We start from the raw sequence: 71879 nt of genomic DNA, 5'->3' as shown, positions 1-71879 counted from the left end.
ACATGGAAATGACATCTGCTCTGAGGTCACTTTCACAGAGAACACCTTCTTGTGACCACCCTTACCTTAAATTTGGGCTTGTCTACACACAGAGTTATTCCTGATTAATTCTTCGTCTTGATTAATGTCATGTGTGATCACTGCATCCACATGCAGCACTGCTCAGAAATATCTCTAAGTGTCAACAAGCCCTTATTCACAGCAGGAGCATTAACAAGATCAGGAGGAATGGCCCATGCCCAACACCTCTTGGGACAGACACTTCTTAAGCAACAGTGTGAGACATTCCTCAGTCAACGGCTCCAGCCACACCCTCAGAATATCCACCTAGCAGGATGTAAAGCACAGTCCCAGGTACTTTTTTAAAAGCCAGTGGTGTAGGTGGGTGCTCTCAATTAAATAATCACTGTTCTGACTGACATCCCTGCCTTCAAAGAACCAGTGGATCCATAGGAGTTAGTCCCAAACTTGTTCAAGCCTTGCTGATTTTGGCCAAGCAACAAAGAAAGGGGCTTCAGCAGACTGCCTGAAGCAGATGAGGCTGCACTTCCCTCAATACCAGCCCCCAAACTTCTTTATTCCTTGGTAGCCACTGAATCTTGCAGACTCCTTCCTTCTTTGCTGTGGTTTTAAGCTCTCATTCTTGCTTGAATTATTTTCTATCCACATATTTCTGATGCATGGAGACATCTTTCTTTCTCAGCAAGTTTTGGGTTGGTTTGGTTTCCCCTCCGAGTTGGTTCAATTACATATTATTATAGAGAGCCAAACCGTTATTACTCCGAGTGCCAAAATTCAAAAGTACTTTCTTGAACAATTATTTACTGGTTTTGTTTCTGCTGAGCACCTACACTCTGTTCTGTAAGTGAATAGAATTTAAAGAATAATTCCCAGTAGAAGTTATTAAACCAATGTCAGCTCAGCACTTCAGTCTTTTATTTATACATACAAAACTAAAGAAGTACTTATATTTTCTAACCAAGATAAAACATATTTTGATAGAGATCATATCTGCTGAATCTTTATTTTCCAGGTTTTATCTTAAAATATTTCTATTTTTATAATGATTCAAAACATGAACATTTAGTTTTACAGCCATTAATAATCATAATAAAAAACTTGTAAATATAAACCAGTATGATATTACCTACATTTTCTTTATTTTTCAAAGTCTTATTTGCTAAGTTTTGAGTGTTTTGCTTTTCTGGTTTCTAGGGAGGGGTGAGTGCAGATGGGGGTTTAACTGCCTGTTTATTTCATCTGGAAAATGATATGTCTGTTGTTAGATGTGGCTTTGGAATTCTCTTTTAACAGTATATCACTTGTTTTAGACCAGGTGTTGACTGGTCAAATTACAGGAACATGAAGTATAATTTGTACTTGTCACACAGGCAGCCTTTTCTTAAAGGCATTAAGTACTATCTTTTTCACCTGATTCAGTGAAAAGATATCTAAATGTGTGGTGGGCAGTTACACCCTCTCAATGTGCCTCCACCCACATCACCCCGCGGATGGTGCTTTGTTATCTCAGCACTGGAATCATGCTGGACCCAGCTGGAAAAGAGGCAAAGAAAGTGATGTGGGAGGGGCACAGCTCTTAGAAACCATTCCTGGTTTTGTAAATAGGAAAAAGCAATTTTAATTCAAGATGATGTCGTTTCCAAGTGATTAAGCCAGAGAGAAAGCTGATTTTTTTTTTTTTTTTTCTTTTTATTTTTCCAGTGGAATTGGAAGAGGCAAGTAGGGAGTCACTAATGCACTCACGGGTCCAAACTGCAAGACAGAGGGGCCCAACATTATATTCCTAAACTCTCAGGCTAAGTTTATCGTTAGCCACTAATTTGACATTATTAGCACAGATAAGTCAATCGAAAGCATTGGTATTGAGGCCCCTTTAGTTCCAATTCAGACTAAGTTTAGTCCAGTCCCCTGAACTGAGCATGTGTTGCCCCAGGCATTTCCAAGTTGTTCAAGGGCTGCATTACAGGATTGGACTGTCACCAGCTGTCAGAGAGGTTTTGGTGTGCGAGCAGAGCGAAGCTTCTGGTTAAGTTTCTCTGAAAAGAAAGAAAATTTAGTTAAGCTCATACCAAAAACACTTTGCAAACTAAACCAGAGCTCTGTAACTGGAGAGAAGTGAGGAAATAACTTCAAAACTGCATTGCTGCTCCAACCTGGAATACCATGCACAGCCTCAGGCACCTGAAAAATAATCTTGATTTCCAAAGCAGCCAAGTGCCAAGAGTACCCACTTAACTGTTCACCTTACAAAACAAAAACATAACATTATGGTACATAACAATGGCCAAATAATTTTTTTTTAAGTCACATACAATAGAAATATTGAAGTCTCGTCTATTCTTTCGATTACCTCGTATGATAAATTACTGAATTAGAATTCCTAAACTGTGTTTAGAACGGGGAATGGGAAGCCAAATATTCAGGCCAAAAGCTACAAAGGTCTAAGGCACCAAGCAGCTGTGTAGATGGCCAGCTCACATGGAAATCACTCAAGCACAGTGAGGTGCCTAAATAACATTATGCCTCCTGTCTCCTTCTCCACCAAATAAACAAGGGCAAATAATCTTTAGATTTCTGGAGTTAGATTAATGGATCTTTGCTCTGACAGTTGTATAATAATTTTGCACTTCACTTCAAATGCAAAAACAACTGAGAGACTTTCAGACTGTAGATAAACTAATAATACACTGCACTTTTAGTTTGTTATTCAAGGGATGTTACACAAAGGGGGATTGACTTTGCAGCTATTGCACTTGAGCAGCTCCTATTTGGGGCAATGGGCGCTTGTGTGGGAAGAACTGCTGTGTAAGCAGTCCCCATAATGCACTTATTGACAAGATTAATCCTCAGTTTTCCTTCAAAGTGATTGCAAGCTGCATCACCATTCCAGTGGTCGTCGGTGATTTCTGTGTATTTTCCCATATGGTTTTAGCAAGAAGTTTTAAAAAGTTATACGGCAAGAGCTTGATTAAAAAAGAAAATAAAATCCCTAAATTGGGTCATATGTAGGACATTTCTCTTGGTAATCTCTCTGTATTATAGAACAGCCTCACAATTTAAATAGAAGTCAACCCAATTTACAAAATTGGATTGGACAAAACACTAGAGAACATGTTACAGTATAGGGAGTCATCATGCATACACAGTGCAGATGCACTGCTGAATGACCTAACTTGCCCATTTGCATCTCTAATTTCTATGATATAATCTCCATTCCACACTGCAATTATTGGAGAAAGAAATTAATTTCTTGGTTTCAAGGAAGTTGGTACAGGAATAGATGGATGAAGAGAGGAAATCGAATTTTGCAGAGCCATGGTTCCAAAAATAATTCAGAAAGGAAAAATCCTGTAAAAGAGGGTAGAAAGTTATGGAAGAGAATTGACATTCAGCATGCCGTTAAAATTCTGCATTGTTAGAATAGTGGCAATGAAGTCACTCCTTGTTTCTATTGCATTCCAACTGTTTTGTTCTCTTCCACTATTCTTTGCCATTTGTTTTTATATTTACTGTTCCATATACCAATTAAGAATTCTTAGCAGGTCTTCCAAGCAGTAGAAATTTAAATTAGATTACAAAAAGAACCTCAAAAGCAGAATGAGATTTTAAATGGATCATTGAAACTAACTGCAAAATTCTTTTATCAGAAGGGGGGAAGGTAATACTTTTTAAGAGTGCCTTAAAAATAATCCAAAATGAGTGTCACTTATTTTAATCGTGTCAGATTTGGAAGGTCTGTTCCGAGGTTAATGTGGAAGTGAGTGTAAAAATATTTTAAGCTTTTTATTTGCCAAACTAGAATGCCATGAAATGAAAACTTTAGGAAACCAAGGTGGTATCAACAGTACCAGCCATATAATATAGTCCCCTAAAGTGTATTCCATTGAGGGAACTGAATTGGGGCGCAAGTTGCTCAGGGTAAGAGTTGCTGCTTCTCCTTCTGCCACATGAAATAGGGAAAAAGGTATCCAGTTGCACATTTCTTGAAGGAATCTGCAGTTCTGCCATGCAGTTACTCTGTGTTGTATAAGCTGGTGTCTCAGTTTGAAAGACAGGTATCTGCTGGGGAGGGGCAGGGCCTCCCTAGGAATAGAGAATTCAAATCCCCTCCCTCCAGATTATTAAAATTTAGAAAATTAAGGGGGCTTTCAGGCAGAGGTATGGGGATAGGAATAACAGTTCTTTACTAGTACGTATAACAAGGCAAACAAACAACAACAGCTACAGCATTACTAATAAACAGAACCAGGAAGCCCGAGGGGTTTTGTTTCACCCAGCCCGGGGCAGTCTGATCTCTTGGGCCCCGAGAGCGCCCAGCGGGAGCGGAGGCAGCTCCCGGGCCGGGGGATGCGATGGAGCGGAGGCTCCGCGCCGGCGGCTGGAGCGGCGGCGGGGTCCCGGCAGGGCAGGGCCGGGCAGAGCGGGGCCACGGAGCGGCAAAAAGCCTCAAAGCGGTGCCGAGAAACGGCGGGACAGGGCTGGCCCAGCTCCAGCAGGGCAGGAGAAGGCGAGCTCAGAAGGCCTGGGCACACAGCAGATAGACGGTGGTAGATTTTTCTCGGGAGCGGACCCGGTGGTGACAGTGAACTCCTCCCGCAGCAAGCAGCAGCCTGGCCGCCCTCTCTCTGATGCCGAGAGCAAGAGAGAAGAAGCTGCCCCCGGTCCCGTCCTTTACGTGTCCCCAAAACTCGCAGGATCTTCCCCCTCCGAGGGAAATTCCCAGAGACCAAAAAAAGGTGTAGCCTGGTGCTATACTCCTTTTGGCCACTTCTTTGTTTTCCTCATATTCTTCTTTGGCCACTTCTTTGTTTTCCTCAAGTACCTATAAGTACTCAGTATTTAGTCTCCTAGCAACTTATGGGGGAAAATTCTATAAGTAAAAAAAACCAAAAAGAAACAAATCTAACCCTCAACAGCTGGCAAAATAGGTTGTCCAACCTTTCCCCCACACTATCAAACTCACATCTTTCCCTCCTGCCCCATGCTGGCATGAGGGGTCCTACGTTGACCGGAATCACTGCTCATCTTGTCACATTTAAACCTGTAATTTTTCACTAGCAAAAGCCAACAAGTAGTAAGCAAGGAAACCTTCAAAAATGTCAGTGTCTGTTGTTTGGGACACAGTGGCCTTCTCTGCACCGGTGGTTTTTTCTGGAGTCTCTAAGGACTGACAAGGCTGGTCTAACCCCATCGGTATCGGGGATGCTCAGTGCACAGCTGCCGGTGGAGCTCCCTAGACAGTGACTGTTTCAACTCCATCCACAGTGCCAAAGGTTAAACAGGAGCTGTGCCGCACCCATTACCAGTGCTTCACAGTCAGTGGGGAGGAAAAAAAAAAAAAAAAAATCGGCATCAAATCCTTATAAGGAAGAAAGTGTGTCCCTTCCTGTGAAAGGCCTCAATTTCAAAAAATCCCTGTGCCCGGGTGCTGCACCACTTCCCACACACTGTCACAAGTCTTTAGTACTTGGTGCCGTTATTTTCTGGCACCAGGTGATCTCGAATCCTTTCTTTTTTCTAAGTAATTTTCCATTCCTCACACCTATGGGGAAGAGTTTAATAAAGGTGATTCCCCTAAAGTTAGGTGATCTCTGAGCACAGTTTTGGCTCATTCCCTGGGCCCGGCCAAGGGACTCACCATGTAGGACCACAACTCTCCTCCAGGCTGACAGTTCCCAGCTCGTGGGGACACCAGGACCAGCCTGTTCCAAATCCCAAAGTGTGCAACAGCCGCCTCCCCAACAGGCACAGCAGCAAGGGGCACTCGGGTGGGTGCTGCTAGCCAAGGTGGTGGCCAGGGAGAGGAGGACATTCCACTTGAGGACTGTTTTGTGAGGCCTGAGAGGAGGCACCATGGATGAACAAGGCTGGCGCGAGGCAGCTGTGGGACGGCAGGCAGAAAGGAGCTCCGGAGGGGAAGGCTCGTGCCCCTGATAGACCTGATGTCTGAGAGAAGTTTCCTGAGGGGCAAGGTGGCAGCTGCGGATCAGTCGGTACCAAACCTAGTCACCCAAGCATGGGATCGTAGGGTTAAAAGCAAATCCTCAGCAAGCCCCAAACTGGGGTGTGGGTATGTGGATGCATCATTGCTGAGGAAACTTCATTTCTCTATCTTTTTTCTTCAGCTCCTGAGTGGCTGAGAGAACTGCCTCTGCAGAGATTGCTACTTGTACGAAACACAACAGCTTGATGAAATATATTTAGTTTATAAAGTAGCTCCCCATCCCAGCAGCACTGCAGTAGTACAGACCTGAAAGTCACCTGTACGGAACACAAAAAAAAACCAACACTCATAGCAACAAAATCTTCTGGGTCAACAAACAAAAGTTTGTGAGAAGAAAGAAAGCTTTGATGTCAGTTCTTTGGATTTTGAGCAATTTTGTGAAGTGGTAATGGGGAACCAGGGGATGTTACTTAAACAGTGCAAAGACTTTCAATAGTGTTCACAAAAGGCTACTAAGGAAAGCCAGTTGTCAAGAGGAGAAGAGTGGGTAACACCCTGCCAGTCATGGATGCAAATCCAGTTAGGGGGATAGCACACAGGGGCAGAGCAGGAATAATTGTTTGGTTCTCTTCACAGCATTTAAGTAGTGGGGTGCCTCTAGGATCAATACAAACAGTGGCATTGTTTAATGTACTTATTGAGGTCCTACTAGAAAAGCTGGATCTGTAAGAGCAGTGGGCAATACAAGGCTGGTGAGGCACCTTGGTAAGCCTTGACAACACTAAGTAACTGAGTAATGCATCAGCAAAGGGAATGAATGTTGTGTAGATGAATGCACCTTGGAAGGCATTATTTAAACTACTCATATACACAGATGGGTTCTGAATTAATTGTAACCTTTCAACAAAAAGATTGAGGCATCAGCATGGACAGTTTAATGAAGATGTCTGCTCAGTGTGCTGCAGTGGTCAAACCCAGAAAATAAGCTGTAATTTAAAAAAAAAAAAAAAAAAAAAAAAAAAAAAAAAAAAAAAAAAAGGAAGATAGAAGATAGAAGATATTGAGATATTGTAACATGATTACATAAAAAACATCCATAGAAAATTTCAGTTATCCAACCTCAGAGGGGTCCAGAAGAGAAACCTGCCTAGAGAATAAACCAAATGAACTTGTAGAGGTCAATCCTGCCAAGTGCTATTTATGTCCTGAGTTACTGACTGCAGTGCATCCTAGAATCTCAGCACCTCAACTGAGCAGATTGATGACTTTTAGAGAAAGAGTACATGAAAGTTTGTTCAATGAAGGAGAGAAAGGATGTGGCACATAGCATGCTTATGTACCTAGTTCATAATAAGGAAACATGTAAAAGGACATAGTCTCTCAATGCAGCCTGTAACCAATCTGTAGAAAACTGGTCATAAACTGTTACTGTGGTAAATAGCTTTGTTTACCACCAAAACTGAGGAGACTTAAACAGACATAAAAAAAGAAAGGAAACACAGCCTCTCTGCTCATGTAAACAGAGTCAGTCCATTAACTGCTGTAACCAGTCGAACTGATTATACAAGCCACAGAGGTAACATTTCATCAGTTGTACAGAAAATAAAAATGGCAAGAGCCTTCAATTTCCAGTGTTCAAGAGTCAGCAGGGCTATGATAGAAATCCCTCAGATTTATGTCTCCACCAGTGATGATACAGCTGGTGAGTGGATTTAATATAAAGTTTTGTCTTCTCAGTTGTAACAGTCATAAGGGTTCCTCAGGTATTCCTAAGTACCTCCCTCAGGTATTGTTGAATGCCAGATGCATCAGGAGTTCTCTAGAAGACATTAATGTTGACATTGCTAGTTAGGCAGATACTGAACTTAGTGTACCAGCAGCTTTTCCTGTGCTATGAATACCTGTCTTCAGGCAAAATGCATGTGACTGAATTTCAGATGTCCTTTTAGCTATTTGTTCTTTCTGAAAGCAAGTTTCTTTGTGCTGTGAAAAAAAAAAAATAATTTAAAAAAATGCAAAACTGAGTGAGATATTTCTAGCGATAATACATGAGAAGCAGTTTTAAATAGCATTAATCAGATTGACAGACTGAATTTAAGTCCGTATTCATCACAGAACATTTTGTTTTATTCTGCAATATAATATAATATTCAAGACCATATAATATTCAAGACCATAATAAATTAATAAATAAATATAACAACAATAACAATAATAATAATAATAATAATAATAATAATAAAGTATTAGTAATAATGATAATATTCTTGAGCAGTCAACTAGCCTGGAGAATTTATACATGAAAGACAATAAATGAAATGTTCAAAACATTGCAAACTGTCAGGAGTTTTATCCTTAAATATGAAGACATAGAAAATCTGTAAATGTACAGAGTGGTGGATATTTCTCAAACTCTTGGAGGAGTAAAAGCAGTATGTACAGGTGCATTAGCAGCAATAATCCTCTTCCTACCATGGAAATGGTGGGGGGGAGGGGGACAACCTCAATGAAGTACAAGTGTAGGTCAGCCTTCACCCTTGGAGGAAATATTTTTCTTAAGATCTGGAAGACAACGTCAGATGGATGCAAGAGCCTGAACACATATTCACGCTATCACTGACCACCTTCCATACCAGAGCAATTATAGGATGTTTGGTTTATTGTGTATGGGCATTATAGTGAGGGAAGTTGTTGGATATAACATTTTCTAAATGAATGAAAATTGGTTATTGGGATGTCAGGGTCTGGAGGGAAGAAAGAGGCAGTGGATGTGGTCATGCAAAGAAGTTTTCAAAGAAGGTAACTCACTGTGATTGATAGTATGTTGCTGGACCGCTGCCATTCACCCTGTGACAGATTTGGTGGGGGCGTCACACATAGCTGCAGGAAGTGGGCTATTTTGAAGGAAAATTGCAGTGTTCTTCCAGGACAAGAACTATGAGGATTGAAAGTTTGCAAGGATAATTCAACCTGGAGCAGAAAGGAAGCAAGAGCCTCCAAAGAGTCTTGCAGAGGTGACTGGTGAGAGGCACTGGGAGTGGAATATTTAGGACACAGGGAAGGCAGAGAAGAGAGGGGAGAATTTTGTCCTGTTGTTTGGGTGGGACTGAACACAAGGTTATTGGAAGGGTTAAGTTTTGGATAAGATTAAAAATGCCAGAGTGGATCCTGCCTACACTGAAGTCCGTGATGGTAATGACTATTTCTACTGACATTAAGGTGGCCAGAGCCCCACGAATGATCCGCAATAAATGCAGAAAACTAGAAGAGCTAGTAAAATGCTTTGATGTCAAATATCTGTGGACACAGTAGTGATTCTTAGGCATTAACCCAAAAAGATCTGTGCTAGGCATTTTCCAGGAGAAAGGTATCATTTTCTTCCACTTTGCAGAGAGACAAACGGAGTTCTATGTAGGACTTTCAGAAGGAGAAAGGAATTCGGGTGCTTAAGTCTGATTTTAATTACACTGCTGGAGCTGGGAGAGAGGAGAGAACAAATACCCTGGCTCCTGGCCTTTTGATGAGACCACTGCACAGCTATTAAAGGACTTGTTTTCCTTTCTGATTACATTTGACCATTTAAATCCATTTAAGCTTCTACTCTAAAAGGAAAAGAGTGCATGCTCAATTCTGGAGTAATTAGGTAATGTTGGTATTATGCTCTGAAGCTGTGAAGTGCTAATTTATGTAAAAGACGAGTAGTAGTATTATTAGTGCTTGAGTATGATATCATCAGGGTGACGAATAAGAACAGCAAAGTGTGAACAATTACATACATCTGCTGTGAAAAATTGCATGCATCTGCTGTGCCTTCGTAAAAACAACTGAAACCAAAAATAATCAATTGAAAAAAAAATTGATGGTGTAGTTTCCAACACTCATAAAGATATGTCTGATAAGAAAGCAGGGTGTGTATTTCCAAATAAGGTTCTACCAAACTTGAGTTTTGAGTAGTTTTCGGAAATATAAACTATTTTGAGTATTTACAGTTCTTTGTTTACATTTCATTATTTTTCAGGGGTTTGACTGACTTACTGTACATATTTCAGAGCAAAACTTAAAACGCACTGGAATCGAGTCTGTCATTTGCAAATCCTAGAGCCCACGAAACAGCTACTTACACAAATGGAAACAACCTTTGCTGGTGCCAACCAAAATGAAAGGCTGAGGGAAAGCAGGAAGTAATCCACATAGAAAGTGTGTAACTAATCTTGAGAGGGATAGCAGCAAGGCTCCTCTGCAGCAAGCATTCAGGAAGGGAGAAGCAGAGATAGGCATCTTCTACACTGAGAATGGCCTGTCTGAGCGAGATTAACCCTTGCCACAGAAAACAAAGATAACCTATCAGTGTTCCAGAGAACAGACAGTGTGAAGTGCTGGACTGAGATGAGACCAAATCTGAAATACAAAGCCTCAAAATACAGCTTTGCAGTAAAAAAGGTCCTCAACTAAAGAAAGGCAGTTAAAATCCACTATTATGACAGGCCAGACTGGAATGATTCCCAGATTCTTCATCCTTGTGAAAAATAAACCACTGGAGAAGGTGTATGCAGAGTAAGTTGCCTAAAATGACAAACAAGATGAGAAGGTTTATTGCTTACAAATTCTCCTGAACCCGCAGCATATTTCTAAAGGCCTGGAATGGATAGTGCTGCCATTACCACACAGTACACACATTATAATTATTTAATTTAGGAGAAGAACATAATCAAATCAAAGGAGAAAATGTAACTGAAACTGCAACTGTCTGCTGACAATGTACGATACGTGACACCAACACCACAGCTGCTTGTAACCCTTTATCATCAAGAGGAGGACTAAACTACTTCCCTATTTCTTTAAATAAGTCTTTAAAGTGGCAAATTTGCTGAAGAAGCCTTAATGACCACTGTGATTATATGGAACATCTACTTTCCTACATACTACAACACCATTTTTGCACACATTTGTTTGCTGTACGAGGAACTTTTTTAGTCCCATGAAAGTCAGTATTTCTCCTGTGATTTAGAGAGAATCTGCTGCATATGATACCGTTAGGTCCAATAAGCATATCCGAAGTACGTGCTTATCCACGTCTAAATTGGTGTTCAGCACTGCAACAGAACATTTCTCATATAATAACCATTATGTTAATGTTACTAACATTTTCTTCAAGTCAGAAATATTGAAATTGCAAAGACACAATCTGGACTTAATCCATGGAATAATATAATCATATTTTTAATTGGGTATTAATAAATTCCAGGCCAGACACTCACACAGATCAGTGTCTCAAGTGAACTGTTGTGTTATAAAGATGTGATCACCTGAAAACCCAGTCCCAAGTACAGACAGTTGCTGGTTCTAAGTTGTGTCAATTTTGAATGCTTGGTGGTCTGAGAAGTTAAGATTTTCTCAACCTTACTCATACTGAGAAGAATCTTACTTCCTGCATAGCCTCACCCACTTAAAATAGAATGTCTGTATGCAGATACAAGTAGGGTACTGTGTGAAGTGATCTGTCCAAAAAGCACAACTGTTGATCATGTGTATAAATGTATCTATCCTGAGCCCTATATTTGAAATCATAGACTTTGGGGGTTTCTTGGCATTCCGGTTCATTCTAATAATAAGTTTTAATTATTCAGTGGACTTCAAATAAATTACTTGTCAACTATCAGTTCAATTAATTACAGAATGTATGCAACGAACGTTTTAGGTGTACTCATCCAGGTCTAATACACTTAGAAGTATGTACACCGCTTTCTAATTTTTTTTTAAATTAAATAAAGCATCTTATTCAAAAAAAAAAAAAAAAAAAAAAAAAAAAAAAAAAAAAAAAAAAAAAAAAAAGTCTTTCTTGACCCAAATGAGTAGTTATTAGTTCATAGCTTGGTCTCCAAATGAAAAAAAACATTTGTTCATACAGCCCAGCCCTGGTGACCACTTTCCAACTCTGTGCTCTATAGAAGCTTGTGTTACTCAGTTTACTACAGAAGCTGCCACTGCTTTGTCAAAAGCACCTGAATGTTTCCTTTTGTTATTTCTGTTTCCCACTGATACCAAAACATAAAGAGTAGTGAAAAGATCTGTGTTGGGGTTCTTTGTGACCAAGTACAAATGGAATGATGCTTGATTCATTATTTGCTTATGTGTGTGTTTATTTTAGTATGTTTACAACCTCTTGTGCCTCTGCAGGAAATAATGTTCTTAATAAGTTTTCCCATTTTTGCAGAGTTACTTTTTCAAAAAAGATACCTTGCAGTGAAATTACACTTAAGGAATACTCTCAGTTGTGATCACACAAGTTTGAAAGACTGCACAAAGAGGGCATATAAGGGTAAAAAAATGGAGCTTGCCATACTTCTCAAGACATTCTCACATGAATAAGATCATGCAGATAAAGGGCACAAAGCCACATTTATTATTATCAAAATAAAATACACTGGCATATTACTATCTTGATCCATCTAACAAAACACCAAAAAATGTGTGGGAAAGAAAGTAGCACAATTTGCATAGTATGTGTTCCTTAACTTTGACCAGCAATTTTATGTGTACATCTTTGGTTCCTGGCATACCAACAAGAGATGCAAGTACATGAAACCTCCTAACATATCCCCTAATGCTTTAAGGAAGTGCCTGGCCCTGGGTAACTCCTTTCAGAATTATTTGCTGCTAATAAAGCACATCTGTAACCCCAATTCTCCACACAGTAACCACTTGCAACCAGCACAGAGATGGTTTATCTTGTGAAACCTGTCAAAGAAAAACACAATCCCATATAGGCTAATTGAGATAGCATATTCTATGTCTCTTTCTGCATTTCCACTCTTAGGAATACAATACAGATTTGCTTTGACATCACTCCAGCAACTCCTGGTAACACAGGCCACCACTGAAAGAAATCCCCAGTGGGTCATCGCATCCACACCTGGGCTGCCCACCTGTATGTCAGGTACAGTTCAACTCTGAACCGTGACCTTCCCTGGGATAGCAGATTGTTGACACCAGAGGCTAGATGCTTCAGCTCTGGGGAAAGCCTGGCTAGTGTCTGGACCAACAGAGGGGAGCTATGATGGATTGAGGAAGCTTGTGTCTGATACTGAATTAAGTAAAGAGAGTTAATCCTCTGTTTTCTGCCATAGTCCGGACTTCGGGGCTGTTCGGACAGCCAAACTTGCCCTGGTAATTCCTTCCCACCTGGATATACAGAGGATCTCATGACTAGACCCATGGTTAATCTTGCCTCCAATCTTTCCCCTCAGTCCCGTAAGAACAACAGGTCTCTCAGTAACGCAGAAACAGAGTTCCCTGTTAATCAAAACCCCAATAGCAAAAAAACCCTAACTGTTCTCACACAGGGAATTCTATGGGGTAATAAACAGGCATGTTGAGAGACCAAAACAGATTTCTCTGCTTCCTGGGTGCCCATCTGGAACAAACTTCTCATTTCTCCTCAGGTTGGGCAGTGAAACTAAGGACAGCCATCCAGCAAAGTGCTGGGGACCTCCTGCACCACAGTTCCCTCCTCCATCCCCACATCCAGGTGCCTCTGGGAAGGGTGGGATTGAAGGTAGCTTTGAAGAGGTCAGATGTGAGAGCAGCCAGAAAAGCCTGTCTTCTCAATAGCAGAGTGTCATTTCTACAGAGAGAGCATTTCTTCCAGGATATCATTATAATATAAAATTTCCTATCAGATAACCCTAGCAGCTGTCCTGACCTGGATTTTCCTGACTGCTTTGTGTCAGCGTGGGAGGGAACACACAGAAATTCAACTCCACAATCATCTGGGACAGACAAGTTACAGAGGGTTAGGGACTACATTTTCAAAAAAGGACTTGAAGATCCAAGTCCCCCTGAAATTCGGTGCCCTGGGTATCTTGCTCCAGGGACATACCTCCAGTATGCAGCAAGCTTAAACATTTCCAGTAAATATCTGAAAACACACCATCTGGGATTCTCCTTTGTGATTTTCCTTTCCTTCCTTTCACCACGCTCAGCAGACATTCCACTCTGGAAGGAGTGAACAGGGCTGCATCTGCAAGCCAGCCTTCCAATCCAAAATGTTAACGTTCAACTGAGGATCCATCTTTGTCTTTCTTTTCCATTGTTGTGTTTGATGTTTCTCAGTGATTTGTCCTAGATGGGCCCTTCTGTCACATTCTGCTTTCAACTCTACTCAGATTCTTCACTTGAGAAGCAACTCTGTGAATCCTGCTGCTTTCATTCCCAGCCCTGGCCGTCTCTGGCTTTCTCCTGATATGCAGTGCCCTGCTTTCTTGCTGTCTGACTGAAGAACCAACTCCTATGCAAAAGACTTTGAAGAATATGAGTGAAAAGATTTCTTTAAATAACCATGGCTTAGATCAGGAGCGGCAAACAAAAAAGATTTGGGGTTTCCTGAGAGCTCAGTGGTGATGGGCTCATGCTTTGCCTGCATTCCCTTAGCTGCCAATCACAAGTCTTCCAGCCATTTCCTGGAAAGCAACCAACTGACTGTGTTCCCACTTTGCTGTGGCCATAAACAATGAGAGACTTGCCTTGTCTGGCACCGCTCTGCTGAGCCTTATCTGGATCCCATTGCAGCCCCCGATGGAGAAAGCACTGTCCCACCTAATTCTTTGTACATGGACTGTAAATAGCTGAAGATATGTTTTGTATGAGTGAAGTGTCATGGAGGCTGTGACTTCCCTACTATTGCTTCTGGCAGTCTCACGCCAATTGCTCATAACTCACTTTGGCAAGCTGGCAGCTTCCAGCACCTGAAAGCTGAAAATAGGATAGGGCATTTGCAGGGTGGTGATACGATGTGTGCTTGGCTTTAAAAAGGATCACAAACTTAAAGCAGCAGAGAGCAAAAAGGCATACCAGTATCACCATGGATATGTGACATTAAACAAACCACTTGTCATGATGCACAGCTGACTACTTGCCACGTGGAACAGGATCTTCTTATTATTCATTGTTTAGTCCTGTTAAACCTGCACACCAACGTGAAGAAAAAGCTCCAGAAAGGAACTGTTACTTTTCTGACCATCCCTAGCTGTACTGGAGATCCTTGTTCAGTGGCAACTCTCACATCCATCTACTCACATGCATTTGAAAAAAGCGAAATCATGGTGGGCACCCTACTTTGCTGCAAGAAAGGGAGCTCCAAGGTAAGGTAACTTCCATGAAGTAACTCACACTTTTAAAGCTTCCTGTCCTCCCAACGCTTTTATTTCACCCCTTTTGTCCCTCACAGCTGGGACCTCAGCCAGGTATTTATTTTCCTGGCATCCCATGTGTGCCCAACCACTGCCACCTGCCCACGTGGCTTTGCCAAAGGATTGCACCAGGCACACAAAGACACTCATCCATCACACCTCAGTGCATCCAGGAGCCCAGCTCTGCCTCCATCTCAAGAAGAGACAAGGCAGAGCTAACCATCCTTTAGGCTTCATAAGCCACTGCAGACCTGGTGCAAGTAAGAACCTGGTGCACTGAAAAGGGGGCAAGACGCTGCCACATGGTGAGCCTCTTGAAGCATCCCATTTGTCTCACCTGTGCCTCCCCAGGGAGACCCTCCTGCACTGTGGTGCATCCTTGCAAAGCAGGTGGAGGAGCAGAAACCCCATCTCAGCCTACACGATGGCAGTCTTGACCTCATATTCACAATTCCTTGTGCCAAGGGGAGTGTCCTCCCTATCACCGTCCTCTCTGTGCCCGTAGACGGCTCCAAGAAGAAAAACAAACACGGAAGCAGAAAGCCCGGCAAAGGCACTGCGGAAAAGTGGGCCACCATCCAGCACTTCCCTGTGGCATGCCTCCCCCAGCCCCTCAGCTCTTCCCTGCCACTTCAGCATGGCTGCCCTTGAGAGAGGAGCTGGTGGATGTGGAGCAAAAGGCAGGAGCGCCGGCCTCGGGGGTGGGGGGGAGCCTTGGGTACGCGCGGCCCTTGCCAGGGCTGTGCAGAGAGGCAGGGCTCTGCCGGGCAGGGGGAGCGATAGGGGACGTGCCCGGCCAGGGCGATTGCCCGTGCAAAGCGTGTGCTCACCCGCAGCCCGCATGTTCTGCTTTTCTTAGCCATTGCAATGAAAACAATCGTAAAAAACTGTAATAAACCCCACCACACCGGCCAAGGGCAAGAGTGGGTGGGCGATCGCCCTGAGCAGCCCGGGTGGCAGTGGGAAAAAAAAGAGACGAAGGGACGCGGGGAGTGGGGACCGTGCCGGTATCCCCACATACACCTCCCACATACGGCGCCCGTGTTTGTGGAAAAAGGTGGATTTCGGATCTCGCCTCCGGGAGAGGGGCCGGCCCCAAGGACGCCCACGCGGGTTCTGGGGCCACACGCCGGCGGATCCGGGCACCTGCACCGCGGCGGCGCCGCAGGGACGGACCTCGCCCTGCCCGGGCAGCGCTGCCGGAGCGCTCAGCCCCCACGCGTGTCGGCGGCCGCCGCGCTGCAGCGACACGACCGGACGGGGCGCAAAGGGGCAGCGGCGATGCCCGGGCGCGGGGCCGGACGGGGCCGTGGGAGGCGGGAGCGGGGCCGCGGGGTGCGAGGGGTGCCGCTCCTGCCGCCCCGCCGCGGAGCCCCGCTTTGTTCCCGGGGGAGGCGCTGAGCGCGGGGTGCGCGGAGCCGCCTGTCCCCTTCCCGCGTGTCTCCGAACACGCGTGTGCCCCGCTGCCTGCGCGCGCTGGGCGCTGGGGGTTTGGGTGGGTTTTTTTTTTTTCCTTTTCTTCCCCCCCTTTTCCCTCCTCCCCCCCGCCCCGCTTGCTCCAGGTTTTACTTCTGGTTGCCTGTAAGGGTTTTGCTCCTCCCTTCTGAAATCCTATATTAGCCGCGGCCAAAGCCGTGTAAGGAACACAGCTCATTGTTGGCAAGTGCCGATGCGCCTCGCGGAGGGGCGAGAACCAGCTCCGGGGCTGCGGCAGCGATCGCGGCGCCGGTCACGTCAGCGCCGGGGAGAGGGAGCCGGAGAAGCCCTCTCTATGCTGGGTGACTCTCGCTGACTGATTCCACCGCCACCTTTTGAAGGAGGAGAAGAAAAAAGAAACCGGGAGGTGAGTGCGGCGGTTCTCGTGGCTGGTGCCGGGTGTCCCTTTTGTGTGCAACAGGAAAAACGTGACTGTATAAACACGCGAGGAAAGGTGTTTCTCAGCTGCCCGGCTTCGTGTCCTTATCTGTGCGTTACCGTATTTTCACCGAAATAATTGGGACTTAATTCCAAAAGTTGCTGACAGCGGCTAGGTAGGACTTGCCAATTCTTTGCTTGTTCCTCGCAAGTTAGCGAGAGTGCCGTGGGAATCCGCTGCCTTCGCGGGCGAAGCCGGGGGGCTTGGGCGGCTCCGAAGCGTGCGGGTAGGCGGCGGCGGTGGCCGAATGCGACGCTCCCCGCCGATAGGTATGCCGGACTGGGAAGTGGGAAGGCGTGCTGCCTTGCCGGATTAGCGGAGGGGACCGGGATTTTTGTTCCGCGGGCTCCCCTTTTATTTTTCCTTTTGTACTCCATGGTGGAGCCACTGTAGATTTTAGGAGATTTTTATTTCTTTATTTCTTTATTTATTTTTATTCCTTGCACCGGGAAGGAGAGAGGACTGCAGGACCAGCCAAGTAATTTCTGCCAGGGCCAGGCAGATGCAGCCGGTCCGGGAGAGGGCGGCTGGATGATCGAGGAGGGTGTATTTTCCTAATGTATTCACACGCTAACTTTCCAGGTGAGCCATGGCAGACCACATGATGGCCATGAACCACGGGCGATTCCCCGACGGATCCGGCGGGCTCCACCACCACCCTGCGCATCGGATGGGCATGGGGCAGTTTCCCACCCCCCATCACCACCACCAGCAGCAGCAGCCGCCGCAGCAGCACGCCTTCAGCGCCCTGATGGGCGATCATATACATTACGGAGCTGGGAGTATGAACGCGAGCAGCGGGGTGAGGCACGCCATGGGGCCGGGCAGCGTGAGCGGAGGGCACCCGGCCGGCAGCATGCCGCCCCCCGCCCGCTTCAGCGGCTCCCAGTTCATGGCCCCCCCCGTCGCCAGCCCGGGAGGGCAGCTGAGCGCCAGCATGCAGCTCCAGAAGCTGAACAACCAGTACTTCAGCCACCACCCCTACCCCCACAGCCACTACATGCCGGACTTGCACCCCGGTAGCCACCAGCTGAACGGCGGCAGCCAGCAGCATTTCAGGGACTGCAACCCCAAGCACGGCGGCGGCGGCAGCGGCTTGCCGCCCGCCGTCCCCCACGTCCCCGCGGCAATGCTGCCGCCCAATGTCATAGACACGGACTTCATCGACGAGGAGGTCCTCATGTCCTTAGTCATCGAAATGGGGCTGGATCGCATCAAGGAGCTTCCCGAGCTGTGGTTGGGACAGAACGAGTTTGACTTCATGACAGACTTCGTTTGCAAACAGCAGCCCAGCAGGGTGAGCTGCTGATTCATTTAAAACAAACAAAGGACTTTTATCGGTGCGAATGAAAACATTCCCCTAGACACGGTGTCTCACTTTTCAGGGCTTGAAAAGGTGAGAATCTGGAAAGCAGAGTCAACTATGCGCTTGTATAATTTTTTTTTTTTTTTAATCGCTGCCACTTTTTTTTTTTTTTTCCTTTTGTAGTTTTGTCACTCACCTCCCCTCCTGTAGTAATAATATCTAGAGAACTCTGCCTTTTTATGTTGGTTGCCCCCCTCCCGACCTCCTTCTCTTAATTTTCTCGCAGTAACGTGCCCATAATTCCCACAGTGCCGGACTGTTAGATATTAATCTTGGCAAATTGCTTAATCTTGTGGATTTTGTAAACTATGATTTCCAATGACTTGAACTGCATTCAAATTCTGAGTGAACAGGGAAAAAAATGCATTAGTTGGTTGCATGAACTTTGAAGGGCAGATACTACTGCACAAAAGCTGCCATCTTGCTTAATTTTTAACTATGCATTGCAGTGCAGACTAATTTTTTTTTTTTTTTTTTTTTTTTTCCTTCTGAATACGCTAAACTGGAAGCTTAACAGATATGGGCCAAACCTTTCCAGATCAGGAAAAGTAATACTGTTACTTAAAAAGTCTGCTACCCATTCCCCCTCCCCCATATGTACAGACAATAATATGGTGTGGATGGAATGTTGACTAGTGGCAAACATTTCACAGATTTTTTTTATTTTGTTTCTGTCTTCAGCGTTTTGACACTGTGCTAATATAGTTTATTCAGTACATGAAAAGATACTACTGTGTTGAAAGCTTTTCAGGAAATTTTGACAGTATTTTTGTACAAAACATTTTTTTGAGAAAATATTGTTAATTTATTCTATTTTAATTTGCCAATGTCAATAAAAAGTTAAGAAATGCTTTAGTTTTTCTAGAAGTCATTTACCAGTATTTTTCTTCAAAACCCTTCCCCACTGTCCCTGGTAAGTAGAACATAACATCTATCTGTACAACCGTGTTGGTGTGCAAAAGGACATTCCAAGATAGAAAGTACACTACACCTATATATATGTCATGGTGAACTCGGTAGGTGAGCGGGATTTGAACATACCTACAGCATAAAGCCTCATGCGTTACATTGTAATATGCCTGTCAGTGTGGTTTTCTGAAAAATAAAGTTGGGCCGAGGGCGCAACTTTTTTTTGTGACTTGCCAACATACTTGCTTTAAATGTAGTTGTCCAGAGTTATGATGCATAAAGTATTTATTATATTTATCTATTAAACTTGTAATTTTATAAATCTGCTTTCATTTATATAGTAGACTTTGTTCTTTGGTATATTCATTATCTCGCCTGGAAGAGCTGTGTAAAAAGTGTTTGGGGGAGGGAGGGTGCTGCGTGCCACCCTCTGCCTCTCTCTCACCTCACAGGGTAACACAGGAGGTTGCTGCATCAGTCCAGATCTGCATGACACTGGAACCAGTTTCATCACATTTCCAGTGGTTTAGGAGAAGGGGAATATACCACTGAAGTATTCCACAGTGGGACATCTTACCTCTCTCTCCCAGAAACTGCTGCCAACTGAAGCCGTTGATACAAATCCATAGAGGTCTACTTCAAATATTTTGGAGAAAAATGCCCATTATTTAAAAGCAGCTAACATTTAGTGCCAACTGTTGCTGCCTTCTGCCCTCACTTGGCCTTTGGCAAAGCTCCTGCACGAGTTACTGGTTTGGTGAGGGCTGTGGGATCAGGACCCTAATAATGCTTGTAATCCTGTTTCGCCAAGTTCGAGCAGTACCACTGAGCTTTTTGCTTTCTTTTTAATGCATGTCTCCTGAATTAGGAAGAAAAAAAGCATGGTGGATGTAGTTAAATTTTAAACCTGGTCACGTAAACAAGGAGAATATCACCACACAATGGGAGTGTAAATAGCAGTGTTTTGAATCAAGCTGGGAAATTAAACTGATTACTATTTCTAAGATTGCCCCAGCTGGTGGAAAAAGTGATACTTGTCCTTCTTTGCCTTACAGATACGAAGCAACTAACACATTAATGAATGGGGAAAAAAAAAAAAAAAAAAAAGGTAAATATTAAAGTATTAGCAGAGGTAGAAAGCAGAAAGTGTATGCTTCTGGGAAAAACTGAGATGACAAAATGCACTCTGCAGACAGTGACAGTCCATTCCTAGAAAACTCAATACCAAGAATTTTAAAAAACCAGCCTTCTGGTTTCAGCCAGTGATTGCTAACGTTTTGTGACAGTAGATGTTACAACAAATGACAGTAAATCATAACTTACCAACTCACCAATAACGTAAAAGAGCGTTTAGAAGAATACAGCTGTAGTTTTAAGAGCCCTTGCCCAATTTGCCACTATATAAATCCTTTTTCCATTTTAAGGCTGTTTGATCTGCGCACGTTTCATTGCCCTCTTCTGCGGGAGTTAGGGAGGATGATTTTTCTGATTCTAATCAACTTCTTGTAAAACAGACTATCAAATTATGTGCATACCAAATTGCATAGATGTTTAAAGCCTCGATGATCTTCTAAAACCAAAGGGAATACTCTCACTTTAATGATAGGCACTTTTGCTTCATAAAGTTGGTTAAACAACAGATTCTTCACAGCTGAGACATCACTACTTAAGTCTGTCAACATTAAATCCTTCCATGCAAGCTTTTCCAAGAGTAGGCAGTTCCATGGGCACACTGGTAGAGTCTATTTGCGTACAACTCCGTGTAAAACTGAGAGCTGCTGCCTCTGAGTAACAGCAGCTACTGAAAGCACTGGGTTTTGGGCAAGGCACCGCCAAGGGGTTTTATGATTTCTTAAAAGTCGACCCTGGGGAAATTTGCCAAACAATCATATTGTCTGCCTTGTCCCTTAATTTCTAATGAAGAGTCAGATCCCAGTGGATAGCACAAGTGCGTAATTTTTTATTCATTCTATCATCTACTGAGCAATATTGGGGGCCTGACCCTCATCTTGCCGACAAGAACCCCTTGGCAATGGTCCCACCGGCTCCCATGGCTGAGGCAAGAACAGGCTTTCAAGTAGATCCTCTCTGTCCTCCACACTGCTCCGAAATAGACCGAAGTAATTTATTACTGGAACCCAGCGATTAGTGAAGGATGCACAGTGACCCAGTTCTCCAGCTCCTCACCAAGGACACTGCCATCTCGCATCCCGCTAAGTTGCTGTCAGTACAGGAAACTTGACCTCTGTACTCTGGCTCTTTTTCAAGAACTTCCAACATGGTACATGAGATCTGCTCCTCTTTAAGCCACGGCCATAAATAGACGCGCTGCTTTATTTGGAAGGGAGATCAGCCCTAAGCCGGCCCTCCACGCAACGCGCGCTCGGTGGGAAATTAGGCACCGATTAACGCCGTCCTCGTCCTTGCTCGCCGGGAGCCAAGAATTCACGGGTGGGCGCTGGGCTGGGGGCCGCAGGAGGGGCAGCTGCCCGCCCACCGAGGGGCCCGGGCGCTGCCCGCCGGGGCCGCGGGCGCTGTGGGCGCCGCGGGAGCCCCGGCCCGGCGCGGCCCCTCAGCCACCTGCGCGGGGCGGCCGCGGCGCCAGCGCGCCCCCCGGCGGCGGCCGCGCGCCCTGCGGCCGGCCCGCTGAGGGGGCGCGGGGCCGAGAGCCGCCCCCGAGCCGGGAGCCTCCGGCGCAGGGGCCGTGCGGGGCCGCAGCAGGGGCACGGCCCTCCGCCAGGGCAGCCGCCGAGTGCTCGGCACCGCCCTGCCCCGAGGGACCCCCGGAGAGCCGCGGCGGGAGAGCCGCGCCCGCCGACGGCGACCCTCCCCGGCATTCGGCCCGAGGAGGGTGCGGGCCCTCCCGAAATTACCCGGCGCGGGTTTAGAAAAGAAGCGCACAAACCTGGTGAAAACATGCCTGTTGGTCTCAGGTTTTATTAAAAAAGAAAGAAAGAAAAAAAAAAAAAAGTAAAAAGAAAAGTTATATAAACAAGGATTATCCCCTGCTTATCTTGTCTTGCTAGGGGGATTGGAAAATTCCAACATCTGGATTTGTGGAGTTCCTTTCATTTGTTTCATTTTTTAGTCACTCTTCTTTTTTTTTTTTTTTGGGGGGGGGGAGTGGGGGTGTTTCACGTTTTCCCCGGGGAGATGTTTTCCGGACTCAGTTGGATACAAAGCCCTGTGGATCGCTGGTGTTCAGCCAAAGGCTTGTGTCTCTGGAGCCACACAGAAGTAGTTCATCAGGGCATAGGTGACTTCTGCGTCAACATCTGGCTATAGGAGTCATCCTACTCCTACCTTGTTCCTGCCCTCTTCCTTCTGCCCTCTGCCTCCGCTTCCTCCTGACTGTGTGGCACACCAGGGCTTAACGTGTGAGCTGGTATCCAATACACCCTTGTATCAGAAACCCCAGCAAAATCGTGGGTCACAAGCATTGAGTGGAGGGAAATTAAATCACAAAAAGTAGTTCTTGTCCCTGACCCTACAGCTGTCCTTTTTTAAAGCCTTCATTTCTTCAAAAATACTTCGGGTTTACTGCACACAAGAACAAGAAATGCCAATGTTACGTATCCAGGCTACACATATCGACCTTAACCTGATCTATTTCTGTGTCATCACTCATAGGGATAGCAGTGTGAACAAGGACTAGGTAACATTGACAGGAGCTGTTTAAATGATGAGACAAAGTATTTTTTAAATAGTCTGGCAGATATATTTGTCAGATAACAGTGCATGTGCAGTAAAACTCAAATGAGGAATCAGAGGAATTTGGAACCCAAGGCAGCAGCATTTTCTCAGGATTTCATGTATTCTAAGTGCATCATTTTGTCAGTAAAGAGGAGGTGTTTTACATAGTTTATGAAAATATATTTACACATTTCAATATGGTGTCACTATTGTGCTCACGCGCAAGATAAAGCTGAGTCTCAGTAACTGCAACAATAAAGAGATACATCAAATGACTGAACAGATGAGCTGCTGTTACGGTAGGTTCTCTGTTATTCTCTTTGCCTCATTTTAGAAAAAATTTGCAACACCCGTTTTTCAATAGAGTTGGTTCAGTCCCCCTCCATCTGCTGTGCCTTTCCCCCTCTTAAAAAATTACAGAGGGTCAATTTCATCACAGGCCTGAAACAGATTTTGAATTACTTATTTACCATATTAAAACCAAGCAAAACATTTTCCACCTTATCAGGCTTCATGAAATGCTAACCACTTTTCACACCTTTTTCTTTCACTGGGCCATTTTGCTATCTCTCTCTATTGGAGAGCATTTGGCAGTATATTACCTATTTTATAAGCAATAAAGTAAAATAAAAGAAACTTTCAGAATTGTCAAGTTCCTAAAACTGTGGCTGAAGTTATTAGTGCGAGTACACAGAATTTCTTAAGCTCAAAAGCTGATTATTCAGCAGATGCTCATTGCAATAAGATGCTGATGGCAGTTATGACCAAGAGCCTCCTAAGAATTGCCCTGTGAGTTTTTAAAGCAGGCTGCTTTGCTAGCACCAGTGCACTGTGAGAGAGAGGGAGACATTTCTGAAAGTAGAAAATGTCTTATCTGCTGCTATTCAAACACAAGTAACACAGAGTATTTCAGATTTCACTCTCTCTCTCGCTCTCTGCCAGGATACGTATTTAAAGGCTTGATACTCAAAATCTTTGCTATTTACTTCAAGTTACATTATTTGGTCTAATAAGTGATATTATCTCTGTCTACAAGCCTCACACAGTTATATGCCCTCCATCAACTTTATGTGAAGTAGAGTATGTATTTGAAGGCAGAAATTAATTCCTAGGATTTCCCAATGATGAGGAAAGACATCGAGCTTCTGCACACATCTGCTTTGTACAGAAACTAGAGTTATATTTTAGGTTCCTTATAGGCTTATAAGGGTTATATATTTTGGGATGCTTATCAGAAGGCTGCACTAAGGCTAGTGTGTGATCCAACAAGGAGATGAAGGGCAAGGTTCAAATACCGGCGTGGGGATGAATACAAAGTCTTTCTAAGTAGCAGGCAGAAAATAAATTAGTGACCATCACAGAGAAAGCTTTAGAGAAAAGGTCTGAAGACCAGTAAATCCTTAACCTAATAGGCACTATGAACGGGTGCCTATCAGTGGAGCAGTCAGGAGGGGTTGGTTTTGTTCATCATGTCTGATAGGGCACAACACTCTATGCTAGGAAAGTGGGGAAAGTGGAGAATTTGAGAAAACATGGGTGTTGAGGTGTTAACCTTCTTCACGGGCCATTATTTACAAGAAAAACATGAATTTTCTTAGGTGAATGTAAGTGAGCAAAGCTGCTGCTGGATGGCACCAATGAAGCCTGCAGTTTTGAGCACCAGCTTCTCTGCTCTTGAGGGTGGATACAGGATGCATATCCCTGTTCCTGGGCTGCGAGCAGGGAGCATCAGTCGTCACACTGGAAACCATTGTAGCCAAAACATGTGCTCAGTGCTGCTTCTAAAAACCACCTTCTCTCTTCTTGATTCCATCTTAATATACTGACTAAGCTTTGTCCAGTGGGACTCTTTTAGTGGCCAGGAAGCACCACAGGCCTTGTGCTTCCTCAAGTCCTCACTCCTGTTTAATCAGGGCAAATGTAACCATTGAAAGTATTTGGGGCAGCAGCGTGCTTGCTTTGGGATGCACGGTCAGCCAGTGCGGTGCATTATTGCAGCTGTGCCCTGGGATGGTAGGGGAGGGTGACAACTGGTCTGTCACAGGTCACCTTGTGACTTTGCCCTATAAGGAGAAGAGCAACCTCTGACAGGCATCTTGTCCCGCCCCTCGCTCCGCAGAGGGGGATCTGCTGCAGGGCAGTCTGCCATCCCATCGCCTCTCTTCTTGGTCTCCGTCTGAGCTGTCGCCTTTTGAGACCTTGCCTGACATTTTAATTAAGCACTTTACATGAAAGATGCCAATGCACAGATGATCACACAGATTTTTTTTTTAAAGAGCTACAAGGAGTTATTTAAATTGTTGATACTTACTTGGAGGTGCTTAGTTTCAATTCACGGTTGCTGTATTGAAGCAGAGCAGTAGTCATTCCCCACGACACACAAAGCCTCGCTGTCAGAGTGCTGTGGGGAGCTGCAGTACTCGGAGCTTGTAGCTAGGTGTAGCTGAAGCCCTGCCTTTCTTATTGATTAAGGTATTTAAAAGAGCAGCCTTTTAATTTGACTTATCGTGTACATTTTAACTGAATGAATGTAGTCAGAATGAATAGTGATGGATGCTTATGGATTAGAGCCTTCACCTAATTCAAGAATTGCTTCTTGGCAGTTCCACAATGCCTTCACAAAAATTAGATTAATGTGCACAGAGACTCTACTAGACTGGTTCCTTTAGCCTAAACCTCTTAGTCCAGGGGTCTTTTTGACATGGTTTGTTTTACACGTGAATATTGCAAGCAATGAAGTCCTTTATTAGAGGTCTGTGTTGTTTTCCCCCAAGTCCTGTTACCAAGGTCTGTGTTTAAAGGGCAGGATTGGCTCCACACGAATCAGTGAAGCAGAGCACTTCTAAATTCCAAACCTGAGCTCTCAGTATTTTGGCCTAAGGAAGGAAAGCAGAATTTTTTTCCTTGCCTCTCCTTCTGATCTCTCCAGCTCTTACTGTACATAACAGCTTTGCCCTGAATGGCATTCTCATAATTGTGATTGAAGATAAGGCAAAGTTCAGGAGGTACATTCTTTTTTTTTTTTTTTTTTTTTTTTTTTTTTCTTTTTTTTCTTTTTTTCTTTTTTTTCTTTTTTTTTTTTTTGTGTGTGTGTGTGTGTGTGTGTGTGTGTGTGTGTGTGGTTTTGTGTTTTGCTTTTTGTTGTTTTGTGGGGTTTGGTTTTTTTTGGGGGGTTGTGGGTTTTTTTTTTTGTGGGGTGTTTTGTTTGTGGTTGGTTGGTTTTGATTTGGGGCTTTTGGATTTTTATGGTTAGCATTCAGAAGACAGTGGTCTTGAATTGTAAAGATTGACAGGATTTAACTTTATTATTCACCTGTGATTTATTTTCCAGATATGCTTTATAACCAAAATCTAGATCAGTGATCTTTGGATCTGGTTCTGACCGAGGTAACTTCTTGGTCAGTGAAATCCAAGTCAAAAATCAAGACTTGACTGATGGCATATCCAGTATAGTCATAGCTGTGGGATCTTTTTGGGAGTGCAGGCAGTACTTTATGCCAAAACTGCATAGCATATTCTGAGTCTAATCCAGTTACTTCAGCTCCCCAGAAGTCACCCCACCAGGATCAGTGGGCCTAAAAGTGCTGAGAAAACATTTTAGGAGGACTCTATGTTGCTTGTTCATGTTATATCATAGTGGTGTAAATTAGTCTTGGGTCTTTTAAGTCCTTCTTGAGAGTCTGGAGTGGAGTTGCTGGAGACACTGCTGGATCGAGTTAAAGTGTTGCGTGAGCACAGCACTGCAGATGCAGACATGAACCATCCTCTCTACCTCCAACACCTTGTGTAACAGTGGTAATTTCAGACTGGATTACACCAGAATTTGCAATCACTATGATGACTGAGAGTCTATCTGATGTTCTCATTAACTTAATTCAAATATAGTGCCACATATTTGAGTATAAGCTTAAAGTGGTGTTTGTGTCAAGAATGGATTAGGCTATGTTCTGATTCATATTTTGCTCTGACATTAACTTATTGGGGTTTATTACTGTTAAAATCATTCTGATAAAGAGCTACTGTGACCTTCTGATTACCTTTTTTCCTCAGCCTAAAGTGAAATAACTTGAGAATGTCTTCTTTCTTAGTTTTGTGGGGTTTGTATCACCCTGGTAGCAGGTGGCCTTTAACTACTTAGAAGGAAAGGAAGGTAGATGGAAATGTGATTGACTAACATTTTCCTAATTTTTTTTTCCTCCCCCAACAAAAATGAGCAGTTCCAAAGTGCTTGTCGGTGTCTTTGGTCAGCCTCTTTCATTGTGAGGAAATTGCATGCTGCTTTTTAAGGAAGCTTACGTACATTCATGAATCACTTTCATGTATGTCTCATCTTTGGGGTATAGACACTTTTGTTTTCTGGTTGTTCTGCTGAAATAGTAAAGACATAGGTGTATATAATATTTAACATCCAAGCCAATTCATACTGCCATTAAAACATCCATTGTTATTAGGGAGATTTTGTACTTTCCTTTAGAAAGGCAAGTTTCCAGCTTACACCTGCTTGTGCCAAGAGGTACCGGATTCATGACTCCTCAGTGTTTGTTGCCTGAGATGGGTGATCATGCTGAAATGCTGCATGACTTTCTTCTTCCACTTTGTTGATAAAGGTTATGTAGAAGATTGATAACCTGTGGGTATCCTTGACACCTGACCGTCTATGAAGGAACTGGGTCATGGAACAGGACTTTGAAATTGATAGAGCTTCACAAGGACCCAGCTGGTCAAACATTAGTTGGTGACATAAAAGGAAAGAGAATACAGAGAAAACCAGACTTCAAAGAACTGTATTTTCTCCTTGCTTGCTGTTGGCTAGAACATAGGAAGTTTCTGAGGGCCTTACTGACTGGTGTGTCCTCCAAAAGCTTTTCCTCTTTGTGACCAGCAAATAAGTGAGAAAGGATAGGACTAAAGATTGGTTTGGTTTTGGTTTTTTCTATTTTGTGGTTGGTAAAACAGCCCAGTCCAATGAATTCTCACTATCCTTCTTGCCTGCCTTTCTAGCTGATCTCCTAGAGAGAAAAGATTATGGCACAGAAGCCAACACTGAGAAGCCTGGAGGCACAACCAGGCAGTAGGACCTTGCTGCACCAGGAAAGCACAATCATGTAACAGAATGCTGATTCTGAGTGACTTACTGTCTATCTTACAAGACAGGGAAGACAGATGAGAGACCAAAAGATGAGGGAAAGGGGAAAAGGAAAATAAACTAAGAAAGGGGGATATTTATTAGTTATTAGAGTAACGATATTGCAGTCCTGTGATTTTATTTGCATTTCTCTGTGTGGGCTGTCATAGTCACAACCTCTGAAATTTCTCAGAGATCTCACAGGTTTTCTGAATTTAATGAAAATCACAATTACACATTTCCCTGGTCATGTGGACTACAGGTACTTTGTACAGGAATAGATTACATTGGTTAACATTTAGGCCCTCCAGTCCTTTATTTACTTAACTTAGCCGTCCTTTGTTAAAAGCAGTGCGGGTTTTAGACCATCTTTGCTCAAGCTGATTGGACAGGTCACATGAATTTGTCAGCCCGTGTAAACCATTTGCAGAAAGTGAAGGCACATAAAGCACACAAAGACAGAGAACATTTTTGTGAGGTGTACTTCCCTTTAAGTATGCAACTCTGGTCCTCCTGTGTTAAGCAAGCATGCCACAATTAAAGTAGGAAAGAATCTGAGCACATCTTGTTCCCATCTGCATGACCTTGGGCAAGTCCTTACTTATTGTGCATTAACATGTAACACTTTATGTCTCCGTTTACCTTTCAAATAATGAGTACAATGTGCTTTTTGCAGTTCACTGCTGCTTGATGTTGAAATTACTTAATAGGCTATATTATAATCTTGCATGCAAGCTACTACACAACTGGAAAACACCAGAAGCCACAGAAGCAATCAGTAACTAGTGATGTACCTTGCAACACTATAGAAATGCAGAAAATATTACAGATTGCCTGATGATGAGTTTCCAAGTGAACTAGAATTGTTCTCTCTGATTCCAAGTGGGGGGCTAAATAGTTAATTTTCTTCCCTTAGTTCAGCAATTCCCCATACTCCAAATAGTTTGAGAGTCTCAAATTACATGGCTTCTCTGAGGCTATTGAAAAGCACTGAGATCTGACCCATCCACCTTTAGAATGCTGTTAGAGGAAAAACACTCTTTAAATTCATAGTAATAGAGTTTTGGAGACACATCTGAAGATACCTAAAGCTAAATATTATGTATGTATCTGTCTGAATACTCCTATTAAAGTCCAGGATCTAAATTACAGACCAAATTGCCTTTCTTAATAAATATGACTTGCATAGGCTTTTGATGTGTACAGAATGAAGAGTTACTATATTCTAACAAGTTGAGGACATTGATGCCACCTGTTGTATTTGTCTTCCAGCTTAGTAAAATATCAAGCTCACTCTCACCTAATCTTTTCTTTATTCATCCTTTCATCTCTTGAGTTCTCTTTTGATCTTCATTAATTTGGTCCCACAAATGTTATGTTTAATAAGGTGCTTCTGCATAGCTAGAAAACCCTTATAAAAAATCCAGCTGATAACATTTCACAGTTCTGTTCTGCCAGTGCCAATATACCTCTTTCACCCTTTTGTGTTTTCCATGTAGCGATTCTCCTTCTATGCCTGCCTTAAAATAGGTCATTGGTGTTTACATCAGCAGCAGTTTTAGACATCACAAAGTAGTGCTGCCAGTTCTGCTCGTCATAGGATCATTCCATCTGAACTAACATTCATTGTCCGCCCTGTCATTATCCTATAAAATAAGATCCTCATCAGGATTTATTTCACCATCACTCTTATTTTTCCACTTCTTTCTACAGATCTTTATCTTTCACCACAAATGTTCCCCTGATTTCCAAGCATCGTTTATCTCTATCTGTGTAATTTTCATTGTGTCAGCCCCTAATCTTTCCTCCAATATTCCTAGACAGGTTAGTCATAACCTCAGTGTTGTTCAGTCCCTGCCCCCCTCAGCTTCCTTATGATCATCAGCAGAATTTGGACCTTTCCAGAGAAAGATGCTTGCCTTTAATTATGAGATACTTTCCTGCCCACATACAACCCATACAACTGAGAGATTCAAGCCTTCAATTTCTAATTTGCTTATTCTCTCTGCTGCTCCCAAGCAGGTGCTGCTTGGGAAATCAATGACAGCTCCACACACGAAGCAGCTGCAGGACTGAGCCTTTAATGAGTCTTTTCCATTTCTAATTTTTATAAGCCAGTTCTAGCAGCAATCTAAAATAAATTATACATATTGATAATGAAACTGATGCAAGTGAACATTACTAGAAAATGGAAGGATTTAGAAAAGGAAGGAAAAAACAAAGTACCTTTTACAAAGTAATTCAGTCTACATTATCATGCCAGAAGAGATAATTTCTTCTCTATAACTCACCCTTGACCGACATACCACTGGCATTTAAAAGACTTCCCAATTACATTTGATGTGTGATTTACAGCATGATCACATCTGAACTGGGCCCAGAGATTTCCGCTGGCAGGTTCAGAAAATGTCTGGGGTTGATGGTTGACTTGGCCCAACTCTGTTCCCACCGTGTGTTGGTAGAAGATCATTTCAAGCTAGAGGAGTATCATTTTAAAATAAAATTACATTACAAAAATAGATTGTTTCAGGATTCAGTACCTTTTTGAAATTTCATGCTAGATTTGTGTTCGCTTACAATGGTGTAAATCAGCAGTAACTTCACTGCAGTACCAGAATAACTAGAAACAGCTAATACTGCTCTTTCCTCTCCCAATAAATTACCTTTATATATTGGAGAAGAGTTATTTTCAAACTGCTGATATGCATTCAGGTGTGACTGCATGCCTCACCTGAGGGTTTTCTTTACCTTTTGTGTGATTTTTCAAGTGGAGCTATTCTCGACTCTGCCAAATTCTCCAAGTAGCACATAGCATAATGTATTTATGTAGAGTCTGTCTCTTGGGCAAGCTGAAGCAGTAGAAATTGCCCGGAGAAAATTGAAACCCTGATAATTGATTTTGCTAGCTCTTAAAGTTTCAAAAGACTTGAATCTTGCCAAGAATAAATCAAAAACTGTTCAGTAGCAGACCATGGGGATTCCCTCCAGATTCTGAGAGTGGTTTCCTTGCTACAATGCAGAAATTATATTCTTAGTGATGTAGATTAAGAATTAAATTATTTGCTTAAAATAGTTAAGTCTGTTGCCAATTGGGGTTTTCTGTGTCAGCTAATTTGGCTGCTGTTATTAAGTGCCATTGGTAGCCAGGATCTTTGAGCTCTGGAAGAAAAAAAATGCGCAAACATTAGGTATATGACAAACCCTTCAGGCCATAAAATCTTATTAGAAGGCAAATCACAACCTTCCAACCCTTTTGAGATTGATGTGGAGCTAGGAAATCTGTAGCAAATTGATACAGTGTGGAATGCAAATATATTACTCCCCCTCCTCTCCTTTTTTTCACATTAACACACGACTAAACAGGAGAGAAACGATTCCCAAGAGACCGCCATGGAAAATGTGCTATTGGTCCTGGTGTTTACAAAGTTTTTATCAAAATAAATTAAACTCAGTGGAGACTAGTCTTGACAAACTTTTCATTGGAAAATCATAGGAATTTGCCAACAGTGGTTTAGTTGTGGGTGCAAATGGCAGAAAAACACTGCCAGATTCAGCAGCCTTCTGACTTCTAGACCACTCTTCATGTCACTATGCTTCTGTGTCCCAATTATGAAGGCCCTTTCTAAATTCAAATTATATGTTTTAAGTTTATAGGCATTTCTAAATTCTTCATCAACACTGTACTTTCATTATATATTTTACATGCCTGCTTGTTATTGTATATTATCGTGTTATATGTATATTATATTATTATGTAAAGATGTCAGTATATTATGGTCATATTTAAACAGAACATATCAATGTTATTTCATAGAATCACAGAATCTAGAATAGAATCATAGAATGGTTCAGGTCAGAAGGGACCATCTAGTTCCAACCTCCCTGTCATAGGCAGGGACACCTTCCACTAAGCTGCTGAAAACCCCATCCAGATTGGTCTTGAACACTTCCAGGAATGGGGCATTTACAACTTCTCTGGGCAATCTGTTCCATTGCCTCACCAACCTCGCACTAAAGAATTTCTTCCTCATATCTTATCTAAATCTACCGTCTCTGAATTTGAAGCAATTTCCTCTTGTCCTGTCACTATCTGTCCATGTAAAAAGTTGCTCTTTCTCATTTTTATAAGCTCCTTTTAAGTACTGGAAGGTTGCTATAAGGTTTCCCCAGATCTTCTCTTCTCCAAGCTGAGCAACCTCAAGTCTCTCAGTATTTTTTCATAGGAGAGGTCCTCCCGCATTTTTGTGGCCCTGCTCTAGACTTGCTCCAACAAATCCACACCTTTTTTGTGTTGAGCTGGACAGGTGGGATCTTGCAAGGGCGGAATAGAGGATGGTAATTACCTTTCCTTGACCCGCTGGCCATGCTGCTTTTGATGCAGCCCAGGATGTGTTTGGCTTTCCAATGACATTTATAATATAATTGACTGAAATAGTGGTATTACAGCAAGTGGTTCTGTCCCTGCACACTATAATTTGAAAAACCTGTATCTGGCGAAAAAGAATCCAAAAACTGTTCAGGAGGAAAGCCGTGAAAAACTCATTCCAATTCTTAGAGAAGTTCCTGCACAAGAATTAAAAAATGATACTCTCACTGATACAGATCTGGCACTGAAGTAGCAGACCATGACAGTCCACTAAAGTCTGCATTTGTGCGTGTGACAGGACTGGGAATGCTAGTCTCCAAATTTTCTTCTGCTGCTGGCTAGCAGGGTCTCATGGAGCAGAGCAGCTACAGGTGGCAGAGGGGTGCAGACAGCCCTTTCCTTGCCAGTCAAGAGAACCTCTGCAACCTCTTTGCCTTCTGTCAAAAGACTGGCCTGCAGGACAAATCAGTCTGTATGGCTTCCAGGGGATATTAGGGCTTCTGCAGAAGCTAGGTGTTCATTTAGGTGGAAGAAGAACTAAGGCTTGCCATTGCTTGTGGTGAAAAAGAAACCCTCAAAACTTTTTCAAGTGGTTTTAACCAACACAGTATTGCCTTCAGAGCTGGCATTTTTTAAAGCTCTTGAGCATTTGAGAGAGAGGCTCTAAACATGAACCATCAGTCTTTCACCTAAACTATCCCATGGGACACAGAAAGAACACACAAAACTCCCAAAGGCAACATTAGCACTGGAGGGAGTGAGGAGGGCAGGCTTTTAGCTCCCCTTTTAGCTCCCTGCTGTGGGAGCATCACCAGGTGAGAGCTGAATGTTGCAGCTGTGGAAAATGGCCTAGGCAAAGAAGGGAAAAGGTATGTCAGAGGAAGATACGAAGGAAGCCCAAAAGCTTCAGTAGCATTGACTTAATGATGAATTTGTCCTTTCATTTGGTAAGGCTGAACGTATTTAATAGTATATAGAGCAAATGACAAATGCATGTAGAATTTTTTTCCCTCCCATGGGAAGTCTGTCCTTCAGTAGATTTATGCTGATGATGATTACATCTAATCCAGAAATAAAGAGTTTGTGATATTCCCTATGGCCTCCATGGAAATGCCACTGTGCAAAAAAGAGAGTGTAGGGTTATTGATATGCAATCCAACTCATAGCTGCACACCTGTAAAATAAACTCAGTTTTGTTCCTGCGAATTCTCAAGGAGTCATCTAGATTTAATGTGAGGAAGGTACATTTCCCCTCTTTCTCATGTATTAGGGAATGATTTCTTTCTCTTCCCCAAAACAGGGATATGAAACGCCTAAAACATTACAAAAGCTGAAACCTCAGACACTGTGCAGGCTTCACAGAAAACGTTTTCAGTCCACTCAGCCCTGCACTGGCCAGATGTAAACATCCCAGCATGCAGAGTCCAAGTGCCAGTCCTCAGCATGTAAATTGCCTGCATGGCAGTTTCAACATACTTCTTTAACTTTCTCTATCTGAGTTTCCCTTTCCATTCCTAAGACAGTTATTTCAATTCACAGCCCCAAATCCTGCAGATCCCTATTTATCTTCTGAAGCTGCACCCACATACTCCCCACAAACTTAGTAATACTGATTTAATCTGTGCCTTTCTATTCCCTGACTCTACCACAGACTGTTTTATTTACTTGCATATTTAGGAACAGCTCAGAATATGTAGCTTTGTACTACTTGTAGCTAATTTTCATAATGATGACTCCAACTAATTTCCCCTTATCTGTGCACTCTGATTTCTCAGGGACATGACCAAGTTGCCAGTGCCCAGTGAATCCTATCATGTCATTAGAGCTGTGATAAGAGTTGCCATGCATGCTGTCAGGCTGTTGCAAAAATGAGCTGAGACATAATAGCTTTAACCCCAGTGAAAGAGAGCAAAGCTGAGCCTGTCTTGCCTTGTGTTTGCCAAGGAGTGAGAATATGCCAGAGTTAGTTTCTGCACCTCAACTGTTACTTAGCTCCTTGGTAGCTCGGTTCTGCATTTTGATCTCAAAGCTGATTTTATTTCAAAAGAAAAATGAACAGGGACTGGAACAGCAGTGTTCTTCAGTCAAATCAGAAGGAGCACAAAGAGCCCATACAAACACTCTTATCTTCACTGGTATTCTGAGTGCTCACACTGCCCTGTCACAAACACCCCCAGAGTTTTATCTTCTCTCAAAACACATCCAGCCAGTTTCCAACCCTCTCCAAAAGATTTTCTACAGAAGCGTCTGACCTTGGAAGCTCACTCTTTTTCATTACCCCTAAATCAGTGATTTCCATAGGAATACTATCAAGCCACCACCAGTGTCTGAAGAAAATTGGAAGAATTGATTTTCCCTGAAGCCACAATGCCCATGCATCTGCAGATTATAGGAGCTACCTTTTCCAAGCAGAGAAATAAAACTAATCAGAAACTACCTCAAGTGTGAACTTTTTGCCCCACCATCTCCATAACTATAGCAAGACCTTTAGTCCCCTCCAGTATACGTCTGAGATGCTGCTAACACATGGACTATTTCTGAGCTGGAACTTCTTGATACTGAGCTGCCCAGTACTGCTTTCTCTGACATCCCTTCTAAATCAGACACAAAGCATTTCTGGTTCTTCTGATGCCATGGATCGGTTTGAAGGGTTACTCCAAATCATTATCGCATCCATTTGTTTTGCCACCTTTTGTTCTGAGTCCCTACGTTTTTTGCTGGAGACCAAGTCCCGTTTCTTTTCTCATAGCCCTGGCTTCCATTTCCAGTACCAGCCTATCATTTCTCCATTGTTGGCATATCTGTGCATTAAACTGACCTACATCTCCTTCTAGGGAGTGGGTAGCAGATGGTACTTAGGCGATATGGCCTCTCAAGATGGTGCTTGAGTGGCTTGTGGGTCACAGAAGTGGGAAATGCTGGTTGCTCCATAAGCAGTGTACAGCTGAGCTCCCTGGAGAGTGCTCTGCTTGTTTGTATCAACAACTTTGGGCCAACGTGAGCCAGCACGGTCACATGCAGCAAGTAGGTCAGACAGGTTATCTTGGTTGCAATATTTATTTGAGAGCTGCTGGCATCAAGGGGTTCAGCTACACAACTCACCTCTTTTAGCATTGCTGCCTTAATGGAAAAGTTGGTCAATTCAACAGAGGAGCACCTTGGTTGCTGGCACTGGAGCACTTGTCCTGTGAGGAGAGGTTGGATGTTCAGCCTGGAACAGGGACAGCTTTGGAGGAGATGATCAAGAAGATAAGAGACAGGGTCTTTATAGGAGTGTAAAGCAGAAAGACAAGGGGCAATAGGCACAAGCTGGAACAAGGGAAGTTAAGGCTAGGTAGAAAGAGAAACTTTTTCAGTGCCATGACAGTCAAGCCAGATAACAGGCTTCCCAGGGAGGTCATGCAGTCTCAATCCATAGAGGTTTTAAAGACTAATTTAAAGCCCTGAGAGACCTAGTCTGAGATCACAGCTGAGCTTCCATCAAGCAAGAGTTTGAACTAAAGATGCCCTGTGGTCTCTTCCAACCAGTGAGACTATGATTAAGAATCTGTCTGTTCTTAACAAATCCCACCCAAATCCCAGGCTACAAAGGGCAGTCACAGCTGGGAGTTCACATTATGGAAATCCATCCCAGTCTTTGTGGTAGACACAGAAATCTTCAACCAAATTCGACCAATCCATCGTCAATACAGACAAATGTCACACAGAACAACGCCTCAAGTCATTGAGGGATTAAGACTTAAATTTGAAGGGCAGCAGCTGTGTAGGTATCCTTCCTTTATTTTCTCTTTCTGAGGGCCCAAGTGTCTAATTTCTCGTGCTATCTCTGTCAGAGCAGGGAATAGCCAACACAGCTGGCTCATGCTGCCAGCCAGCAGGCAGCTTCCCCTGCGCCTATCAGAGACGGTCCCTGCACAGCGCGCACTCCGTCCCCGCACTGCCTGCTCCTCCTGTGTCATTCTGTCCTTCCCTCCTCACTCGGTCTTCCCGTCCCTCTTCCCTCAGTGGCAGGATTACAGAACCAGTGGCCTGTTTCTGGCGTGCCCTTGTCTGAGCTTTCTGCCTGACTTTTTTCCTCTGCTCAGCTCTTCTCTTTGCTCCGGTAAGTCTGATCAGCAGCTTCATTGCTGTTGGTGCTTGGTGATGTGGCACGAGGGCTTTAATGTAAGCATTTCCCTTTGGGAGGGTCAACCCGCATTTTCTAGGAACCTAGGAAAGTCTGGGCACCATGTGGCATCTGAGGAAAACAGGGAGGTATCTAAGGTGGTTGCTGAAAGTAAGAAATTCTTCTCTTAAGAGTGATCAGAGAAATTTAAGATTACTTTTGTAGCGCTTGTGTTGAGTTGAGACTGGGGGCCGAGGGTGGGCTGCTACAACAGTCACTGGTCAAGGTTCAGGTGCCACATGAGAGATGAGGCAGGAGGGTTCAGAAATCCTCCAGGCCTAGTTCTGAGCCTGTATGGAAAACTGCCGTGAAACCTCCAAACTTTTGTTCAGTTTTGTACTAGAAAATTGCGCATAAATCATAAAGCTGTTCAAATGCAGTGGGTAACTGATACAGCTGGTTTTACCTCTGCTTTCTAGCACACAGAGCAGCTTCTATCTAGACTGTAAGAAGATACTTGTATTTTTCTGGAGGGTGATCGGAGCTACAGCAGCAGGGGCAGTTCCAGAGTTTGATGTTTGCTGCTTTGAGGTGTCACTGCAGACCAATCTGGTGTTATATAAAGATTAAGAAATCAGATTTTATCAGCTGGTGTAAAGCTTTGTTTTAGAGAAATGTGTGTGTATGTGAACTTTGAGCATAAAGTGCTAAACACCATCACCCATTTTAGAAGAGCTTAAAATAGCTCCTGGCTACAGAGCAGGTGCCATGTGTCCTTCTGCTGAATACATGAGCATGCAAAAGCTAAAGATAGACAAGTGTGTAAACCCTCTAGAGGTGCAGGCTGCAAGAAGGAAATCAGGAAGCAAATCCCATGAGAAGGAAAGGGAAGCACACTGTTTATAAAATATAAACAAAACTTTGTGACAGTCTTCAAGGCAGCCTGCAAGACAAGCTAAGGAGAAGACATTTAATTTATGTTTTGTTCATGCCAGGAGGATGCCTGGGCAGCAGTGTCAGCTCCCAGCAGTGGGAGAGGTGGGCTGGCACACCTCAGCACAGGAACAGTTTTCCCAGCAGCAGTGAGATGGCTATTGAAGCTCTGCTAAATCAGTCATTGGCCCTTGCCTACTGACCTTTTACTTTGGAAATATCGGCTGTTTTCAAAGCATGGTGAAGGCAAATTGTGCTGTAAATGTGAAATATTAAGGGATATAGTTGCAGAAAAACAAACTCAGCATGTAACCAGGCTGATCTGAGGTGTACACCTCTTGCTGTTGCCTCTGGGTACAGCTGTGGCTACGCTGTGTGTTCAACTATGCTGAAAGCTCCATTTCTGTCCTGAGTTATCCCAAGTTCTTAACAGAGGAAGGAGAATGGAGAAGAGTCTTTCTCACAGTGAGGAGGCAGCAGCACCCTCTGGCTCTTTGGGGGTGTTTCCCACTGAAGGAGAAGAGGACCACAGTGACTATTTGTAGGCAGCAACCGCAAGTGTCGAGTTTCCATCCAAAACACCAGGGCCAAGAAAGGTGCTGATCTCACAGCTGTGGAACAGGTCCAGGATTTGAGAGGAGGAAAAGAGTAAATAAGGTGCAATGCTCAGACTTAGACTGGTCAGTCCTCCCTCTTGCCATAAAACAGGATAAGGCTGTGTTGGAAGTTCAGGTGCCTGGAGGCAACAGTAATGGTAGTAGGAGTTGCAAAACTGAAGAGGTGGCTAGTCTAAAATTGGGCAAGTCTGAAAAACCAAGGAATTCCTCTTCTGGACTCAGTCACCTAATTTTTAGGCATTACTGTGTTTAAGATAGAGTATAATGTAAACACTTTGGGTCTTGCTGAAATTGGCAAAGTCTTTTATGGCCTGATAAGGGAGAATTCCTTGTGTACATCAAAGTTAAGCAGGCTGGAGTACAAGGGGGAACTGGGGCCAACTTCAGTAAAAACTCACAGTATCAAAGGCTGTAAGCAGGCACTCTCAGATGCTGTGACTCCCTCAGCATAAACTGCAGCACTGTGGAAGCTGTTGAGCAAAACAAGGTACAGAAGTCTTCAGAGGCATTGCATTTGTGCTGGAAAGCAGTTATCAGACCTCTGGTTTAGCCTGAGGAAGAACAAAATAAAACATTAGATATTTATTTTTGTGTGTAAATACAACCCCCAGTATGGCCCAGCAGGTGGGCATCTTTGGGTTAGAAGTTCATTGCTGTGTGCTTCTGGGGTTCCTGTCTGCTCACCATTCTGGGCTGGTGGATGGAATCTCAGCAGACATGAATTGCCATGGTTTCAGACTAATTATAACTAATCCCTTTCTAGCCAGGAATGTATGTTAGGGAAGATTCCCTGCAAGCCAGCTTGTAAACATCTTGTGTCCTTTATTCTAATTATCTAGTTTCTCTTTCATTCACCCATGTTTTCCTCTTGTTACTGAGACACATGCACAGATCAATTGTCACTGTGGATTTAAAGCCTACGGTATTTGAAGACATGCTTTGTGATTCACATAAGAGGAAACCTTTAGCCAGACAGTGCAACAAGAGTGATGAAGTTGGGAGGCAGCCAAGGGAGAGAGTCAGGGTACAGAGAGAACATTGACTTGAGCCTTCTTACAAAGAGCGGGAGATATTCGGAAAAGAAATTAATATTTGGAAATATTTGGAGCATTTTGCAGTCCTGCTCTCCCTCTGTGATGAACATATTACAAAAATAGCTATTTTAAATTGGGATATACTTTCTGAGAGTTTTATTCTGCCTAAAAAAGAGCTGGTAGTCCTGGGTTTTCTAGCTGATTGATTGCCAACTGCCAATTAGCTCAAATTAATGATTGCAACAGTAAACACTATCCTGGACATGTCAGAGATAAACACATATTTTGTGGAGTGTCTGGCTTAGCTTTTACAATACTCTTACTGACCTTGAATTAGTTGGCAGTCAATTAACTCTAGTTAAAAAAGATCACAAACAGGAGGCTAGCATTTGTGCTATCTGGAATTATTTACTTAAATTGCACATATAGGGTCTAATTTTTCAATGTAAATTAAACTCAGTATGACATCAAAACAGATTGATATAATTTTACAATCATTCTGCAGTGATATAATGACTGTGCCACAAGGAGTAAGGAAAGAATGGAATGCAATTGTGTGATAGGTCTGTGAGACCAGGTCCAGATGCATTCCTGAGCCATTTCTGCTGGCAAGTTGTATCTATGGATGGACTGCAGAGGCATGGATTTATAGCAAAGTTTTCAAGTGCTTCCTGAGCCCACTCAAAGCTTTCAATTATTTGCTTGAGAGATGATAACTCATTTGACTGTCTTATCTGCAAGCTCGGTCATATAGCTAGGAAATCAAATTGTGAAAAGTGTTGCCTTAGTGATGGACATCACTGCACTTCCAAACAACACTTTGACTGAGGGGAGTTTAAGAACACTGAGTCATTTATTACAGTAAATGGCATCTCTCTTCTCATATAATGCCTTTGGTCATGTTAGTTTACAGTTTTGAAGGCTGTAGAAATTTAGACACTATAGAAAATATATGTTACAGCCTGTTTGAACAAGGAACAAAATGCTTCCTAGTTAGCTCCATGTTTTCAAAGTCTTTTAAAAAAATAAGAAAGCAACCACTTCACATGCTGGAAAGAACCAACCAACCAAGCTTCTTCCCCTCCTCCTTCCCCTCTGGAACCCTTGTAAACCATATTATTAAGAAGAACAAAAATCAGTCAGGGAAAGAGAGAGAAAGGACTCACGGCTGGAAAGAGTACAGTCCGCATCAAGCAGCAGTGGGGGTTTGTTGCAGATCAAGACCCAGCTGTGCACCCCACACCTCTGCACTCCTTCATGAGGGCAACTCAGAGGTGCCAGCAGCCTCTCCCTCTGAGAGGGAAGGGGCTTTCACTGCTCGGAGTTTTCCTGGTGCCCAGGATGCTCTTGCTGGCAACCTCATTACCAGGTCCTGGGTAAGCCAAAGCAGGAACACAGATGTGTTGGGGGCTTTGTATTTGTCTGGCTGAGTGCAACTGCTCAAAAACACAAGAAAACAAAAGCTTCTCTTTGCAAACTGGGAACAAATTAGCTGAAATTCACCCCACAAAACACCATGGACTATCAAACTGTGTTATGTGTGGTTGGGTTTATTTCACTGTGATTTATTCCGTAGTTTGTACTTTGTCAAAGGTGCTGTCAGCGGCACGCAGCAGCTACAAGAGAAGGGTGGTTTAGAGCTGTTTATCTTATTCTTTGCTGTTATTGTGGCACTACCAAACCACGTCTCTTGTGGATCAAGCACCATGCTGGGCTTTCCAAAGGCACAGTGCAATTTTCAGTGCACCAGTTTCATTTAAAATATTTTTCATGATTATTGACTTAAGATTGTTGCCATCAGGAGACAAACAGGAAATGAAACTAATGCAGCTCTGAAGTGAAGCTGCCCATATCGGTAGCGACTGTTGCAGGTAAACAGATCAAGGAAAGTAAACATGTGGCAAATATTTTAGTCAAGGAGGAAAATGGTATAAGTGACTGGGGTGTCATTTCATGTGTCATTGCTGGCAGTGGGAATAAGAGATTTTCATTTTTAAGTGTTAGATTTGGGTAGAATTTTCTGTTGGAAAGTATATCATTTGCTTTTCTCCTTTCAGGCAAATCACCCTGGTTATTTATCTAAGGGTGACATATTTGACAAGCCAGAGCCAATGGACAAGCTGCCATCCCAAATTTCACACAAAATCACTCACATGCTGACCAAACTTTGGTTAACAGCTTGATGGCTAATTCTTTATATGGCTAGTTCTATGCCTTTAAATTAAAATTCCATTTGTTCTTCTGTCAGGTGCTGCACCAAGCATGGAGAATGACCAGTCCTCCACCTCACCTGGGCAGGACATCCAGGGGCAGAGTGGGAACAAACCTGCTCCTGGCCTGCAATCCCCTGCTCCAGCCCTGCCATCCCCTGCTCCAGCCCCCACGGAGCAGCCAAGTACCTGGCCCGAAGCAGCCGTGTGTGACATCTCAGAGGAGTTGAGCCGGCAGCTGGAGGACATCATTAAAACCTACGGGTCTGCCACAAGCCTGATGGAGAAGGAAGACACTGCTGCAGGAACCAACAGGCCTGAGAAAGGAGAGCCAGGCAGCTTGGAGGATGCAGAGTATGAAGATGGAAATGAAGAGAGTGAGAAAGAGAAGCTGCCTCCTGGGGATGCTTCCAAAGCAAAGGAGCCCAGCAGCAACAAGGAGCAGAAGCTGGAGAAGAAAATCCTGAAGGGACTAGGCAAGTATTTACATACTCTCACAGCCCTTCTGCAAACACAAGTGAGAACTCCCTGGTCCTTGCTCTTTACCATACTGAGTTTCTGGTATGGATGATAGGGACCTCCAGATACCACTGAAAATTACAGTGACCATTACAACTTTTCTATAACTGATAATTATTTTTGGCACTCCCCAACAGGTAGGCTGTATCAGATATTAGTTCTTTAAAAAAAGAAAGTTGTAGCACACAACCCTGATGTAGTATTGGGCTGCTCACATTGGTTAGCCAAAGCTGTCAGTCCAATGACAAACTGCACGAAGTCACTTAGATGAAGGGAAACTTAGTCTCTTGTTTGTACCTTAGTGAAAGTGTTCTTCTCCTGTCTGCTCAGGTATGACTACTCACTGGTCACAACAGTAATAATTACTGTGTGGCATGGGGACCTGCAGAATAAATTTACTGTCATGCCCAGGTTATTTTTCATTTAGTAAACCTCTGGACTCATCATATAATGTATATGAAATAAGCCAATACATTTGTTCTCTAACACCTCAGCCTGGGCAGGGCTGTCAGCTGAGCCAGAAAGAAGTCTCAGCAAGTTTTTGTACACATGTACTTTCTGCTGGGCAGCCACTAGAGAGCAATGTAGTTACATTCCAATCTAATATAGATGTAAATTATTTCCCTTCCTATATTTAACTCCAGCCAATCTTCAAGGCTCTCCTTTGCATGAGACCCCCAAAACCAAATGCAGACTAAGCCTGTAAAGAAATCACTACAGGACATTCTTAAAGACAAGGGAAAAAGGATAGGAGACAGCATGGATTATTTCCTTCAAAAATTCGTTGGATGTCCAGAGGGAAATTCCTCAGTTTCTACTGCCTTGGCTTAGGTACTGTTACTGGTACCTAAGCGAGCTCAGTGAAAACCTTACCAACACACAGTTCTCCTTCTCCATCTGCCCTTGTGACAGTTCACACCTAGGCTGGATTTTAGCTTGCTTCCACTTATTTATGCTGATGTTATAGAGAGAACTTAGTGTGAAATAATGAATTTTCTCCATAGACAGTACTCCTGGACTGTACTACACTTGAAGTAGAAAATGTCCAGCCCAAAGCAGAAAGCAAATTTTATCTCACAGCCTCAGGAAAGAAGAGCGTTTGGAAAAGTATGTCCAACCGTATCTCCAGAGTCGTCAGGGATACTTTGTATTTGATGAACAAGCAGTGTTCAAGCTCCAGCTCATACCTGGGGCTGAAATGAAAGCCAAGAGGTATCAGGAGAAGCAATACCTAAATGGCTGTGCAGTGATTTAGCTCTGCACACCCAGGGAGTTATTAGACTACCTCTGGTATAGAAGCTTTCTTCACCAAGTCAGGGAACTGATTTACATGAGTATCACATTGCCCAGACCTGGCTGGCAGCACCTTCCACTCTCTGATTGTTTACTACCACACCATAGTCTCCATATCTGACTTAATATTTCTGCTGTCTTGTGAGGGTTGATCAGCAGAGGAGCTGAGTACACCAGATTTGATCCACTTTCAATTGCAAAGAGATCTGTTCCTGAGCCTTCAGGGTCCAGGACCTTTCTGTCCTATTTCAGTCAAATGTGCCATGTGTCTGACCTCATCACGTTGGAAAAACATTGAATGAAAATCAGATTACACAGGACAAAAGCATTTCACAGACAATGCTTTTGTTAGGAAAAAAAGTGTGTTACTGAGGTCTGAAATGGAGGAAAGTCCTAGCATGTTTGTTCTTATGTGGCAAAGAAAAACCCAGAAATTTATAGCAAAAATTATTCCTTTCCTTCCAAAATGCCTCATTTCACCTGTGTTTTTACAGACCCATGCATCAAAAAAGCAATTTCATAACTGTACATCAACTGCAAACTACCTCTAGCATCAAATCTCTGCTTCCTCTTTTTCTAAGGAAAAGAAGCCACCCTACTGATGCAAAGTTTGAATAAGCTGAATACTCCAGAAGAGAAGCTGGACCTGTTGTTTAAGAAGTATGCTGAGCTGGTGAGTATAATGTTGCCTCTTTTCTGTACAAACTGCCTAAACAAGAAGATATAAAAAATACATGACATGCAGCGTGGTCAAACCAGTAGTGTCTGTCCTGGTAAGTGAATCCCAATACAATTGTCATGGTCAGATAGTTATGGGTAAAAAAGAGAAAAAAAGTTAAAAGCTAGGAAAACGAGTTTTGGGTCAAAAAGCTGATGAGGCAGAATATATGTACTTAAAGGCAAATCTACCAAATCTGACCCACACTGGAGACTGGTGCCTAGGCTCCTGCCTTCACCTCCTGCACGGAGTTTTGCATGCTTCTGTTGTGGGTGTTGCTTTAAATTATGCTTTGGTGATTTCTTCAAAATAAAAATAATACAGGACTTAGTATAAAACTCCCTGTAGTAGGAAGCAGATAATAGAAAACTGAGACTAATAGTAAGGGAAGCCACAGCACAATGAAATGAAGAGTCAAAGCCCCTGTCACCATAATGTCACCCCTGTAACAGTGCCACCTACCTGACTGTTCTTTTCCCCACTTAAGATGGGTTATTTTCAGATGAAGGGATTTTTTCTGTGTAGTCAAAGGACTGTATGTCCATAAGCTGTGGAAATCTTACAGATGACAAAGCTGCAGCATTTTACATTTTGTGGAGTGCTGAAAAATGTGTGAAGCAGAACATTGACTTTGTAATTGGTTTTATGCACAGATGTGTCCCTGTCTCATCATAATGTGAAGTGAAATTTAGCTTGCCCCTTTTGCATGTAAAATCCTCTGATTTCATACATTGGGCTTAGGATGTTCATAGTTTATCTCATGCTTAAAGGGACTCCATGCTCACGGATTAACTGAAATAGGTCTTCTTCCTCTATAAAATCTTCTTCCTCTATGAAGTACTCTCCACTCCATTCAGGTGGCATTGCAGCACTGTATAAAACAGGGGCCCGTACTGCCAGTACATGCAGGAGAAAGGTGCTAAAACAAAAATACTGAGCCCTTGTTTCTGACATACTGTGCAACGTCACTAAAACAAATCATTCAGTAAACACAACGAAAACCTTGCTGGAGACAGCCTTACCCTGCTCACTGGGGGCGGCTCAGGGGCGTGTGGTGATTAATGGCTTGTCAGCAGCTGGCTGTAGCTGTGACCTCTCTCCCTGCTCCCTCTTGTCCATCCCCATCACACACTTCGGATCACATCTCGCTTTTGCTGAGCTGTTTTCCAGCCAGATCTGCTCCCTGGTCTGGTGAGCCGTGTGGTGACACGAACACTGGTTGCAGCACAGCTCCGGGGAAGGTGTAGCCATGTGACAGATGGAGCTGGGTGCTGGCAGCGGCTTCCCCTGCTTCAAGTAGTGCTGGGGCTGGCTGTGGCTGAAGAGGCTGCCCAGCAATGTTGTTTCCCTGCCAGCCCATGCCCTGGCACAGTCTGCACCACTGTGGGTACACAGCGGGCTGGAGCATGGGCTGGTGAAGGTGGAATCCGGCGTGTTGGGTTAGCAAAGCGGATTGTGGTTTACAACAGCTTTAGCTTACAAACAGCTGTTGCAGAATTGTTGATAACTGGATTATTTTCCGAGATCCTGCGAGTCTCACAAGTGCTGGGTGCAAGAACAATATGCTAATAAGTAAATATGAGCTCTGTCATTATCTGCAGTGGGATCAAGATAAAACATTTTTTCCTAAATCGACTGTTTATTTCTCTAGGTCAGCTTTCAAAAATCAAAATTCCTTCTATTTGCAGTTAATTTTAACTTCTTTTTCATTAATTATTCTTAAACAATTATCACTGGGGACCCTTTTGACATTCCTATTTACCAGTGAATTGCCTTTTTCATTGCAAAAGTAACACCATGTCTTAGATATTCCTGAAAACATTGAGATATAAGTTTCTAGTGCAAGTAATATTAATGATGGGGGGGGGGGGGAAAGGAAAAAATGCTTGGAAGACTTCTCACATCATGATTAAGACTGATTTTATTCTGAGCCCCCTATCTCAAGCACAGTTTGAGTGAATCATGAAATTTGGATAAATCATTATCCACTGAGCACAGGCTGTGCATGCAAAAGGTGAAACAAAAAGAACATTTTCATGTTTTTCAGCAGAAAGGGGAAGGGGACGAAAACAACCTTATGAAGGAAAAATATCTCAGCCTTAACTACAGAAAAGAAGTTTCTTTTCCTACAATACTAGAAAAATTATTTCAGCTAGTGCAGCTAGATAGATGCACAAGTCTATATTGTGATCTACAGGAGCAAAAATAGATAATGCACGTGTTAAAAGTTGGACATAAACTGTAAATATACTCCATGCTGGTGAGAGCATTGTTTTGTGGTACACTTGGCTGTGATTTGATTAATAGTACACAGAGCTCTCTGCTATAAGCATAAATTACTGAACATCTGCAGAAAACAGATGAAAGTGTAAAGTATAATGCTTTTGACTGTCTTGTTTGAGCTGCTCATCATTTCCCAGTGCTCACAGACTTTCCCAGTCATACTGGGGTTAATTTGTACAAGTGATACCATATTATTAGATATCCTAGTCTTAACAGCAACTGTTATTTATTAAGGTTCGTGTCTTTAAGCTCATGTGCTACTTTTTCAATCAGAAAACATCTGGACTTCAGAAATACCTAGCAATGTTTGCACACCTGTGATAAAGTGAGGAAGGTTATTGTGTGTTGGAATGGGAGGTTAAATTGTTAAAAGCTTCAGAGCTGAAGGGCTTCTTTGACCTGATTGTTAGAGTGTTAATTTACAGTACAGGATTTTTTTTCCCGACGTCCAGTGATGGACACACATCAAAAGAAGTGACCAGACTGTGCAGGGATCACTATTAGCAATTTTGTTGCTGGTCCTCTTTGCCCCCTCCAAGTACACCCTGCTCCCTACCAGCCTTCTAGGGAGGGCAGGAGCCATGCACTCACAGAGCAGCAGACACCCAAGGGAGCATCAGGGGCTGTTCGTGTTTCCTCCAAGAATTACAGGGAGACAAAGAGCTCAAAAGAGTTTGATCCACCATGACCCACCCCCATTGATGACAGGACCTCCAGAAGCACAACTGACAGATGCTCTCACATGGTCCTGTAAGCCAGAGGAGCCTGGGAAGAGGAGGTGCCACATGTCATTTTGGGAAACTCTTCTCTGAGGAGAATTCTCCTGCATCAGCAACAAAGCCCCCACACGAATGGCATTCGTGGTCTCCAGCACCTCTTCTGTTGTTTTTCCCAGCAGGCTCCTGACTATTTAGGAAACTGCTTCTTTTTCAGGAAACTGTAAAATAGAATGAGCAACTACTATATTACCTCATGATCTGGAGAAATCTCACCACATAGTAAGCACTAGTGACTGCTCTAGTTCCAAATGTTGAAACAAAAACAAAAATCTCACAGATGTCCTTCAAAGCAATTCAAACCAAAGAAGGAAGAACTAAAATGGTGTGACAAAAATTTAAAAATTGTGTTCACCCATCCACAGTACAGTACACTTGGGACAATTGCAGCAAGCAGGCTTGGGAATCTCCAGGTTCCTCTCTCACATTAGTGCTGGTAAATGCAAAAGTTTTCCTAAGAGGTTAAGAAAGCGTGAAGACTCTCCCCAAACCAAAAGAGCTCATTTCCTCTCCCTCTTTGTTTCATTTTAATCAATGTTTCCCTGTTTTAATCCCCATTTTGCCCAGCTTGAGGAGCATCGTGCCGAGCAGAAAAAGCTGAAGTATCTCCAGAAGAGACAGGCCCAGCTCACCAAGGAGAAGGACCAGCTGCAGAGTGAGCACAGCCGAGCCGTCCTCGCCCGCAGCAAGCTCGAGAGCCTGTGCCGAGAGCTCCAGAGGCACAACAAGAACCTCAAGGTGAGCGAGAGCCTTATCACGGTACCCAGCACTGGGGGCAAAGATGATGGTGACACCTTCCCATCTCCCTCTAGTACCAAATCAAAGGGACTTTTGCATCTGCACATGCAATATGTAATAGTTACATATACTGTCTAATCTGGAGGTCCATTTACACCAGGAACCCTTTATTTCTCATTTGGAAATAGCCCAGCACTTTTGGACACTGGGTTTGCCAGCAGTAGTTCTAAGCCCTCCTTGCATTATTAGGGAGCTCGGTGCAGAGAAGAGCAGCAGTGCTAACAGACGGGGGTAGTCCCTCAGATTCTCCCTCAGAGCGAAGATGCAAACGCACGTGCGTGGACAGAACCACAGGAACGCCAGCTTTGCTCCAGTGGACTCACAGGAGGCTGGTGGGTGTTTTCGTGTAATTTGAGGACTTGGACTTTTACAAGTGATTTGTGAGGGTCAATCCGTCAGGACATTTGCCTCAAGACACCAAATGTCAAGACAGGAAGAATGCCAAAATTATTTGTGGAAGTTGTTTGGATCATGAGAATCAGTTAAAAGAGAAAATTGTCAGGAGTGTCAAAAGGCTGGGATCCATAAACTGTATCTGCCAATTGTTTGATGCATCATGCCACTTAAGTGATAAGTATAATATGATTATGCTCCTTGAAAAAATGTATGTTCAAGAAGAATATTTCTGTTGTGATCATTCTTTTTTTTTTTGAGTGCATGTTAGTGATGGTGTTGGTATTAGTATACAAAAGGCCTCTGCTTTGATCTACTCAAGCCCTTTCTTTATGGGGATATAGTTATGTATAGAATTACACACAGGAGTTGTCAGAAACAAGAATTCCATCTGATACAACCTCTATTACTGGTAATGCATTTTCATTCATTTCCACCGGCGCAGGAGCGGTCCTTCACGGTCTTGCTCTGACTTCCATTGTGTGCTGGTAAGAATACAGCTGGGAGAGGGAATAGTCACACATACTCAAACTGTGCCCTAGTAGAAGGATAAAAGGAGTTTAACAGACAGGGAAGCTAGGAGCAAATCTCTCTGTGCTCAGTTATAGTCATGTAAAACTGGTAGTGCAAATTAAATTTGTGCCTGTCATTTGTATTAGACCTGAGTTGTTGCTCAATATTGATCCACAGTGATTTACCAGGCCATCCGTGGGTAAAAATCTTTCAAAAGAAACCAGTTTTAAAATTAATTAAGGATACAGTGCTTTGCATAGCCTTAACTGATATTCCTAAGAAAATCATATCAGTGGAACAAATCAGTGAAGACCGGGCCATTTAGAAAAATGAATTCTATTTGGAAAAGATATTTAGAACAAATGTTGACACAGTTTCCCAGCTGCTTCATGCTTATTAATCTTACTACTAGGAAGCATGATTTTTCCATTCTCTTTGTATATAAATTCTTCCTTACGCATTTCATCTTTACAATTAGGAAAGTCTCTTTCCAACATCTTTTTACCTGCTGGACTGCTTTACTTGGTGACTAGGTTCTCCAAATAAACCTACAAATTTCAGAGTCAGTTCTTATTTTTATCCTGTATCTTTGCCAGGTGAGCCAGGGAAGATACCTGGGGTGATCTGGTACTAGGAAGAAGTTTCAGATTTTCATCACTTCTTTCTAAGAATTTAGAGACCTTTTAATAAACCCAGAATATTATCTTTCCTCTGGTTCCCATGCTATCAGTGCAGAAAAAAAAAAAAAAAAAAAAAAAAAAAAAAAAAAAAAAAAAAAAAAACCCACCCAAAATTAAATAAGACAGTAAGACAAAATACACTTGCAGAATGCACGAGAAATAAAGTAGTAAACAAAGACATTCATTATCTTTATCCAATTTTGTCTCTCTAAAGAATTTTAGCATAGTTCTTGGAATGTTTGCCTTTATGCTTTTGCTCCTGGAAATCTGAATATCCAGAAACTCATGTTCTATTTATTTAAATGAGTGTAATTTTCTTTCATTTATGACTGTACTGAGAGGGCCCAAAACCAGAAAATCCATCAAATGTTATTTTTAAAATCTTATGCTTAAATATTTTTATTTTGGTTTTGGCAGGCTAGATATTCATAATTTTTTAGTGTTTGGGATTAGCAGTTCTGATTATGTTTCGAAATGTGGAAAACAGAAGCTAGGAGATTGTGTCATTTCAACAGCAAAGGAGAAACCTGGCCTGCCCAGACCAGAAACCCCCTCTGACTTACCATGTGGTACATTATATGCACATCACGTCATGTAAATGTCATCTTCACTCATCTGGTGTGTGGAATTCCCATTAACTGCAGATCCGTGCAGCCAAGTGATGATGAATATGCAACGCAGAGCTGCATTGATATTCCACAGGGCAGATCAGAGAAGAAAAATTTCTGGTTAGTATTGGATACCAGCCTCAAATTCTCGCTTACGAACAGTCCAGCTATTCTGGTTATTTCCTTGCAGTTACACAGCTGTTTAATTCTCCCTCCAAGAAAAGCAGGATAAAGATTCATAGCGGATTCAAACAGCAGAACGTGTTCCCACTGCGATAGAGAGCAGCTCTGCTAAGAGCAACAGCAACTCATTTCTCTGCATGGAGTTCATGTTCTGCCAATTATCTGACAGGGCGGCTGCTACTTAGCATCTTGTAGTGACATGAGCATCTCGGGTCCCTCGTCCTTGCTGCCACCAGCCATTAAGCAATGACTTTCATACAAATGTCACAAAAGTCAACAGCTTCAGTTATGGGCTCAGCTCCAAACTGGCTCAGACCGTGGTGCCTGGGAATGAAGAGCACAGTTCATTGAAAAAAGGATTCCTCGCTCATATCATCTTAGCTGATATGGCTTCAGCAGACCAATAGTCTTCTGGAACTGCCCCAGAGGCACGAGAACAATGCCAGTATCCATCACACTCCTCTCTTTGCAAATGATCTCACATTCCTGCGCTAAATCCCAAACTGCAAAATAGCCTGTCTTAATTTTAACAAGGTTTTACTCAATGCATTCTTACATTCTTGGCAGCAAAACGTGAGAGCAAAAGCAGTATTGCACTAGGACAAGAACATATGTTTGAAAGGGTAAACATGGAGTGCAAAGGTTCAGAAAGGGCAGACAAAAGAGAACAACAGTTTATGGCTGGTCTCTGCTCAGTGCTGTAGCCACACTATTGTCCTTCTGCTCCGCCAGTTCCCCTCGCCCCCACCCACCTTTAATCTGTTACTGGGATCTCAAGGATTTAACAAATGAGGGCACCTGAGTAGCTCCCCAGGACACATACCAGCTCCCATCCCCAAGCAAATATCCTTCTCGAGAATATTTTTCTCCAAAGCAAAACAGTTATAGAGAAATCCTGCATCCTGCAAACAAATGTTTGCTGGCTCAGTGTCTTTAACCACAAACCTTTGTACTGTCTCTGTGCTCTGTGTTGTATCGTTTTTCTAGCTCAGAAGAGCAGGAAATACGATCTTCTGAGTAACACATATGCAGAGTAACACATATTTTTACATTTGCATGATTGGTAGTCTCAGGATGTTTCATTTCACCTTGTAAAAGATGTTTGGTGTGACATATCCCTTTTTGTGACATATCCACCTTTTTTGTTTTATATTCATACGGACTTACTACTCTGGAGAGCTTTAAATCATGGTAGTGACATGTTATAATGCTACCTGCTTTATAACAATAAAATGTTTTTGAGGAAGGATGTTTGAAGCTGTAGAAAGAGGACTTCAGACATGCAAGGTCAATTTCTCACTCTGACTTCTGGATGGGAAGCACCTGGTCACTCTTCTGCCTGCTCAGGGCTGCACCTATGTAATGGAGAACTAAGAGGCATGAGGAGTTTTTAAAACTGTATTAGAGATAAAATGGAATTCTGACTTGAAAGAAACTACCTAGGAATTCAAGTCAAATTTGGAAAAAGTTTCAAATAAAAATAAAAAGGATTACATTGTTTGTAAACATGCCCTTTCAAAAGAAAATTAATATGTCCTTTTGGGAATGCTAAAACATTAGATTTAAAACACATTCTGAGCAGCATTTTTAACTCTACTTTGGAAGAGCATTCTTCTGCTAAAAAGATTTAAACAAAAAATCTTACAAACAGCTCAATTGCTGGTCAAGAAAAATGTTTCAAAATCATTCTCACCAATTGAGAAAAAAATAAAATAAAATAAAGTACTTTGGAGAGCTTCTCTTTCATCTTGCTGCAAGTTTTCTGTGTGTCCGCTTTCCACGCCAGGTACTGAACCAGGACCCAGCCCCCGTGTCATTTGCCCAGTTCCACATGAAATTCTTCCTTCCTCTTAGGAGAAAGAGTCCTTCTGGGTTCACACTTTGTATTACTTAGTTTATGAATACACACACAGGTTCTTGTGTGAACTGCAGAGCACAGCAGGGCTCCGTGGTGATTTCTGTGCACCAGGGTGTTATTAATGGCTCCATTGCTTTCCTCCCATCACCCAGGGTGCTGTCATCCCTATCGCTCCCCGGGCAGCAAAAGGACGAACATGCCCTACCTTGAACAGCAGCTGTCCTAGATCAGGCTCGTGTTGTGCATGCTAAGCAGGTGTTGGGTCATTTGGTATTCACCTTACTTTATGAGCAGGGCCTGAATCAATACCTGCTATGTCACATTCATGGTACAAATTGTACCTTATTAGAGTCAGCTAAGGCTTTATTCAAATATATTTATAGAAAATATCCATATGCAGTGTTACCACGGATTTTTATGCAAATTACTATGCTAGCTGAAACCTTATTAGAGTATGACATTTGCATGCTGTGGAGTGAGTTTTTAACATGGTTCTGGCGTGATTTGTAACTACAGCAGCTATGGTCCTAGCCATTCTATATCAGGATTACATTCCCCAGAAGGGCAGACTGCCCTGGAAGAAAATGAGGAGGGAATAAAAATAGTCTGTATTTCTGGATCCAAAGCAATGAATCCGGATTCTTTCTGCATTGTCTTTTATATAAACAAATCTAAAACAAAACTTCAACAGCAGGGAAAAAAATTAAATCTGAATGTCTGCTTTGATTCTGTAGGAAACAACTTACAAGCTTTCCTTGAATTCACTAGCTAGTAAATTAGTGTAAGTGTTCATGTCAGTTATAAAGTTAGGGAAGGAAAATTGAGGAACTGGAAGGGATTCTTCAGCAAGTGATGGATTTCTCTAAAAAAATTTGAATCCCAAAGGCCATGAATTTGATATGAAGATTACTTGTTAAAATGAGGCATTGTAAAGGGTGATTTTTTTTTTTTAATTCAGTCAAAGAGAATTTTGATAAAAGAGCTTTTGACTGCTTCCACTAAATATCTTTTTCCAAAGCAAAAGCCTTGATGCAGTATCATGAATCAAGACATGCATGTATGTCCTCTCCTTCAGGCTTGCTTTGACCTCAAGCTCTGCTCTGCATCCATCTTTATAAATGCAAATTCTTAGTTCCCTAATTTTTTCAAGGCCACCGGGTAATTTGCTCTGTAAATTTACAATCACGCCTAATGCTGGAGCAGATGAAAGCGAGAAAATCTCCAAAGAGGAATGCAAACACGTATAATCCTTCAAAGGGAAGCCTTTTGCTACTCCGAAACAGTGTTTTTCTGGAACTGCTTATTATGCCTCTCACTCGCCGTGTTCTCTCCCATTTCACAACAGGAGGAAACACTCCAGCGGGCACGGGAGGAAGATGAGAAGAGGAAAGAAATAACTAACCACTTCCAGGGCACACTGAGTGAAATCCAGGCTCAGATCGAGCAGCAAAGTGAGAGGAACATGAAGCTCTGCCAGGAGAACACGGAGCTGGCGGAGAAGCTGAAGAGCATCATTGACCAGTACGAGCTGCGGGAAGAGGTGAGCGGTGCCCCGGCTGCTGGCTGGGACGGGCAGCACTCCCGGCTGTCCCAGGGGAAGCAGGAAGCACTGCCAGCAGCCTGGCCGTCGTTCGGGTGTCCCACGGGGGTAACAAGGGGAGCCCCCGCCGTGCTCTGCCCTCTGAGCAGCGCCGTGCCCGCAGCGAGCCCTCCGCGTTTGGCCTTGTGCGGGGCAGCGCCCTGGCCGCGGCGGCCTTGCCGCTTGGGGAGAGCGGCTGAGGCACCCGAGCGGCGAGACGTGCCGCCGGGCCGCTAGGCTGCCACAGCCCGCCACAGCTCCCCTCAGTCCCGGCGGACCTCCCCCAGCGCCCCTTTCCTCCTTCCCGCTAAGCTCCCGCTGAGGACAACCCGGCTCCCATTCCTTTCTTCACCTGCCTGTTCTGCAGGTGACAACAAATACGTTTTGCTCCCTCCAGAAGCAGGTTGCTGAGAAGGGCTCTGATGTAAACTGTTTGACCCTTTCCCCAAACCAGAAAATTAGGATGACCAATAAAGGAGACCCTTTGAACCGAAATAGATTTTTTGATTTTTTTTTTTTATTTTTTTATTTTTTTTTCCCCAATCACAATGCTTACTGAGATCTAGCAGAGAGTAGACAGATGGGAAATTATTCTTTCTGTAAATACTGGAATTGGCCAGAAAATTTCGACACCAGAAAATAATCCTCCTGTAAAATCCCGAACCGCCATTTTAAAAAAAATTTATAACAAACATCAACAAATATCACAATGGGCCTTTTTATAATTCCTAAATACATTAACTATGAGCCTCAGTGCAATCAGACAACATTATCATACTGAATTAAACATAAGTTATCTGTCTTTACGAGCTGGAATGACTGATACAATACCTGCTTTTCCAAATCTGTTGAATCATGTATGAAGTCCTATCCTGAATGAAGGAAATGTATACTCCTCTCTTGTGGTGTCTATGAGAAGCAAATGTAAACCAGAGGGACGCACTCAGAATAATTGCTCCTATGAATTTTATCTGAGTGAATTAAGAGTGAAGAAGGCTATCAGAAACATTCATCTCCTAAAAGTCACCATGGAGGCAGATGTTTTACAGGCTAGAGAAGGCCTCCAGTTTGTTTGGTCTTATCTCCACATCCCCACTCACATCCTGTCAGCCAGGCCCTCTGTTGTGCAGGTGTAGCCGGACCAAAGGCGATGTACTGGGCTCGTATTTACACAGAGTATGCCGTGGGCCGTGCACGTGCTCCCAAGTACTGCAGGGGCAATGTGTCTACACCATCATCCTCACTGTGGCTTAGGTCCACTGGCAATTTAACAGCTGAAAAAGTGTGTCCCCAGCATATTTATTATTGAGGAGCAATTATTTGATCATCAGTCATACTAGATTATACAGATGACTTCATATGTAGACCACAGAATTGGCAAAGATGCTAAGGCCTTTTTTTTTTCTTATTATAAATCAAAATTGATAATGTACACCAGTTTCCCTTCCCTTGCTAATTCTGGCACAGTTTGTTCTTACCAGAGCTGTAATTTTTTAGTAATTGCAATAGGCTGAGCAATGATTTTGTCTTTTAAGTATTCCAGTAAATAGCTGTACATGTATGAGCATGAAGGTCTATGTAGATGATTAAACCTGCACATTCAGCAGAATTTTTTTTTTCACAGCACCTTGATAAAATATTTAAGCACAGAGAACTTCAACAGAAACTGGTGGATGCCAAGTTGGAGCAGTCTCAGGAAATGATGAAGGAAGCCGAGGAGCGACATCAGAAAGAAAAGGAATATGTACCTATCTTTCTAATTTGTCTGTCTTTTATCTAGCTTTAGGCCAAAACAAGTCCTGCATGCTATTTCACTGGTATGTTCAGGTCCAACCTGGGGTATGGTAGCAGAGAAGTTTTTATAGCTACCATCAATGCTCAGTGCAAAGGAACAGCCTCTGAAAAGCTGCTTTCCTTGGCATTTGCAGTTTTAGAACATGCTGCAGAGCAGTGGGTTAGAGCCCAGACTGCTTCAGCTAACTCACTGTTACCGTGCAGTTGGTGCATCGTGATGTTGGGCCAGGTGATGCCGTTAGTTTTCAATTGTCTCTGGTGTTTGATCCTCCATCTCCCCACACAATAAATGCACACATCTAAACCATCAGAGAGGAGACCAAGAATGTGGGATTGAAGCGAAATGGCTGAAGGCTGCTACTCCTCAGATTCCAAGGCTCCCCAGGCATCCTGCCATGGATCCACTTTCACCAGTGGAGGAATCCACAGGAGCCACTTGCTCTTACAAAGCCTCCCCTTCTCTGTTCCCCTCCCTGTACGGTTTGCCAGTGCCTCTTTCAGGCAGGGTCTGGGTCCATTTAGCAGCTTGGTCTTCTCTTCTTCCCTTTCCGGAGCAGGGGACATCTCTAGCAGGGAGATAGGGAAAAGCAGGTCCAGGAGTGATGTCGTCTGCAGACACAGCTGCGATGGGAGGAGGACACTCCTCCATCTGTAGTCTCACACATTTTGTGACTAAATCAGACTAAAATTAATTTTCTCAGACTGCCTGGTATTTTCACAGCAACCCTCACATCTACAAAGGATCGGAGCTCAACGCCGGCACAAGGTCCCTCTTCTCACCTCCCAGAGGGAGTGACAGGCTCTCCTCAGCTGGAAGAAAGCTTTAGTTTTCACCAGTCCTCCAGCTAACTCGGGAGCAGCATGAGAGATTTCTATAAAGAGAGGACATTTACCCCTTCCCCACATCTAGAAGCAGATATATTATCACAAGCATGGCTCTAACGTGCTTCTCAAAATACTCAAAATAGATGAAAATAGGGGGCTCTGTAAAACTTGTGGTTAGAGCACAAGGGAAACACAGCATACACCTCTTACCAATAATAGCCCATAAGAGCACTTATCCTCTTTCTCTGCACTGATCTTGCAGCTGGAACACACACTCCTACGCAGCTTTACTCCCAGCTAAAGAGTGAGAGTGAAAAGCAGCTGGGGCTTCTCTGTGCAGCTTCACCTGACAATTTGTAGTCTAGCTGACTTATTCTCTTTCACTCTGAAACCTACATAAAGCCAAACCCCAAAATTTCATTCATGACCATTGATTCTTGGCAGATTTAAACTCCAGATGTCGAAGAAATCACTTAAGCAAATATGGGCTTCCTTTACTGATGTCACTGGGAGTTCTGTTAATGAGTACCAGATTTCAAATACTGAGGGGGAAAAAAACCTCAAAACAGAAGATACAGTCTTGTGGCAATGACCTTTCATGCTACACCTCTCAGAACATGAGTGTTGGGGCTGCTTGTCACCTGTGACTGTTCCTGTTTTAGTCAAAACTTCTTTGTGTGTATTATCCAGAACTGGTATGCACAGTTTTGGTATTTTCATTTTTTAAAGCACTGAAAGTCATCACTGTCTGCAATTGGGAGTGGAAGATTTTCCTTTGGGCTTTGCTGTGTGTATGAAATAACAGGTTTGAAAACAAGCTACAAAGCCTTTATGCAGTGGGTGTATAATGGTATGCGCAGTGTACAAAGAATATTTTTCCCATCGTCCAAATGAATGCTTAAAAATCCTGTCTTTGAGGGAGGCTGGTGATGTATGGCTATCATCACCTCCAAGCACAGTAGATTTAGCTGCAGAAATTAAGGCCAAAAGCCATGCAATGAGTCAAGGCATAATCAGGCATGTCACGATTCATCGCAGGTAGCCCAGTACCCAGAGAGCTGGCCTACACTTGGCTCCCACCTCCATCCTAGTGATGTGCTCTTAGTCCCACCCACCCAGCTATTGTGCTAGTGTCTGTGGGAGTAATATATATACATGTATGTATGAAATCAAGGTGCTTTTGATGGAGTTCTCTCACTTAGCTGTAACTCTCTCCAGCTCAGTAATGTGCAAAGTTAGTGCACCTTTCAGAACCTTTCTGTAGAATTTTCTCATCCCCGTGCATGACCTTTGCTGCAGGATTCTGCAGGTGTTCTTACATGAAAATTACTGTATTATTTTATCTATTTGATTACTCTTTGAAGGCTCACTTTGATGCCTTCCCATGCACTTCTTCCACATGGGAATCTTCACCCCTATGCAAAACTTCTTTACCTCAGACAATGAGTATTACCTCAGACAAGATGTTCCCTCCTGCAGAGCCTGTACACCTCAAAAGGAGGTGATCTCATTGCATGCACAGTTCACTCTACACATGCATCAAAGAATGCAATTCCCTATTGAAGCAGCAATGCTTCATAACGTGTGGCTTCCACAAAGGGACAACTTGACCTAAGGATGCAGTTTTACCATCACTCCAAAACTGGTCAGCGCTACTTGTACTTCCTCTCCCTCATACCAAACATTTTTAGCACTTGTAATACAAACTTTGATGTGCAATTAATTGCAGTTTAAAGCGTCTGTGGCTTTCAAGAATATGACTGCAAGGTATTGGTCAGATTCCTACATAATTGGAATTTACTGAGTCTGACAGCAAAAAGAGAAGCTTAATTTTCATTAAGTCAACCCCTGTGACTGACTGGGCCTCCAGCAGCTATCATAGCTCTAATAATAGAGTGTAGCATCATCACCCTTCACTAAAGTCCTGCGCTGTAAACACCACATGCAATATTTATTCATTTCTTGATACTTCAGCCTCCTTGTTACCACTTCATCTTCTATTAATAAATGTATCAGTTCTGATTCGTTTTCTCCCAGCTTGGTGTTTGCAGATGACCTCAGGCTGCATAAGAACATGTGCTAATTTGAGCAAGCCTCTCTGTGGCTTACTTCCATTAGAGAAGAGTTCATTAACTCTCGGATTTTTACTGACTGCAGAAGTTATGTGGGTCAGTAAGTGAGAGGGATTTCATTAAGAGGCAAAAGAAGCAACTCTTCTTTGCCTTCTCTGTTGTGCTGTGGCTGATGGTGCAGGAGGTGGGACCTTTTCGTTATTCCAGTTACTCTGGGCATGGAGGTAACCCCAGCTGAGATTAAAGCAATAGAGATGAAAGTCCAGTTCTTAGAAGTAATGACTGGCCTAGGGATTGGGTAGCTCTGAAGGCTTTCAAAGCACTTTTCATTAAACATTCAAACTCTATAAATTCTGAAAAACACACTAAAAAAGTAGATATCAAAGAAAGGTGAAACTTAAAAATCCAGATTTCATCCAAACTTTAAAAAAATTGATGTGGTTTTTTTTTTTTTTTTTTTTCACATGTAAAGTGTACCCTCTTCTGAGAAAATAAATGCATGAAGTGATACTCATTTAACCCATATCAACTCTTTTTACTGGCCATGGCACAACTTGTTTGAAATTTTAATCAACAAGATCTGAATTCAAGAACTTGATTTATCTCCATGGAACCAAACATCAAATTAAACCCTCAAAATAAATATTAAGAGGCAGGTATAAAACAAGTACAGCATGGCATTTCTTCATAATTGAGCTGTAAAACATTCTTGTCTAGGAAAGTTTAGATGGCAAAAATTCAGTGGGTCCAAATCAAAAGGCTGAATTGATGGAAGAAATACTTTTCTAGAGCTAATATATATATGTTTATATATGCAGCAAGTCTAATTCAGATAGTCTCTGTGCCACAAACAGCTGAAGGCAGTCAGTATTTTAGGGTTCATCCTTTACCAAGCAGTATTTGCATAGTTTACATGTGTTATTTCCAATAAAAGGGTTAGAATAAAAGTTTTTACTGGGGTTCAAATGCATTTTCTGCATGTGCTTCTACTCACCTTTCACTTCCAGTATAAGATCCACTGATGTACACAGTCCTTTTAATTTTCAATATATTTTCAGAGCCCAGCTGTGCTATTTTAAATACAAATTACGGTACAATTTAAGTACAATTTAATCCCACAGAGCAAAATCCTGTGGCAAAATAACTTCTTTATTCTCATTTTTCAAGCTATCATAGCTTTCTTTTTCTAAAATGTATTTGGCCTGACTAATAAAACACTTTATAAATGTTAGGTAGTGACAGGGACATTTCTTTAACACTCTGGTAAATGTTTCCTGTTTTCAGATTAAACCAATTGCTAAAATATTACTGTGTACTTTGGAAGTGCTGACTCAGAACTGTAGCTAGGAAAGGTCTCTGCACACCTCATTCCTACAATTCATTCAGCCTTGACCAATCCTGCACCTCTTTTATCTGCAGCCTGCACGTCAGAATGTGAGTTTGCCAAACACCTTGGATAGGGAAGCTCACCTTCCCAGGAGAAGCCAGGAAAGAAACTGCAGTCAAGCTCCTCCTGGGCTGCCTACTTAACCTGAGATATTCATCACCCTGAGCTGGAATTGGGTGCAATTGTCAGTGCAAACAGAGCCCAACAGACAGCAGTAAATGTATGACATTTACTATGCACTGACTCTGAAAACTCACAGATTTTTTGATGTAGGTCTGACTGTGACCATACCCACAAGCTAAATCATGGTCATTAATGCGAAAGGAAGTTTGCCATTCACCGGAGAGCAGGAATCTGGCTGGAGCTGTGCTGGAATGAATGTGCCAGGAAATATCATAACCATTCTCTAGAAGACTGGTGAAGATGTGGTTAAACACCATACTTTTTATAGCCCACTGTACTGCACACTTAATTCCAAGTAGATTTTGAACTCCTGTTCCAATATGCCTTTGGAATGCAAATAGCCTGTCTCATGTCTCAGGATAGCACTAAATAGTCTGCCTTACCTAACTGCTCTAACTACATTCACCTTAAAAGTTAGATCACTCCTTATCACAGTAACCTGAGTAGCTGAGTAGCTGAGGATGAGAATTTCCAGCTGATAATCTAAGGACCTAACTATTTTCTCTCTGTTGCCCAAAACACAGCTCCTGAACCAAGCTGCAGAATGGAAGCTCCAGGCCAAAATGTTAAAGGAGCAGGAGACTGTCCTACAGGCACAGGTGACGTAGGAGAGGTGATTGCATGGTGTGCCTTTGTTTGCCAGTTTTTAACCCATGAGGCACATCCCAGGTAAAGTATCCAAACAACTTTCTGTGTATTCCTTCTAGCTTCATTCTACATCCCATAGACTACTGCAAAGGAACCAGGTTATTTTCAAGCCAACTGTAAAGCTGCCCAATGCCCATACTGCAAATCATACTCTGACATGTGGGTTGTTCTAAAGAAGAGAGGAGAAGGCCCTTTTGCAAATTTTCAGTATTTAAAAGAGGTTTATGAAGATGGAGAGAGAGTTTGTTTGTTTGTTTGTTTGTTTGTTTGTTTGGGGTTTTTTGTTTTGTTTTGTTTGTTTGTTTTTTTGCCAAGGCATGTGATAGGACAAAGGGTAACAGTTTTAAAGTGAAAGAGGAGATACTTCTTTTACATATGAAGAAGAAATTCTTTGCTGTGAGGATGGTGAAACACTTGAAAATGTTGCCCAGGGAAGTTGTGGATGCCCCATCCCTGGTAGTGTTCAAGACCGGCTGCATGGGGTTTGAAGCAACCTGGTCAGTGAAAAGTGTCCCTGCCTAAGGCAGGAGGAGTGGACTATGGGATCTTTAAAGGTCCTTTCCGACCCTAATCATTCTACAGTGCTGATTTGTGAGTGTTTGCAGTGCTCAACCACAGCACAATGTGTGTGCCTTGATTATTCATCCTAAGTACCCCTCAGGCAGAGTTCTAATACAGCAAAGCACTGAAGTACGTACATATCAGGAAACAAGTTTACCAAACTGGACCTGCTGTGCCCATATACTTTTCTGGACCAGGGTGCAAAGGCAACATTTTCATTAACAGGAATTCTGTCTACTAAGGGCTTATAGAGAGGGGGTCTCTAGGATTTCAGTGCTTAACTGTAATTTGAGACCTTCAATAAAATAAAATTACTTTTCAAAATTAGACAAGGAGTCAAGCTGGAGTGAAAGGCAGCAAAACCAAGAAACAGGCAGAATATACTACACTTTGGGAGCAATGCAAAAATCACCTTGAATGGTTGAGTGAGACCTTGAATCAATGAGTGCCAACACTAGATGACTTCAAAAAGAGAGAGTATCAGTAGATTTTTCTAGATTTAAGAAACAATTATGTAGATTCTTTGACCTGTCTGTGAGAAAGATTCCCTCCAAGCTGAACCTTGAGGGGCGTGGTGTCAGACTGTCAGCCCCCTTGCAGCTGCCATCAGGAAGCGCCCTCCTAGCCCTTGCTCAGTTAATCATACAGGCAAGTTGTCCCAGCCTTTTCCTTGCAGGTGGTCTAATTGCTGCCTGTTGAGCCGTCAAGAAATGCCCGTGTTCAACTGATAACCTGGAAGCGTGCTAAGAATGGGTCAGTTTTTCACGTGTTTTTTCAGAGGCTGATATAAGCCAGTGGCACACTGAAGAACATCATATAAACTGCTGCTGACAATAGATTGATAGGTTCTGCAATCAAACCTCAAAGGCCTCCAACTGAGTCTGTCGCGACTGCAAGCCTGTTCCAAATTTTCTCAGAGTGGTTTTAATTAAACTTTTATGTTCAACCAAAAGAAAAAAAATTATGTAGGCAGACCCCCGTAGCCAGTTTAATGAAGCTGGAGGTATTGCTAAAAACTAGAGCATTTGAAACAGAAAAGGTGTTTTTAGAACACACCGGTCAAGCAAGTCCGTAAAGGCATTGAGGATATATGTGCCCCTTGCAGACCTGTGCAGACAACAGCTAGGTGATTCACTTCCTGAAATGAAACCTGTGTTGTTCAAGTCTGTCACTTACACATCAGTCTTCATTTGGAATTACTGGGAATAATAACATCATTAATATTATTTTTTAAAATTTTTATTATGTCCAGTATGGTAGCACCAAAGGACCTCCCTCATGGATCAGATGCTATTATGCAAGGTGTTGTGCACGTGCAGAACAGAAAAAGCATAAAGAGCTCCTTGATGCAAACAACACAAAGCAATAAATAGATATTATGCCCCATAATATTCCAGGACAGGTTGGATGGGACTTTGAGCAACCTGGTCTAGTGGGAGGTGTCTCTGCCCATGGCAGGGATGATCTTTGGGTTCCCCTCTAACACAAATCTTTCTGTGATTCTGTGATTAACAGAGGAACAGCCGTATGAGAAGCTGTTGGGTCAGTGAGACAGGGAGACACCATAATATAACCTTCACAGTGAGATATCACTCTGTTTCAGAGGAGGTGATGATCACCCACTTCTTCCTTGAGCTAGAAGGAACTGGGCTCATGCCAGCTTGTCTCTGGATGGCACAATGTGCCAGGGCCTGCCAAATCCAGCACTCCAAATGGTGACAGGGATCTGGCACCATCTGAGGAGGTACACCCAAACTGTGGTGGTGCTTCCCAGGATGCTGCATGATAGGCAGACTATTTTAGCTTCATGCATTGAAACAAAATCCAAAGATAGAAGCCAACCAAGGCCTTTAATTTTTGGTAACCAGCACAGTGCAGCCACTAAGCCATGGCAATCAAGAAGAACACAAGGCCAAAGGGGTGTCCCCATTGTAGCGCCCTCCCAGCACGGCAGCGCTGAGGAGCCCCCGCTTGCCAAGGCCCTGCACTCACAGCAGTGCTGCCTCCACCCTCCCTGCCCACACAGTCCTGCTGGATGCAGCAAGGGGGGCCTCGTCTCCCTGACCTTGGAGCACAAGTGCATGCTCCTAGTGAGTGACCTCCCTCACAGCCTATTCTCAGCCACTGTGGAAACATTCATTTATTCAGTTTAAATTACAGAAGCTATTCTTAGTGCCGCGGTGCTGCTTAGGGCTCCAGCTGAGGTCAGAGCTTGTCCTGTTCAAACGTGAAATGTTTTTGACCTAATTAAACAATACTCAAAAATTGGAAGGGAAAGCAGAGGCAGAATTGTGGTGAGTTTTTTTTTTAAACAGATCTGGGCTAGGAGCTTTAGTTCTCTGACTCCTGCCCCTGGCTTTGGGATGCTCAGGCATTTCTCTTTAGAGCTGTGACATCTCTTCCAAATGTCAACGTTCCACTGATACACCTGGTGTCAGTGTCCCACCTAGGCTGTGGAACTTGGGCTGCAAAAAAAAATCCCTTTTAATTTTTGTTTGTGCCTAGGTCACAGCTCTGGCTACAGCCTTGTATAAATACAGACATGCAAGCTTCAAGTCAGCTAGCTCTGACATGGGCACCACAGAGTGCTCTGTACAGGTTAACCTCCCGTGTCTTCACCCAGCTCCGTGGGGAAGGGCTGCAGCCTGTAGCCTCCTCTCAGCCTCTGAGGCTCTTACAGCCCAGGTTATACTTGGCTGGAACCCTGCATCTGTGGCTGTGGCAAAGAGCACCGTAACAACTAGCTTGAACAAGCATGACTCATTATATAACCATACCTCATTTAAAAATCAGAATGAAACCCACCCAGCTATTAGCAACATTTTCTAAATCTTCTTTTCCTCAGTAACTTCACAGTAGTATCAAGGGAGGGGGTGAGTTGGCTGGCACCACACTAAAGAAAAGCTCCTGGATAATCCTTTATCGAGCTCCCTGCTGGTGTGGAGAGAGAGGGCAACCAGCTTCCACCCACACACTGGAATACTGCTCTCAACCCTCCCAGTGCTCTGCACCCACCCTGCCTCAGCCACCACATGTGACACCATCACTTTCCCTAAGAGCTGCCAGGCTGCAAAGATGAAATGTCCGATGACCTAAACACTGCTGGGGATGTTCTGGCACCAGAAGGAATGGAACAAGCTGGAACTGGTTTTCTTTTCCAAAGGGAAAAAACCCAACAAATAAAAAAAACCCAACCAAAACCACCAAACAAACATAACAACAACAACAAAAAACAAACCATCCAGAAAAAACTGAAAACAAGAAAATCTTACAGAAAAACCAGCCTCAGATCTTTAGAACACTTGTTCCTGCAAAACCATCTGATGATTTTAGATACAAAAAAATTGTAATAATTACAAAATACAGCCACAGATAGACTTTCACATGGCTGCCAGGTATAAACTGATGGCAAAATATGGAGCCCTGGTAGTTTGAAATGCTGGCACATTGCAACAGAACTTCCTTCTGCTCTGCTTCACGGAGTGAAGTGGAAATGGCAGAAGAGGCTGGCTGGAGACAGCTTGCTGTGTCTTTGTTGGCCTTGCCTACAGCTGCAGTCCAAAACAGAGCTGACAAGCTGCTCTCCCAGTTTGCTCAAACTGTGTGCAGGGATGCAGAAGGAATCCAGTGCAGAATCACGGCGGTGTGAAAGTGAAGGGTGGGCTTTGTTTACGTGCCAGGTAACATAGAAAGTGAGCAGTGACACTCCTCTTCAACAGGGGAGTCCAGGGAAGCACATCAAGCACTGCCTGTGCAGCTCCTGGCCACAGCCTGAGCCACCAGGTGAAAGCTGGAAGAGGGGGAGCCGTGGCTGCAGCATGGTGTGGGGATGGCTCTCCTCCCGCTCACTCGGACATCAGAAGCGTCATAGCCAGGGTAGCACCCAGCTCCCAGCCTGGCTGCAGGAGTACTCCGAGTAATCCACAAGGCAGGTGAACAGCTGGGCAGCCAGGCAGTATTGACCTCCTCTGTCAGGGCTGAAACCCCCAGGCTAAAGCTGAGGTTTGGTGACATCTGCATGGTGAAGCGAGGCTTAGAGCTCAGGCTCTAAGCAATGAAGTGTTTGCCACATTCAAACAGTAGATGGAAAAAGTGAGTAGGAGCTCATGCCTGAACTCTGTAATTGATACTTCCCTTTTAGATTTTGATATTTCTCACTCTAATAATTTTACCTGAGATGGGACCATATCTGCACATTTTGAAGAATAATTTCATCAACATTCAAATAAGATTTAGGACACACTCAGCCACGACCAACAGCAGGTTAGATTTCAGCTCTGCAAGCTGCTCATGCTGGCTCTCACCTTGAGTTAATCTCACTGAGCGGTCCTGCACAGCAACAGTGGTTGGACCAGCTCAGGTTAGTCCCTGCCCATGGGGATGGGCCAGGGATCAAACCAAGGGAAATGTTTTCAGAAGCCTTGATGTCTACAGAATTACTTTTCTTCTGGACACCCTGTATTCAGCATTCAGGAGAACAGGGCATCCATAACTCCCAAGTCTTTTTAAAACACCTTGCCTGGATCTTTCTAGTCTTACTCAGTTTATCTTTCTGCAATGGAGGAATCATAATAGTTTGCAACCATAAGAAGATGCTAGAGTTTCCGTTCCCTGATGTTTGTGCTTCATGGTCTCCAAACAGAAGCTATTTCCCATGTCCAAACACAATACTTATTATCTTCTACCAAAGTAGAAGTTCACCATCCTGGATGTTCTGAAATTACTGAGGTTTTTTGTTGCTTTTTTTTTCTCTGTTAATACAGATCACTCTCTACTCTGAAAGGTTTGAAGAATTTCAGAAAACATTGGCCAAAAGCAATGAAGTGTTTGCCACATTCAAACAGGAAATGGAAAAAGTGAGTAGGAGCTCATGCCTGAACTCTCTAATTGATACTACCCTTTTAGATTTTGATATTTCTCACTCTAATAATCTCTGCCTGAGATGGGACCATCTCTGCACATTTTGAAGAATAATTTCATCAACATTCAAGTAAGATTTAAGACACACTCAGCCACAACCAACAGCAGGTTAGATTTCAGCTCTGCAAGCTGAACAGCAGAGAGGAGAGCACAAAGCTCTCCATTTCAGGTGAAACTGAAAATGCCTGGAAGAAAAAATATTTTACCTAAAATCTAAAGTGATGTTTGGGTACAGATCCCTAAGACATACCAGAGGGGGAGTCTGGAGCCACATTTATCAGACCGCGTTCCCAGGAGTCCCCAGAAGCTTCTGGGTGACTGACACTGGTACAGAGAGTTTGACACAGGCTACACATCTTTCTACTAGAGTATGCAGGCAGAGCTGAAGCCCACCAACTCCTCTGCACCATGTGGAAACAGTCCAAAAGTCTGTTTCCTTGCAGCTGGGGTTCTTATTTCCTGTAATGAATGGGAGTTAAAAACCAAATACATCTACATATTGTATCTGCTTTCATAATAAACAATGTTCTGCTCTGCCACCAAGGCTCAAAATCCTCATGCTCTGATCCAGTCAGCATCTAATAATTCTTCACAGAGAGTTCTGCCTGCAGAAAACCGACAGGAAAAATGGTGTTATTTAGCTAGTGGTGTGCTCTGAGGTAGTATAGACAGGGGACTAGGCCAGGGACAACTTCCCTGGCCTCGAGGGCTCAGAACAGCCCATCTTTAACTTCCCAACAGTCTGACACTGTAGTCTGGTAAAGAGACAAACAGATTCCACCATTTCTTTGCCTTTTGTTTTTGTGGTAGTTTTGTATGCTGGAAGTTGGCTATAATCAACTGGACCTATTTTTGGGACTACAGACTAGAGGCTGAAAGTGATATAGCAGCTACTTCGAATGAAACCCCTCCCTTAACATAAATTATTACTTAGCACAGACACTACAGCTGCTGGTAGCAGAGTTATGAGTACGGCCGAAGACTTGAATAAAGGGGTTGCCCTAATTTCATCTTCAGCGTGGAATTTCTGTTGTGATTCACCTTTTCTTCCTGATTCTATAGATGACAAAGAAAATGAAGAAGTTGGAAAAGGATACTGCTACCTGGAAATCCAGGTTTGAGAACTGTAACAGAGCATTACTGGACATGATTGAAGAGGTGAGCAGTCCTTCCCATCTCAAGATGCATCCTTTTCCCCACATAAAGCTTTAACTAGGAGATGAGATAACCTAAAAATCTGAGAAGTTAGTAAAAATTTTCTTCTTGAATCTGAGGGTCTTTCTTTCAAGCTACCTTGATAATTGGATGTCTTTAGAGAAAAAGAAAATCCCAAATGTTAGGGCTTTTAGATTGTGCCAGCATCCACTACATCCATGAGAAACTGAATTATGTAACTCTGAATTTTAAGTGCTCTAAAAAAGGGTGATTCTTAATGCTCTCCCATAGAAGCAAATTGGCATTAGTTCACTTCATGTTGCTCTCTGCATAAGAGCATCCACCCAAGGAATTAATGTGTTCTAGCTAATGAACTTTAAAATCACGCTTTTTGTTAACTTCCTGTGTAGCCAAACTCTAAGAGTCAAAAGCAAGTACTGTGTCTCACCATACTGTTAAATGTGCTGTCCCAGGGGCATTGCAAAGGAAATTCATAAGCACATTGGAACTCATTCAAAGAAGATAAGAGGCTGCCTGAAGTTTCACCCCAAACACAGGCTGAACTTGGACCAGATCTTTCTGATTAGCTTTGTAGCTCTGTGCTATTGCTATTTCTATTTTTATGGATTTCTGTTATCTCTTGTTTCCTCACTGGGTGTAGAAAATATTCCAATTCAGGATGCTCTCACAGAACCCAGAAGCAAGATAAACAAAAAATATAAAGCAGCTTGTTTTCCTCCAAATTCACACCCACACCAACCAAAAGTCCAAGAAGGCTTCTGGTTGCTTATCTGTATGGACATCCACTATGCTTTTCCATCACTCCAGATCATCAGCAGGTATTACTGCAAATATATTTGAGTCAAATTGATCTGAATATGTATCCAGAATGTTAATACACTGTAGTTATAAGGATAAATTTTCTCTTGAAGTTTTGGTCCATAGTTATTGAAAAGCAGTTGGTGAAAGCAAACCACCTGGCAGCATCCTCTGAGGGCTGCTTAGATCTCAAATAATTTCCTAGTTGCCAGTTCCACTAATGAATTGCATGCACACAAACTGAGCCTGTACCTTTGCCTGATGTCTTTGACTACAGAAAGCCATGAGGTCCAAGGAATATGAGTGCTTCATGCTGAAAATCCAGAGACTAGAGAACCTTTGTCGTGCTCTGCAGGAGGAGAGGAATGAATTGTACAAAAAAATAAAGCAAGCACAGTTCCCAGAAGAGGTGAATGGAAATGGCATCTTAGAAGAAGAAGAAGAAGAAGAAGACGAAGAAGATGGTACAGAAACGACCCCTTCCTCCTCTGAGCAGGCGAGCATTGAGCTGCATGATAGAGACAAGAGGATGCTGAAGCAGCTGGCTGAAGCTTTCAGGGTGTCCCACAAGGCAGAGGAGTCCCCCCCAAGCAACAGCAGCAATCCAGAGACCTGTGACACTCAAACGTGTAATGCCGCCCTGGTGCCAGAACCCCCCGCTCCTCTCATTCCACATCCAGAGGCTGGGAATCACTGTGAGCAGCCCAGCATGGGCACACCAACACCCACAGAACACACACCAGCACCCACTGAAAGTATGACAGCACCCACTGAGAACGGGTCAAAGCCCACCAAAAGCACGCCCTCGCTTCCAGACAGGGTGCCAACACCCACAGAAAGAGTGCCAATGCCTCTCGAGAGTGCGCTTGTACCTACTGGGATTGTGCCAATACCCACTGAAAGCATGCCAGCAAGCCCCAAAAACGTGCCAACACCCCCACAAAACACACCCATTTCCCTTGGGAATGCACCAGTACCCATGCAGTGTCCACCAAAAGCTGCAGAATGTGTGGATGAGCCAGCAGATAGGTCTGTCCAGGGCCAGCCTGCAGAGCAAACAGCTGACACAGACATGGAAGCAGTGGATTGAAGACACTGTGTGTCCAGGCTTGTCTTCTGCAAACCAGAGCTCTGCTTTGTCCTCTAAATGGAGACCTTTTTTTTTGTTAAGAATCAAAAATTGTTTCCTACACACTCGTGTATTTGTATGCAAATGTAATGCCCTTCTCTTTGCTACCACTATCCAGTAATAATGGGTCTGCAAATTTTGCAGTCCTTCATATGCTTGAAGTGTAATATTCTCTTAATGACATGAAAATACAATGAAATCACAGGATCTTTTTTTTCACAGGCATCATCTCATTCAGGAAAATAATTTTAGTGTTGCACTTCCATGTTTCAAAAACCATTGTAATTCTCATGCATATATTTAAAGATCCATAATTATTTCTATCTATTTATTTTGACATTGCATAGAAGATAGCCTACTTGGACTCACAGGGATTTTAATAAATGAGGTGAAAGGAATCTGTAATTACAAAGTAAAACAGTGAAACCATACATGTAGTCAGCCATATCCAAGGAGCAGTGCAACAACCAGAGGTGAATTTTTCGGCGAGGAAATAACAACTCAGCACTGTAGCATCAACACCCACAAGCTTTCAGCCTTACTTTCCATTGGTCTTCTCTGCTTAGTGTTCTAGGGTAGGTTTTGTTTTCAACAGAACTACAGGGAAAGGGAAAAGATCTTCTCTAGATTCACATAAAATAACTGAAAACAACAGCAATTTCCAAACCAATGGCAATTCCCAAGGTAGGAATCACAACTCTCTTTCTACATCCAACAGAAAACTGCTACGTTGTCACACCCTTTGGAATCACAAGGCCAACAGTGGGGATCATGCCTGTTTCCAGCTCAAGAATGAGGTTAGAAATTCAGAAGTTGTTTGCAGATCCCAGTTTCTGGGCAAGGAGCAGAAAGCAGAGTGGAAGGTACCAGGATGTATTCCAGAAGAATACAAAGAATACTCCTGGCTCCATGCTTCTGGATGGTGCTGTCCCTCCCGGTTACAGCCACATGTGCCACAGCTTCCTCCTGGCACTGCTGCATGTGCTGATGCTCCCAGGAGAAGGATGAGGACACTCGCCTGTCACCCCATTCTGGAAGCAGAGCACCAGCCAATAAGCCAGAAGCAAAGAGGAACCAGGAGAGCAGGAATCCCTCTCAGAGACACCTCCAGGGGCTGGCTGCATTCTCATCCCCTCTCTTGTCTAACCGGCTCTTCCCATCTGCCTGCCAACAGCTACTGCTTAATAATGCAGCCACCTTGTCAGAAACTGGTTTACTCTGCTGCCAAGAGCAGAGATGAAGAAGGAAGGAGGCAAGAGAAGGTACCTACCCAGACAGCTCTACAACCTCAAGCAAGGAGAGTGAGCAGGCTTTTTGGAAGAAGGTTAAAACAATCCCATGGGCACATTCCTTGTTTCTCATCTCCTTCCTCTGAATTCCTTCCAGGCCTTTCAGAGTCTGAGCTGGATAGCTTAAGAATTTGAAAAGGGCAATTAAACAAGATGTTTAGAGGTTGGAAAGGGAAATCATGCAATCAAAGAAACCCATGTTTGTAGACAAATCCCAAGAGGACCCTGAAGACAAAGTGACTCATTCAAGCCAAATTTGAAATACAGGTGAACAAGGAAAAGACATCATCTTTGACACACTGTGGGAAAGAGTGGCCACAGAGTCCTTCCAGCATGCCCCCCTCCAAAAATGGGGCTTGAATCTTTGCTTACTGCCAACACGGTCCGTGCCCCGGTTCAATATGTCTGTGAACTGCTTGGTCCAGCCTTCTCCAGAGCTAACCCTTGGACTATACAGAGCATAAAGTGCAAAAGCGTGTTTGGATATGGCCTGTAGCTACTGTGACTACAGTTTTCAAATGTGAATGCCTTATGTTAGATAACAAGACCTGCAGGATTTATCTCGTGTCTTTAATCATGTGAAAGTAGCTAATTTGAGTCTTAGTTATCTTAAGCTTCTTTTATAAGCAGTGGAGAAGAAAAAGCATCTTTTGAGGACAAGTTATCCCACGGTAAGACTGGCATTCAAGTCAGAAGGAATTACTTTCTCTCTGAATATGATCTTTCTCTTCAGATTCTAGATCCAGCCTAAGAGAACTAATTTAATATGTCTATTGTTAAGTATCTAAATTAGGCAACATGAATCCCATCAAATACTCAGATTCAAAGCCCTAAGTGAATGATCATCTCTGAATACCAAACCAGTTACATGCCTGTGAAAATATTGATCTGTAACAAATCTGTATCCTAAGATAAAACATTATTCTCACCTGATACTTTTTTTTTAGTTTCCATAGGCTTAAGTTGGTAGAAATACAGTTTCCATTACAAGTTTTGTTTGTTATTAGGGTGAATTTTAAAACTAATGCAATTTATATACTTGTTAATGTTTGGGGGTTTTTAATTATTGATCTTGTTTGATTCTGTTGCCATTTTAGTAACCATCTGCATGAAACCAACTTCTTTTTCTTTAAATACACCCTTCTTTTTCTTCAAGTAGCCTTCAGTTGTTGATGCTTTCTTAAACATTCAAATAATCCAATGCAATAATAATAGCCTCGCAACTTTAGGTTGGTTCCGTTTTGCATAATCATTATGGTCACATCTTTAATTATGTAATTGATGTCTCATACCTTCCAACTTCAGCAAGCAGGGAGACAAGGATCCTGCAGATAAAAACTTCCTACATAGTTATGATTTATTCTTACAGCATCATTCCTCATGAATAAACACACAGCCTTCTGGGAAAATTACTCCCACTCTGTTCCACCTTCCTCATTTTTGCCCTTGAAATTCCAAAACTGCACTCAA

At 43.0% G+C, this 71879-nt stretch overlaps 2 protein-coding genes across 2 annotated transcripts; both read left to right on the top strand.

The window, feature by feature from the left end:
- Nucleotides 1–16771: 16771 nt before the first annotated feature.
- On the top strand, nucleotides 16772–19674 carry CITED2 (Cbp/p300 interacting transactivator with Glu/Asp rich carboxy-terminal domain 2). The gene is made up of 2 exons (XM_040060639.2): nucleotides 16772–16996; nucleotides 17651–19674. The coding sequence occupies exon 2, from the start codon at nucleotides 17658–17660 to the stop codon at nucleotides 18375–18377; it is 720 nt and encodes a 239-aa protein (XP_039916573.1). The 5' UTR covers nucleotides 16772–16996; nucleotides 17651–17657; the 3' UTR covers nucleotides 18378–19674.
- Nucleotides 19675–36371: 16697 nt separating this feature from the next.
- TXLNB (taxilin beta) lies at nucleotides 36372–71568 on the top strand. The gene is made up of 10 exons (XM_040057404.2): nucleotides 36372–36629; nucleotides 41465–41902; nucleotides 43820–43911; nucleotides 47583–47753; nucleotides 53394–53588; nucleotides 55252–55371; nucleotides 60413–60487; nucleotides 65861–65953; nucleotides 67080–67175; nucleotides 68269–71568. The coding sequence occupies exons 1-10, from the start codon at nucleotides 36389–36391 to the stop codon at nucleotides 69079–69081; spliced, it is 2334 nt and encodes a 777-aa protein (XP_039913338.1). The 5' UTR covers nucleotides 36372–36388; the 3' UTR covers nucleotides 69082–71568.
- The last annotated feature ends 311 nt before the right edge of the window (nucleotides 71569–71879 follow it).

Source organism: Hirundo rustica, chromosome 3, assembly GCF_015227805.2.
Source record: "Hirundo rustica isolate bHirRus1 chromosome 3, bHirRus1.pri.v3, whole genome shotgun sequence".
NCBI classification, from domain to species: Eukaryota; Metazoa; Chordata; class Aves; order Passeriformes; family Hirundinidae; genus Hirundo; species Hirundo rustica.
This window is presented reverse-complemented; position numbering and strand designations above follow the sequence as displayed.

What these genes read in the sequence shown, in the direction of transcription:
- CITED2 (XM_040060639.2), top strand. Translation starts at nt 17,658, where the DNA reads ATGGCAGACCACATGATGGCCATGAACCACGGGCGATTCCCCGACGGA.
- TXLNB (XM_040057404.2), top strand. Translation starts at nt 36,389, where the DNA reads ATGCTGCCAGCCAGCAGGCAGCTTCCCCTGCGCCTATCAGAGACGGTC. An exon ending in AGTACGAGCTGCGGGAAGAG is followed by an intron (nt 53,589 to 55,251) that starts GTGAGCGGTGCC and finishes TTTTTTTCACAG; the next exon opens with CACCTTGATAAAATATTTAA. An exon ending in AGACTGTCCTACAGGCACAG is followed by an intron (nt 60,488 to 65,860) that starts GTGACGTAGGAG and finishes CTGTTAATACAG; the next exon opens with ATCACTCTCTACTCTGAAAG.